This window comes from Pyrgilauda ruficollis, unplaced genomic scaffold (genome assembly GCF_017590135.1).
Source record: "Pyrgilauda ruficollis isolate IOZ18807 unplaced genomic scaffold, ASM1759013v1 scaffold21, whole genome shotgun sequence".
Taxonomy (NCBI): Eukaryota; Metazoa; Chordata; class Aves; order Passeriformes; family Passeridae; genus Pyrgilauda; species Pyrgilauda ruficollis.
The window spans coordinates 10,750,702-10,811,649 of record NW_024520318.1 but is presented as its reverse complement, the minus strand read 5'-3'; the positions used below and the strand labels follow the sequence as shown (position 1 = coordinate 10,811,649).

Here is a 60,948-nt window from a genome sequence, read left to right as displayed (position 1 = left end):
GCCACTCAACTGACAGAACAAATTCCTCATGTGGTGAAGTGGAGATGGGGACCAAGCCCAGGAGCCCATTGCAAGCTCAGGGAACAGAGGGGACCTCAGCCAGCTTGGGCAAACCATATCTCCGGGCACAGCCCGGTGAACATACAGCATTTACCAGTTCCTATGGAACTTTTTACAACAGCAGATTAAAGAAATCAATTTTATTTAGAGAGAAAGGGCTTGTCTTGAAACTGTTGAGCAAGTTCTTTTAGACCACAGCGGATAACTGCAGTGACAGGGGCTCCCATTACCCTCATTAGCAAAGTTTTAGCCTTTGCAAAATGCAGGCTTGCTCCCCTTTCTCCAGAGGTTACTGCCAGCAGGATGGCTTCTCCCTTCTCCCTCCCTCCCAGGCCCCAGCTGGGGACCTGCCCTCCTGCACCCAACCCCAGCAGCAGCCCTGCCGCAAACACAGCCACGGTGTGGAAAAGCAAGGCCAGAGAAACGCATTTTCAGCTCCACTTTTGTAATTTAAACTCAGGAGAAGCACCCAGGTAGGAAGCCCCCAGCTGCTGCTCTGTGCATGGCCGCAGGCCCCTGGCTCAGGTCACCAGCAGTGGAATTGCTGCAGTCCTCCATGCAGGCCTGGCACTGACACTTAATGGCACCGTGCCAGCCTGTGACATGGGAAAAATACCCTGAGGCCACAGTGAGTTTCTTCCAGTGGCCCAGCACCAGCAGTGCTTCGGCCTGTGGGTTAGAGCACGTAGAAGTCATTGTTGTTTGACAGGTCACTGTAATGGCAGAGGGCGAGAGCGGGGCCCTGTGCCGCCGGCGGCTCGGCTCGTGCCCTGCCCTGAAGGCCCTGTGCCGGCGGCCTGCCCGAGCCCGGGTTGCAGAGGTGACTGTCCCACCTGGGCTCAGCCACGGCCTGGTGCTTGTGTCTGCTGCTGCCATTGCAGGAGGTCCCACAACACCGGCACGTCAGGAAGCGCTTGGCTCGCTGTTTGGCCTTTGACTCGGAGGCCGAGGCCGTCCCTCCGTGAGTGAGAGTCACAGGAGTGGCACCCCGTGGGTCGGGCTGCCCTTTCAAGCGGCTCCTTCTCCTCTGGACGGGGTCCAGGCTGATGTCGGACTGGGAGGAGCAGCTCTCGTTCCAGCCGGCGCTGGCGCTCAGGCTGCGCAGCGGCAGGGCGAGCCGCAGCGCCTTCCAGAACTGGGAGCCGGAGCGCTTGGACTTCTCCCCCTTCCAGGTGACGAAGGAGACAGATTCCTTCAGCTGGAGGATGCTGGGGTGGGTGCACTGCAGCGGCCTGTACTCCACCACGATGAGCTTGGTGGCTATGGCATTCTGGCACATGATGCCCAGCTTGAACTCCAGAAGGCTGATGCTCTTCTCTGTCAGGTAGTCAGGACTCAGGACCACGATCATCCTGCGGCTCCTCTGGATGAAGTCGAACACGGCTTCAGTGGTATCTAAGAGTACAAGGGTAGAGGAATTGGGGTGCACAAGGAGAAGGGAGTGGGGAGAGAAAAGCTAAGGAAGCTGTTTGGTGGCATACCTGCACAGATCCCTCTTCCCACAGAGGGAAACTCGGCACAAGCTCTGTGACTTTCAACTTGCCCACCCTCCTGCTGGCATCATTTTTGCTGTGCAGTGGGTTTTTGAGAAGGCTGAGGTATAAATGAGAAGCCAGAATATGCCATGATTGTACTCTGACTTCTGCACAGCATCAGTCGTGCCCAGAGAAGTGCAGGCATTTGATAAAGGGTGGGTCTTGTTTGGGAACCCCCTGCCCACAGCTTGAGCAATTCTTTGCATTAGGGGATCAAAGCAATCATGTCCTGCCCCAGCTCAAACTGCAGGGGCTGACCCACCTCCCCCCTGTCATGCTCTCTCATCTTTAAGAAGAACCTCCAAATTTAGAAAGCAAAAATGTCAGCCTTAAACCCCTCCACCAGTTCCTCTAGGCATCATGGGGGGTGGAAATACTGTCCTTCAAAGCATTTATTGGAATTAATTGCAAGTTGTAAAGCTCAGGAAGAAGCTTAGCTGAAATGGTGCCAAGCAAGAGCAACATTTCTTTTATTACCAATTTTGAAAAGCAGCAAACCTGAAAGAAGTCCTTGGACTTCTACCTGTGGCTTGGGATACAGAAAGTATATTGAAGGTGTAGTGGCTAAAGGGTGAGCAGTGGAAAGGATGGGAACTATATGGCTGTGGCACTCAGCAATTTAACAAAAGCTGAGTAATAAAACTGTAAAAAATTTTAAAAACCAATACACTTACTAAGTGCTGGTGCCTGAGATGAGAGGGGATCCAAGGACAAACTGGTGTTCAAGCAAGACAAGGATCATTAGAGTAAGAGCTCTTGCACATTCAGAGAGAAAAATCTGCCTCTAGGAATGTCTTTCAAAGAGCTGTTCTGGGAAGAAGAACTACCTCCTGCTTCCCTTCCATTTCACACTGCTAAAGCCTTCATTCCTCAGGCTGGAGACTCTCCTCTCTCCCTGACAGTGGAACACTGCTCTTTTATATGAATAAAAATACTGTTCCTTCCCTGCAATGGTGATGCCTCTTAATTCTCCCAGCACTTGGCTGTCTCTTATCTCACAGCAGAAGGTGCACTGTGTTGCATCTGAATGCACCTTATTTTAATACGGTACAGAGCAGTACTTTTCAAAGAAGTATGACTAGCTGTAAAACTCATTGTCACTAGATTATTTGGAGACCCAGATAGGAAAAATGATCATACAGTAAAATGCTAATGGAGAAAGTAGGAGGCTGTTTGGTTAATAAAATACTGGAATTAAAATCAAATTATTTTGAGGGGTTTTTTTCCTTGTATAAAAAGTTTGGTGGGATTTTTACCCCCAGCACACACAGGAAAACACTAATTCATTGAAACCAAAAGTATATGATAGTTCTGTCACTTACCACCATGACACGTTTTTACCACCCTATTTCAAAGGCATAAAGAATTGGCAGCAATCTCCTAAGTCCAGACCTCATTCAAACTTTTCTACAAGTGATTGAAATCTATTTTGAAAACAGCCAGGCTTCAACAGTTTGTGAAAGAAAAAGCTCTTTTGCTGTTTGAAAGGTCTTTCTTTTTGAAACCAGAATCACAGAACCACAGCAAAATGTAAGCAGGAGCAGCCCCTGGGAGGTCTACCTGCCTGCTCAAAAAGCCCAGCTTCAATTAACATGAATGACTCTGATGCTCCTGAAATGAAATGTTTTGATTGAGGCAACAGTGCTGGTTTTCTTTTATCAATTTTGAATTTGCAACGCTTTTTGAGAGTTTTTATTTTGAGACTCATGTTTTTTGACACTTTTTTTTTTAGACTTTTTTTTTTTTTTTTGCAAGGAGGGTGTTCAAATTTCCAAAGATATATTTGATTTTGAGAAAGGGATGCATTTAGACTTGGCTGACCAGGGTACCTTGGGATGTTCAGTTTGCAATGTTTACCCAGCTCAGGAAAAATCCTGAGTAGACAATCCACAGTGCAGGTAGAATGTTCCCTCCCAGTGAAACAGCACTGGATGGGACAGGCAGCAATAACACTGCAGGGGCTTGGGGATTCAATACTCTTTTTCTAATTTTTCTAATTAGATTTTTCTAATCTGCTTTTTACTAAAAAACCTTCCATCTTTACTAAATGTTTGCAAAAGGCACTGCATATTTTTACTGGTTTACTTGTGTCTCCCCAATGCACCCCAAAGATGTAACAGATTATAAGGATTATGATCACAGATCCCACACCCATAGACTCAAATCCATAGGTGGTCACAGGTACTCATTTTGCTAGTGGTCTGGAAGTGCTGGACTGTCTCTCAACTTACCTGCAGGCAGACAAACATGGGAAATGGGCAAGAAAGTGACCTGGATGAGAAAATAGGAAGCTGACTGAACCTAGAAACTGATGGGCCTGAGAGTGAGTTTGATTTCTGTGGTTTTGGCAGATTTCTAAAATTCTGATTTGATATTTAAAGCAGAGATTATGTTGCCTTCCCATCTTTCTGTCTTGTGATTGCCAAGTGAGCACTCTAGATCAAAGACTTTCCATGTGTGCGTGTCCACTGCTGTGAGACATCTGAATGCTGTGTGTCACTGTGTTTCTGCTTGGATGGTCCTGGGAGCTCAGGTGCCTCTGCAGGCACAGCATGAAACAGCCAGGGAAGCGTTCCATTCCAAGGAGGAGCCCCGAATGATCTTGATGCTTGGACTACACACAATCATCTTTCTTTAACAGCATTTTGCAGACGTAATGAGAAGATGGTACTTATGAGAAATGCACAAGGACTGAAATGCAAAAATGAAAATGTTTTATTGAAAAGCAAAATAAAATAATACTGACACTTCACAAACCAAATCACACAAAGGCAAAAACATACAGAAAAGGGAAAACTCTGGAACAGCTGTACAACATCAAACAGCACGGGAAGGGAAGATATTTTTTCCAATTTGTGCCACGCTGTTTCCCAATGAAAAAACAATGAGGAACTTTGCATGAGCTGCATATTGATAAATGTTAGGTTAGAGCACAGAAACTCAAATGAATCAACTGATTCAGATGGATGCTGTGACAGAATCCCACAATGGAAACCGCACGTGGCATAGAATGAAATGACAGGCGTATCTGAGGCACTTGCAGATCTGCTTTACAGTTGGGACTGGGCTTTACCCTTGGCCTGAAATATCCCAGCAAAGCCAGTGGTAAAGCTCCTGGGTGAGTGGAACCTGCTTCTGGACTGTTCCTTGCACACTGCTCCCTCTGACCTCTCAGGTCCCTTCCAAACCTTCGCACATTTCGTCTTGTGGCTGCTCTGCTGATGTCCCTCAGTACCCCTGTTCTGGGGTTGCAATGACACCAAAGGCCACTGCAGTGTATGCCTGAGAAAGTCCAGGCCTATTAATTATCTGGAAAACTCTTCCAATGAAATCAGCAAAATACATGAGGTGCATTTAACTTCCTAAAATAATCAGACTTACTAAAACATCAGCATAAAATCTCTTGGTAACTCAGGCGAAAGTGAGATGTGATGTAGTGAATCCTGGGATGTCAATTCAATTTATGAGTATTTGGGAGTCAATCTTTTAAAAATCATACAGGAACCTAACAGAGTTCTGCTTTGGCTGCAGGGCCTTCCCTCTGCCTGCAGATCTGGCAGCTGATCACAGAGATGCTTAAAACACAAACAAAAAGGTGAAGCTGGGCACAATGACAGGGTTGCAATGGGTTCACAAAGCCAGGCATGGGTTTGGGTGCTATCTCTTATAAACAAAGTTTTCTGGAGTGTGAGAAGCAGCTCTGTCCCTCCACAGACAACCACAGTAGAAAAGCTCATAACAAAACTTTTAAGCACCTCTGAGCAGATGAGGAGCTCCACTGCCTCCAGTGAAGCTGACTGCAATTTTACCTGCTTAAATCAAAGCTTATTTGGGGTGGGAAAGATAAAGAGGACAGTAAGAAAGAAGCCCTATTTGTTACACATCTGTACAGTGTCCTGGTTCCAGCCAGGACAGGGTTCATTTTTCCAGCAGTCAGGAGGGGGCATCTTCAGGACACCGAAGTTATTCTATACCACCTTGCATTTGCAAGGGGTGGAGGGAAGGGGGTCTCTTTTGGAGAGAAAGGGTCCCAGCACAGTGCAGCTGGGCCAGTGCACGGCAGCTGGATGTGGTCAATTGTCAGGGGGTTTTTCCACGGGAATGATTCATTTCTTGTACCCTCTATCACCAGTATTGTCGTAAATGTTCATTTTCTTATCTCATTGCTGTTTCCAGTAAATTTTTCTTATCTCACAGCAGGATCTTTACCTTTTGTGCCTTCAATTCTCCTCTCCCTCCCTCTGCAGAAGGAGGGAGAAGGGGAAAATGAGGGGCACATGGTTTCAGGGGGAGCCCTGAATTGTAGGGTACCTTTCCTAAACACGACATAGAGTACCTGACTAAGGGCATGCGGGGCTGTAGCTCCCTGCGGCCCTGGAATAACATTGTTAATCACAAAATGCTAAGGGCAAAAAGGTTTACCTGATACCAGTCCCACACCTTTAAGGCTGGGCATTTTACTGCGATGCCCTCAAAGCTCCCAGCTCAGCTGGGTAAATAGTGCATAGACTCCTAATTGTAGTGCTTTTATAATGCCATTATAAATGCTTATGCCCCACCCACTGGACACCAACAGAACAAATGCATGAGTCAAAGGTGACTCAGGAGCAACCATCACCAATAAAAATAAGCATGCACTTGGTGTGTGTAATACCAAACTCCACAATTAAGTGGGCAGGTCCTAGCACTAAGAGCTGCAGGAGTATGGAGACACCCCCAGAAACTGAAGTTTTATTTGAAAACATTGTGAACCATAGCACCAGTCTATGCCAGGGCCCCACCGTGCTTTAGCTTGTCCTACAAGAGAGATTAAACTCCCCTCCTCAGCATGAACTCTGTGATGGGGGTTAACTCACCATGCCCTCTCCTGCTGAAGCAAGGATACCTACACAGTGGGGTTTTGTGCTTCTGTTTTGTGCAAATGTTGCAGAAGCTGAGATACTGCTGTATGTTCTACAGCTTTGGGCTGGAATCAAGATTGGGAGAGACTTTGTAAAGCCAAAGCTAGTTTAAACCTAAACCCTGAATTAGAAATGGCAACGTTGTTCAAAACCAGGCATTAAAGAGAGTCTTTATAAAATCATAGAATAATTTGGGTTGGGAAGAACCTTCAAAGGCCACCCTCCCTGCAATAAGCAGGGACATATTCAACTGGATCAGATTGCTCCAAAAACCTTGAGCAACCTGGCCTTGAATGGTTCCAGAGATGGGGAATCCATCTCCCTTGGCAACTTGTGCCAGTGTTCTACCCCCCTCATTGTAAAAGATGTCCTCCTTGAAAGTAGTCTGAATCTACTCTCTATTAGTTTAAAACCATTACCCCTTGTCCATAAAGGGGTAATTGCAAAAGGCCCTACTAAAAAGTCTGTTCCCACTTTTCTTATAAGCTCCCTTTAAGCACTGAAAGGCCACAAAAAGGTCTCCCAGGAGCCTTCTCCAGGGAGAACATCCCCAGCTTTATCAGCCTGTCCTCACAGTCTTACCTATATGGACAGAACTAGTAGTTTTAGGAAGTTCAAGTAAGTTTCTGGGGTGTCCTTCTGAGTTGGACTTATATCCATGTCATTCCAAAGACTTTGGAAGCACCTTGCACAATGCTTTCCCCCAGCCAGTGGCAGAGAGAGTAGGCAGGTTCAGTAGTACATTGGGGCTCCTTGTAGTGCTTGTGAAGTCCCTGAGTTTACTCTACAAATAAACATCTCTCACACACTCCACAGCCTGTACTCATGAGAGATTTCCCTGGATTACAAGGAGCTCTGAAGGATCTGGGGCACTTTTGAGACTGCAGAGTCCCAGAGACTGACCACTTGTTACTAAATGTGCTACAATACAAATAGCACCCAGTAGAGTTGTGGGGTGTTTTTAATGCTACTGTAACAGCTATTTCCCACTGCCAAACTACCTGGATGCATCTACTTCAAAGGAAATTTGGGGAACAAAGATGAGGAGCTTCAAAAGTCCACACCCCCACAGTGCAGCAGGAGTCTGTGAGTCCCACAAGTGATGGGGACTACAGACCTGGGACATGCAGGAAAGGCTCTACACTGGAGTCACCTTGCAAATTGTTCCTCAGCCTCTGCAATAGGAACTGAGGACCAGAAAGGAGTGAATTTACTTAGGACTGGAAGGAAGATCTGTCCTGGATGCTAATGAAGGTCCCATAGGAACTGGATCTAGGAGTACTGGCCATGCTATCACAAGGTGCTGGATGCATCCCTCCTAGATAGCAAATTTAGACCTTAAGCCCAGGGCTTGTGTGGTTGATAGCAAGGACATACATTTGCAGAAAGCAGGTGTTTGCATCTTCGGTCTTTCTAATGACAGAGCAATATCAAAGCTGCAGGGAAAACATGACTATCCTCTGAAATGCTTGGGACATGGTCCTTCATGGAAAAAAACCTGAGTTCCTCCCCACTTCCTGGCCTAACTTGTGGATTTTTGAGGTGTGTTTTGGCTTGTTTTCTGATTGCGTCAAACATTTTTCAGGGATATGCATCAATCCATCAAGGCTTAAACTCCTGCTAATTTTTTTCACTGGCATTTCCACCTGAAGCTGCTTCCAGAACCTGCCCTTTGGGAACTTGGATTTCTCGCCTTTCCATTTAATGACATTCAAGGCCGCTTTGGCCTGCTTCAGCTCCTTCACTTTGCTCTTCTTGATGGCTTTGTACTGCACTAGAATGACTTTGATGTTGCCCTTGGAGGCCATATTCTCTAGGCCAGCCTTGAGCTCCAGCAGGGCCTGTGTCCCCTGCAAGACGTAGTTGGGGCTCAGGACAACAAGCAGACGTCGACTTTTCTGGATGAAGCTCAGGGTTTCGTCTGTGACAACTGGGAGAAAGAAACATTGAGGTGGTTAGTGATGCCCAAGAACGTGCTGCTGAGCTGCTGCTGTGACACCAGGTGACTCTTGAAAGGGACAATAAATCCCTTGGAGGCCCTCTCTAGACTACACTGGTGCTTCCCAACCCTGTAAGTGACTCCAGGTGGTACTTCCTACACCAGGGCTGGTTCCCACTACCCCATACAGTGGCATATTCTCCATCGCTCCAGACTACCTACAGATGCCTTTCCTTCTACCCATGCTACACAGAGATAACCAAGAGAGCTACACCTAAAAGTCACTGCACTACACATCAGTGACACCACCCAGTGCTGTGAGGATGCCTTGCGGCCAAGAGAGCTGCTGATCTCAGGCTGAGATTTAGCTTCCTTCTAATGAGAGGGAGAAAAGAGGCTCTCTGGAGCAAAGCAGGGAAACTGCCAGCTGCGTAACACATGAACTCAAGGGAAAGACTCACCCTGAAGAAGCTTCAGGAAGCCTGAATGTCTGTGCTTACATCCTCATCTGGCAGATGTCCAGAATGACTCTGGATACTCCCTTCACTCTTCTTGCCTCAGTTTCCCCACACAGAGTAAGTATTCACACTGTCCCCAAGTGTTCTCATGGGATAATTTGCTTTGGTAATGCTACCATCCTAACTCCTGTTACTCATCCATCTGTTCCTGCTGCCGTCATCTATGAAAGCAGATTAGAGCATTTTTAGAACTGACTCTGAGGACTTCTAGTGAAGTGTCCCAAAAATGACATCCTTTGAGCTAGAGATATGTCATGGTAACTGTGGATCCTCTTTAATTTTCTAACATCTGCAGGTACACTGTCCTTGGCCACCGTCTGTAATTAATGTGAAAATCCCTTGTAAGTGCGAATCCGGGTGCTTGTACTCTCTGCTGCACAATCTCCCACACTTCCTTGATAAGGGAACACTCTTGACTGGTCAGAAATTACAATGGAGAGTAAAATAATGCTGACAGACAACTTCATTTAGCTGTCAAGCACGTTTGATTAGCTCTTGTCAGCTAACTCACAGGATAATCCATCTCCCACTGTTTCTTCATCAAGGACAACATAACTCTCTACCCATGACACAGATGCATACTCTGGAGGCATGATGCCAGCTGCCAAAAGCTATTTCCTGGCCCCCATGCTTTCCTGAGAAGGAGATTAGTCAAATCCTGGCTAAGAAGCTCCGGGGAAGCCCCAGCAGCATCGTGGATGGCAGTGTGGTGACAAACCACTCCAGCAGCACCCCACAGGGCTGGCACTGGCTTGAGGCTGGCAGGGACTGAGGGGGGCAGATGGAAACATTTGGGGGTAAGGTGAAGCACAGAGAGCCCAGGAGAGCAGTGCTGGGAGGAAAATGACACCCTCTAAAGTGAACAGGGCAAGAAGAAGCAGAGGGAACAGGAGGGAGATGGACATCTGGTGACAATGGCTCAGAGCAAACCTGTTCTGAGCCTGACACTGGCATCAAGCAAATCGAGCCTGGAGGGTGCCCTGCCACATCATTCAAGCTCTCTTCAAGGAGGAACAGCGCCAGGATTGCAGCTGTCTCACTGAGACACACATATTTATTTACCCTCAAACTTTAAGGTGCTCCTAGATCCTGGCAACAATCTAGGAGGGAAAGATAACAGAACCCAGACTGATTCTGCTCCCTTTTTCAGGTAGGTGGGCAGGGAATCCAGCAGTCCCCCTGTTCCTACTCAAAAGAGACACCCCAATGGACTTTCCTAGTACAGGTTTTGTCACCAAAAAAAGGACTTTGGGGTCCTGAGCCAAAGCCCATGAATTCAAAACAGGACAGTCTGCACTGGCAGAAATTCAGACTTTGAACTTTTAATAGGCATCAGGATCATACAACCAACTCAGCCTCCAAAAAGTAAAAATCAAGAGTGTTGTCTAGATTTGTGCCCTTGCTGTGGAACTTGTGTTAAAGTATGCATATCTGGATAGCTTCACAAACTTCCATTCTTGGTGATTCCCTGCCTCCCTGAAGCAGACATAATGTCCAGAACCTCATATGATTTATCTCAAAATACTAAAAAAGGACTATATCTTGCCGAAGAGATGAGTCTCACTACCTGCAACAAAGTCTTTTAATAATAGCAGCTAAATTGTATGCCATATTAGACACAAACTCCCTAATTAATGAGGATGAATGGGACACACGTTATCCTCTCACCGATTTTGATACCTTTCACTCCTTCCTGAAGTAGACGCTCCTGGTTTTTACAAGGATTCTCCATTACTCTCTGTGAGCTGATCCAGTATAACACTTTCCCTGCCTCTTCTAGCCTTGACTTTATCCCATTTTTTAAGGCAGCTCAGAGGGTTTGCATGAAGGTCAGTTTTCCAGTTCCCCATTCTGACATTCCTGCACAACACTCCTGGAAAGAGCAACTGAAACAACCAGCCACCACCCCCACAGCAGCCATTTTGGTGGCCAGGTGCATCTGCAACACTGTCGTGAAGCAAAAACATTAGAAGACACTAAAAAGAGTTCATTAACAGTGATAGGGAAAAAAAACCAAAACATAATCTGGATAGGCTTGTTGCAATCAATGATCAATACCTCAAAGAACAATAAAGGGGATGCACACGGAGCACAGCCCCCTGTGAGATACTCACTTCCCCCAGGGAGGCTGTCTCTGTCGAAGATACACAGCTTGTACCCGAACTCGTTCTCCAGGACTCCGCGCAGCGTCAGCAGCACAAACTCCTCCTCCTCCGCGTTGCGCGCGTAGGACACGTACACATCGTACTCCTTCCCGTCTGGGCAGGGCAGCACAGGGGACACAAAGGGCACAAGGGACACCTGTGATACGGCCCATGCTGGGCCTTTGACTTGCAAGAGAAGCAGGTAGGAAGGCTCACTTGGAGCCCAGGCACTGCAGGTTAAGGCATGTAGATTTCCACAGATTTCCCTTCTGTCCAGGCTTCTTTTGCCACCTTTGACTCTGCTCCCTCTCGCTGCTGTCTATGCACACCAGCAGTCCCACCAGACAGAGACTTGCACCCTGCCTACACCCTCCGAGAGCTGCCGCACCCCCCTGGCAGGTTCACACCACAAGCTGCAAGGGCTCAAACACCCTCCTCCTCCTCCAGAGGAGGAAATCTCACCTCAGAGTCCCTAGCAATGAACTCCCAGTAACACAGGGAAGAACTGAGGACAGAACGGTGATTTCCACATCCATCCTTTTGGATGCCTTCCCACATTTTAAAGCAGATCACTTTGGATCAGATCATGAATCCTTTACATAGAGTCACCAGGGAAACAAGGGACTTATTGGAACCTGATGACATATCTTGACAATCTGAATTGGGTGATACAGCTAGATCAGCAGGGCAGGGCCCTGGGGAGCTGGGCATATCCATGCTCCACCTCTGCAGAGAATACAGAGGACTTCTTTCTCCTTTTCCCTGAGCCAAAAGCCTGATTCCTCTAGCTCTAATGAGCGATGACCCACACAACTGCATGTAGATAGAGAAATGGAAGGTCAAAATGTCATTATACTGTGAAGAGGTTTAAAAATAGCTTATAGGAAAACTCCTATATGAAAATAAAGGGTCTGCAGTAGGATAAATAAAAGAAAGCATTTCAACTCCTTACCTAGAATGGTTTCATCTGTTCCAAAATGAGCCCGATAGAAGAGGACCATTTCAAGCCAATACACGTGATAGATGACTATGAGCACCACAACGAGCAGGATGGTGGCCCCCAGGCCACAGGCCAGCTCCACAGTGTACTTGGGTGCTACAACTGAGTACAAAAATAGACAGGGAGTCAGGGTTAAAGAACAGGTTGGACCATCAGCTGGGCAGGAACAAGCTTGTGTCATGTGCAGCCAAACACCACAGAGGAGCAGCCAGGAGCCAAGCTGACCCTTCACACTAAGGTGGCCAAGCCAAGGCTTTTCTGACAGGGCATGTGGTGGCTGGCCACCCTGGAGCCCCATTCTGGGTTATTAGGTCTGGTTATGCTGGCAGAGCCAAGTCCACAGCACAGGCTGGACTTCTGTCTCTGAGCGAGACTCTGGGAGCAGCCAGGTGATGGAATGACCTGTTGGTGGAAGACACCTGCACAGTCCAAAGCGAGAACATGAACATGACCCTCTCAGCAGTATCAGCAAACTCTTGGGGGAACACAATTGCTCTGACTTCTAAGAGATCCAGATAAAGACTCTGCAGCAAAATAAAGGCAATGGTTACCATTCTCCCTCCCTATCAGACACAGGTCTTGTGGCTTGTCCCAAACTGACACCCAGGATATAACTAGCCATGGCCTGACTCTTTTCTACCACGAAAGAAGAATCAGAGTTCCTTACAGAAAAGCTGAAATGCTTGCAAATAAACAGGGCAACCTGCGAGCATCAAGCCAGAACATCACAGGCCCCCTCCAACTCATGAACTGTCTGCCACACCACTGCTGCTTCTTTGTACTAAGGACAGAAATTTTCTGACTGTATCCCTGGGCAACTCTGTTGGTGGCAGTTGATGTGCAAATTGGCAAACTGCACAATAACAGAACAACAGGGAGTGGAAACATCACCAAATTCCAATATTTAATAAGTTGCTAATAAAACTGAATTACAAAATCAACAATTGAAGGAATTTATCAATGTTCATTAGGTTATGAGCAGCAGAAGTCCATGAGAAGGAGAGGGAAATCATCCAGAAAAAGCAAGAAATGTATATGACCTGGATATGTAATGGAAGAGTTGGAGGCAACATACAGAGCCACCTGCTAAAAGCCAGGTGCTGAGGGGCTAGGTTCTGGCATGCCTGATGCTCCTATGGAATATGCAGAGGGACGGGCTGCACTGAGCTTAGCATAAAGTTGCTCTACCAGCAGCAGCTAGGGATGGCTCTTGGACTTTGCTGTGGAACAGAGCAGGAAGAAGGAGTGGTGGGTAACCATGTCTGCTCAGAGCAAACCCAGTCAACTAACCAAGAACAGACATGGGGAGGAAAAGGGAGAATAGTACAGATCAGTCCACTAGAAAACAGTATTTAGGCACTGATATTTAGAGAAAGAATCTGAGTATTTCAGATTCACTTTGCTACATGTACAAATATTATCACACCACAGCTCACTGACAGATGGTTTCAGCCTTTCTCAGTTATGTGTGTGGTCTATTGTTCCTCCCTAACAATCCAGAAAAGGTTTGTCTCAATGGAATGAGACTAAAATAGAAGGAGGACAAGTATCAAGAAGAAAAAGATCTTCCAGTAAAGACCTCCAAGAGCTTTCCCATGCTTGTAATGCAGAGTAGAGGGAAGAAGGTGTCTGGTGTGAGCTACACAAGCCATGGCAGCATTCCCTGTGGCAGAGGGGAGGTCTGGCTTACAGTAAAAGCAGGTGTTGAAGATCTAGATGAGGCTAATAAGGAGGCAGAAAAACCCACCTTAATCAGGAAGCCTCACATAGCTTTTATTACTGAGAGGTGGGTCTGGGAAACAAGAACCGAATCTCTGATGAAAAAGCAATGTTGGAAAACCCCACACAGAACAGAGCTGAATCAGTCAGTCTACACCATCCATGCTGAGGTGGCTGTATCTAGACTGCAGCATCATGACAGCAAGGAGTAAAACCAGAGAGTGCTGTGGTGTGACTGTCTCACTCCCTGAGCAATGCCAGCGACTGCAGACTGTCTTCTGGAGGATGCCAACTGCTAGCTGTTGTGTCATGCAAAACCCTCACACAACCAAATAACCTGAAATCATTTTAAGCAGCCTGTGCCCTCAGCTCTGCTTCAGCTGTGGTACAGGGATGGGATGAAGACAACAGATCTGTCCTTTCTCTACCCACGAACTTGCCCATGGGGGGCTCTTTGTTCCCTTTGCCTCCGAGAAGTGGTGCAGTATGACAGCAGTGCCTAGAGAACAGTGTTAGGCAGAAAGGCCTGATGGAACTCTTTGCCCCCTTACTGTTTTGCAGGGCAAGGCTGAAGGCAGCAGCAGGAGCCCCCCAGCACACCCTGCCCTGCAGGCACCGTACCTTTCACGCGCACCACGGCCTGGCTGCGCTCCTCGCCTTTGGCGTTCCTGGCGTGGCAGGTGTAATTCCGCTTCAGCTCCTCCGCTGTGGCCTTTGCAACTGTTAGAGTCCTTACCAGAGTTTTGTCTTCAAAATCTCTAGTAATTTCACTGTAAGAGAAAAACACACGTGAAAGTGCAGCAAGTTTTTAGTGACAAATATTCCTTTCCCGATATAACCTCCTCCTTTAAAAGGGCCAAAACACATATCTTGATATTTATAAATCAATATACACTTCAGATTGTAATACAGCTGCAGCTATTCCTTTATCTGATTTTCCTTAATATTTATTTTACTGCTCATAATTTTCTCATTGCAGCTGTGCCACATTGCCTTTTAGAGGAAATGGAAGTTCTTGCCTATAAACAAGAAGATCTCATGAACTCAAGATTCACAGCTCACGTCACATTCCCTGTGCAGTCCTGGATGAGTCACTTTGTCTCTCTCTGCCTGAATTGACCGTCTGCAAAATGAGGATACAGTACTTTCTTTTGCCTTTCCTTTTTCTACATTGGTTTGCAAATCAGCTGGGGCAGTGACTGCCTTCCACTTGTAACTCAGCATCCAGCAAATGGGACTTCGATCCTCATTTGGGTTCTTTATGTGATTGAATCTCTATTCTTCCTAATCCTGTAACACTATGTATAATATTACATTTTTGTTTTCAGCCTCTGTTTTTCTGAAACACTTTTATACCCTATGCTATTTGGGAACACTCCTCTAAATAGAATTGCTAGCCCCTGTTTTATAAGTCCCAGAACAACAGCAGCTGTTGGCATCACTACCAGAACAAATGATGATGTGAACTGGTTAACAAAGCTCCCTCAAATCCATCTGTAAGATATGACACTGTCCAGGTCTGGAGGCCTCCTCCTTGGAGGTCCTGCTGCTCATCACAGCATGGTGCAGACACAGGGGCTTCTGACTGACACGGAGACTGCACACTCCATTAGGACTGTCACATGCCTGTACCCACACACCCCCAGGGGATTAGACATGAAGGTTCACATTAGATGTTACCTTTGTGTGACTTTTATCTTGGGGTCTGTGATGTCATCTGTGTTTCTCCCATCTATGGTCCACCACACCTCAGTCCGGGAGTCCTTCAGGAAAGTGAAGAAAACCTCACAGGGCAGGATAAGGTCATCACCTGCAAAGAAAGGACCATCATCTCCTAGGAGAAAAGGTATTGCAGTGCAGGAACAGCACCTCCCTCACTTCAGTGCTTTCCAAAATCCAACCAGCCTAAGCTCTGCCTCCCTTCAGGAAAGAATGAGGCCAACATCCACTTTCTGACATAAACTGTAATAACAGCTTAACATCCCTGGACATGAGGATTTGTGACAGACATAAATAGAAAAAGATGTCCTGCCTTCTCAAATGTGTTACAAATTCCTTGACTGCACAAAGTGACCCACCCAAAGAGACATGCTCCATGCCAACCACTTCTTTGGAAATCCAGGCAGTGCTAATCAATCCCACTGCACAGATGCCACAAAGTGAAGGATCAAGCTCCACAAAAACATTTTTGTTTGGAAATACTTCTTCAGGAATTTGACTTCTGCTCAAGATCAGACTTGGGAGCGTGAATATCTTGGCGATCAGTAAGTGACTTTATGTTACAGAGGACTATGGATGAAATCTGACCTTCTGAGCCAAAAGAACTGTTCTTTAAAGTGAAGACTCTGGTGCTAATCATCATCATTGCCACCACATTTATTACAGCAATGTAATGGGACACAATCCATTTGATATAGGGAATTGCTCCAAAAAGCTATTAGGCAAAACTGATGGTGTGGGGGTAGGGCTGAGGAAAAGGGTGTGGTACCCCATTACCCAGTGCTGCGAGGTCAGCAGAAGGAGAGATGTCATTAATTAGGAAGTCATCAGCCAATAAAAGGGGAGATGAGCAAGAATTGGCTAAAAGACTAATGCCACTCTAGGGGTGAATGAGGGAGGATGGGAGCAAACCACAGCCTGGGCCAGGGCTGAAACAAGGTCCTACAGGAATTCTCCTAAGCAGCTGAGTGTCCCCGTTTCATCTGCTTCTGCAGCTGCAGTTCTGTATCATCAGGCCTGAATATCTTGCAAAAAATCAGCTTTTAAAGCTGTGCTCTCCATCAAAAACTAGCATCCCACACTGTCCACCAGGTAACCCATGGCAGCTCGAGTGCTCTGAGAGGGAAAGCACCAGGGACACAGTGGGAGAGCTTTGTGCCTGGCTGAGTCTCCCTGTCCCACTGGCACGCTGTGAGTGTTGGACTTTACCTGCTTCCAGTTCATACACAACCTTCTCATTTGGAGACGTGAACTGTGGTGGCAAGGCCTTGTTTGGAGATCCTGCAGGAGACAACACAGAGCCCCCGTGGGGCCCCAGACTTCATGAAAACCTGGAATTCTTGCAGCCTCACTCCCAATGCCCTCGTGCTGCGCTGCACGTTCTCCAGTCTAACTCGTGGTGCATTCCTGCTGTGGAGTTCTGTGCACACACAAATCTAATCCTAGTCCCCAAACTCAGGGCCAGGTCCTGATTTTAAGGCTCCCCCAAAGTTTAGGTAAGCTAGTTTGGGCCTCTCACATGAGAAAGGCTCCATAACCTTCTCATCTCCCACAAGGCATAACCTGCACCAGTTTGTTTTTACTGCTGCTCTAAAAAACAAAATACAAACCTCATTTCGTGTCACAAATATCCATTTCAACCTTTAAAACAGCTGTTTCTGAGGAACTCAGAATGTATCCTACAGCTCACTAGGTTTTTAAACTCTGCAATTCCCTGGCAGGTAGGCTGAGCCTCTGTGCCTGGAACAGATGTGTCCAAGCAGTGAGTACCTGGAGCTCTGCCTAGCTGATTAGCAAGTCTCAACCCCAGCACAAATGGCTTTGAGATTCCAAAAAGACCAAGACAAGTTGGCTATGAAGTGAGAATCCCACAAATAGTGATGAGCAAAGGGCACAGGAGACCACGAGCAGGAGTGCCAAGGTTATGCATTCACATGCCAGCAGAGGGTACCCCTGGCCATCTCATGGGCTGAACCTCACCACCCTGAGGTTGGCCACTCTGTGTTTGGGGCATTTGACAGGGTGGTAGGAGACACCTACTGCAGTATGTTCTGGACAGTCACACAAGTCTGACCCCAGCAAGAAAAAAACTGTCAGGTGAATTGGGTAACGCAGATTGACTACAACCAGAAATGGATCTTGCAACAAACTCTTCCAGCTGTTTTTACCATTTCTGCAGACACCCACATGCATTTTACACATTTTAAAGTCATTCTTACCCACCACCTTCATCTTTATGGTTCTGGTGAGATTATAGGTTCTTCCGTGGTCCTTGAATGTCACAATGCAAGTGTAATTCCCTTTATAGGCACTGCGGACAATGCCAATGACAAGCCTGGGCCCCTGGGGATATCGCTCATAGAAGCCATCCACCGAGTTGCAGTTCTGGAGTCAGGCAGAAAAATACATGAGTTTGGGAATCAAAAGCGCAGATATTGGTTTAAATGCTTCTACAAAGATCTCATTTAAACTGTTAATATGACACTTGGGATCATGATGTAGGTCAGACCTAAATACCATGAACTTTGAGCATGTTGCAATATAGACTGCTATGTTCACCTTGAAAATGAAGTGATGAAGCAGATCACCCTAATAACTTTATCCCACTTTAAACACAGACAATTTTATAAAGGAGAGATCTCTGATTCAGAAGTACCTTGGCAATCAAAGCGAGCACCTCAGCAGAGTGAAGAATAAAGTAAAAAGTGATAAAAAGAAAATGATGACGTATTCACAAATGGATACCAAGACTAAAGGACATGTACCCCATTGATGTCCATCTTTCGGGACTAATCAAGTTCTCTCGGCTGCCTTCAGCTCAGGATGAGGCCCCAGAATTTGCAAATAGCAAATGAGAATCTATAGTACATAAACCTTAATAACTCCTCTCTTTCTGTCAGGCAAGGCAGAAAAACTGCCAAAATACCAAGCTGGAGATCCCTTTTCAGAAAGAGGCAATGCAGATAACATCTTGATTGTCATAAAACCCAAAGATGTGCACATTTTCTAAGAGATTGTTTTTGAATGGTACATTTCCAAATCTGGTACATCCTAATGGGGTAGTTTAGGACAGGGGTTATATACCATTTTTAATGACTTTTATTAGGCATGGGATGACTTGCTGCCTGAAAAATTACTTCCAAGGGGCTTTTTGTTTCATTCTGCTAATTGATTGCCGAGATGTGAATTTCAATGAACGATACAAGTAAAGCATTTAAACTACTGAAGTGAAATGACTCTTCTTGACACAAGAGGAAGTTTCTCCTGAAGGGTTTCAGAGGTGGGATTTTCCTTTTGGGTCATTTTAATTTCTTTTTTAAATCAGCAGATACATTTGTTGACAATTTCCCTTATTATTGAATTCATTTATACAAAATCTTCTATCTAGAAATACAAAAGCACTGTATAGGATGTTCTTCAAGAATTTATTCCCATAACTCTCAGACTTTACATCCCCTGAGACTTCTTATTCTCTACTGACTAAAGGCATCCACCTAGAGAGAAAGAGTGAAATCATATTTAATAAAATTGAGCAGTAATTCTGTAGGCAAGAGCCTGAGGATGGCTGGAGACAGTCTAATAATCAGAAAAGTATGGAGGGTGGGGTAGAGATGTATCAGTTTTCAGAAAAGAGGTTTGCTGAATTGTGTCAAACAGGACACCCATTGTCTTTGCCTGATGTACAACTTCACTTCCTGACCTCAGAGGATTTTGGAAAGGATGCAATTTTCATGAACAGGTGGGTTTTTTTAAAGAAGAGGGAATATGAATGACAGTTTCCTTTCCAGGAAAGTGAGAGGCTCACACACAGCAGGTCAGGCACACTGCCCATAACTGAACTGAGCCACCTAAATCCCTCCTAGGAGTATTTTTCACTTGTGCACGCTGGTCAAAAAGCTTCAGTGTTAGCTCTCAATTTCTTTCCAAGAGCAGTTTTACCCATGAACTCAATGGAAGCAGAGCTCTTAAAATTAGTAAAGCTTCATTAACAGTATCATCACTGGGGAGACTCTGAAACGCAGTTCCATGACTGCCATGCCAACCACTGCTTTTTCACACACACCACTGCATCCCCCTGCTGCCCAAGTAAGTTCTTCTTACCAGGTACCACTTGACAGTTGGTGTCACACTGGCAGGGTAAAACCCATCAATATCTGGACATGTGATCTTCTGATTGGCATGCTCCAAGTAGAACATTTCCTCTGTGGGTTTTATGGAATGGCTCACACAAGAGTGCTGGTCTTTTGGAACAACTTCCAAGGGAAAAGCAACTTTGCTGCAGTAGGTTGTGTTCCTAAGGGTGGATGAGAACAGGGCTGATTAGTTGAAACTTGTTTACTCCTACAGCAGTGGAGTGGAATGAAATAAAAATTACATCTGCAATAACAAGCATCATAGCGCTGATGAGGTATGTACAGCCTTAGTTGACTCATTTATAAATGGGAAAGAAAACCCCACCAGAGGTGGCCACACAAGTTCACAAAAGCCTATAAAGATGACTAACAAGCAACATCCACTCTCCTGCTGCTAAAGCAGATCATAAGGTCAAAGACACAGACAAAAGACAACATGAGGAAGACCAAAAAGAGCTCTTACGCACAGCAGACGCTACGTTCATTTTGCACCACAGTTAGAGACACTCTTAATTTCCTAGAAGTCTGAATCTCATGAATCTTTGCCAAATTAGCGCGCAGTCAAAACATTACCCCTGCATCTGAAGCTATTTTTACTCTAGACATGCAGATCACTTCTTAATGGTGAGTGCCTGTGGATTTTGCCATGGGCTCAGCAATAATATTTTCACGGACACTTGCAGCAAGGAGAGGCACACTCATTAGTGTCTGCAAGGCTCCAAGCATTATTGCCATGTAAATTGGCTCAGCACTGAGCAGTCCTATAATTGCAACATTCTTTTCCCATTAATGCTTTTGTAAATGGTAGTCTCCTCACAGGAAGTTCTGGTGCTAACAGCATCATTTCCCCACCTCCATAAAAGTCCTTTGATTGCACTGAAGATGTACAGAAACTGCACCACACAACCTACCTGAGCATGCAGGTGTAATTCCCAGTGTCATTGAGAAGAGCAGGCCAGAACCAAAGGGTGTCTTTGTCCTTACTGATGTGATTGTCAGGGAGGCGATAATTAATGGGCTCCTCCAGATCCCGGTCCTGCGCGATCCTGTACCAGATCAGGGTTAAGCCAGCAGAATGGGCTGTGCTATAGTTGTACTTCAAGAAGGTCTCAAAAAGTGGGCATTTGATCCTGGCAGGTTCCCCATCATAAATCTGGATCTGCTTCATGGTGTCCACACCCCAGTCATCGCAGCGCTCTGCAGCCAGGAAGAACAAGGTGCTTTAGGCTTGCAAGTCTGCAGGAGGAAAACAGTTCTGCCCCCCACAGCCCTTGGTCCTGTCCCCATTAAAATCAGAGACAAAACTGTAGTGTTTTCAATCAAAGCAAACTGAGCTTTTATAAAACAGAGCAAGAACATTGTGCTCATTTCTAGAGAACCTGGAAACTTCTGTTTTCATTTGCACACCTCCTACGTTTATGCCAAGCTATTTATCTCTCATCAGGACAACAGAATAGGATACTCCTGCATAAAACTAGGCTTCCTACAGAGCTCCAAGAAAATTTACCACAAAAGTCATAGGTGGGAAGATAAAATTTGGATGACAACAAAGCCAGAGGTGTGTGTGCATCCATACACAATGATAGGGAAGATGGAAACAGACGTGCTGAAACAGGAGGAAAAAAAAGAAAATAAATCAAACATCAACCCTCCCTTAATGCTGTGGGTCACTTTCCCTGCCAGAAGAAGCTGGACTGTGGGTTCCAGAAGTGAGGGCTGTCCTTCCTGTGATGGATTCATGTGACACCTGTGCACACCAGGATAGCGCAATGAGTACAAGAAGTAATAAGTGACACAGAAAGACTGTTGATAGTGAAGTTTAGAACTGGAGCCTAGGGGGCAGAAGGAACAGTGTGGAGCAGGCAGCAGCAGGTTCTCTTGTATTCCCAGGCAGTGCCCAGGTGCAAACCCCAAGCACAGTTCAACAACAGGCAGTGGCTCAGTGTGGCTCACAGCAGACTTGGACTGACATAGAAAATATAAAGCACGAGAAAAAGCTGTATAGAGCTTTCTTTCTTTAATTACTTTCTTTTAAAAAATATTCTTGCCATTAGCAAACAGTTTTACCACAAAAAGCACAGTCCAAACCCATTTCTCTTCCAAGGACTCTTCTCCACTCTGCTCCTCCAACCCATCAGGATGCCCAGGCAGGCAGGGACTCGGTGCAAGCAAAGCACAGTCCCAGGGTGTCAGCAAACCTGGGAGCAACCTGCGCTGTCAGAGCCAACTGAGACACACGGAGAAGCTGCTGTCACTGCACCTCCTGCCTCCCCACGCTGACAAGGCAGAGCACAGCATGGCACACTTCCCAGTGCCTCTCTTGGAGCTGCTGGGAGGCATTTGCTAGGGCAGCCTGACGTCTGAGAACCCAAAATGAGTCAAACAGGAGAGGGGTGTGCTGCCTGCAGCAGTCCTTGGGAGCAGTGTCTCAGCACATCACACACAGGCTCACCACAGACGACACTGCAAAGTCTCTCTCATTTGCAGATATTAGAAGAACTCAGACTGAGAGGAGAAACAGAATACAATATGCTCTTTGAGCCAAATTCTTCTGAATTCTTCTGAACTGACTTCACAGGCCCAAAGCAAGATTTCTGGCATTTATTCTTCCCTAAATAGACAGTGGGATGTAGCTTGCCCCCAGATTCATACTTAATTTTAAAAAGCAGAGATAAACCTTTGAGAAGACAAGCCTGCAGCACTTAAAGGCAGTGATGCTAACTCCTGTGGCTCAGCAATGGTTAGTCATGGGCAGGAGGAATCTGGGCCAGTAAGAATAGAAATGTTTTCTGGCGGGTTTACACATAAATGTAAATGCAAGCTGCACTGCTCCTCCTGCAGTATGCCAAACACCCATATGACAGAGTGCTACTTCTGGAGGAAGAGAATGAATTGGGCTAGGAAAAGGCGGTGAAGCTACCCAGAACACAAGCATTTGTTCAGAGGAACCCCAACCCCAAATATCTGGAGAGTGCTCACCATCTAAAAACATACAGATCTTTCAGAAGTGCACAGCATCACACACTATGGCTGCTACCACAGGCAGTGCCGAGGCTGGAACCACTGCTGGAAGCCTCACACCCTGGGAAGGAGCATAATGACCCATCACCACCATGATCAGGGCAAACTGGAACCAGCAGACTGCTTTATGCTGGTGAGGCCATGAACTAGGCATGGTCAAATGTCCTTAGAGTGGTAATGAGACAATGAGCCTGCAGAGACTGCCTGCTAACTGCATGATAAAGCATGGGCTGTTACTCATGGAGACAGGGCAGTTTTTTCTGTAAAGAAAGGCTTCCCCTCTGAAAGGAGCAGACCTGGCTCTGTAAATCAGGATGCCCAGGTTCTCTTCCCAGCATCTGACTTGTGTCTCCTCTTGGGCTGCATAAAGGCAAATCATCCTTATTACTTCAAATGGCAGGACTGGGGAGAGAAGAAACTATATAAAACATTACTGTACTGAAATTCTTGGAGTCAAGATCAATGAAATTTGCAATCGTGAGCAGCTCTTGCATTTTGCAACAGCCCATAAATCAGCACTGTAAAACTACTTACCCGTTCAACCTGAATGAGTTATTGAAAATAAATACAACTATTTTCTCTTTTTTTCTTTCTACATTTCTCTAAAACAATACCCAGGCCTCGCCTTCTTAGCTTGGGAAGAGGGGACTGTTGTTGTTTTACTGTAAGAGCTGTACCTGGAGGTTTTGTCTCAGAGCTGGCCTGGCTTCAGGGACACTGTCACAGCAAACAGGTGGTGCTCAGGCTCCCCATGTGCCCTGCCCTGGGGTGCTGCAAGCTGTGAGCTGAGCCCCAGACACAGCACACAACTGCTGGTAATGAGCAGCTACACCCAGAGCTCAGGAGCAGCTGTGCAGTGGGAGATCCCAGGCTGTGCCTCCCTCCCAAGGCAAGGACTCCTCCTGGCTGCCAGGGAAAAGCCACCCAGCACGACTCCGAGGGCTCAGGAAGTACTGCCATGACCCCTCACTCAGAGCTGAGATGGCAGGAACACCACAGGCTGCAGCAAAATGTCCTTAACACATAAAACACCGAGGACAGAAATTGTGGTGCTTTGCACAGCTTCCCTGTGCCATGCTGACAGTTACACTGCTATTTCTACATTTTGGGGTGGTTTACTCCCAAGACAGCCGAGCTCTGCCTGATATAAAGTGTGAGAACTGCAGGGCACCCCTCACACCTTTGTGAGCCTCCTCACCTGTGACAGTGCTCTTCTCCCTGTGACAACAGCAACCTTTGCTGTGGTGGCACTTCTGCAGCAGAGCCCAGCAGATGGGGCAACATGTCCACACACATCCATTAAGTAGAGGGGATACATTACTATTGCTATAGTTCTATTTGCATCCAACAGCTCCCCACAACATTTTGTGCTCTTTCCGCTATTTTAAGGTCTACTGGATACTCAGAGCCTACTTGCTGCTAAGATCAGCATGCAACTACTTGTGTGTCAGTCTAAATTGGAGACAGCCTGGCATGCAAAAAAATGGCATGACTGACCCTTTATTGGCAAAAAGCAGTCCCACTAGGAAAAAAAAATATATACATAAACACATTAATATATGCTGATTCCAGCAACAATGTGATTTGAGGGAGCACTGCAGAAAGAGGATGCAAGGATCCAGTTGTAATTGTGAAAAACAGCAATAACTTCTATGGTGCTGAACATGCAGAACAGAGGTGCAGAATCACCTCCCTTGACCTCCTGGCTGCACTTCTTTTGTTGTGACCCATTTGTAGCAACTCACACTTGTTTTCACCGGCTAAGCCTCAGAAGTGAGTTTCTTCTCTCTTGAAATGTTTCCTGCAAAAAACAGCTGCTGGAGTTAAGAGCACCTCCTGATCAAATCAACTGGGATCAGCATTCATGCTGCAACTCCCGAGGTTCCCTAGCAAATGGAAACTAGTGAGAAGATGGAGCTATATCCAACTCCACATCTCTTCTATGCTGCAGCAAATGGAGCACTACACATACACCTGAAGGGCACAGTAAAATTCTCTAAAAATGCACCATCCCACAAATGCACCTTCCTAGAAATGGCTCTGCAAAATGATTTTGAAAGAAGCCACCTTGTCCTCAGTACCAGTGAAGAGCACTGCAGCTCCCTTGACCCCTCCTACTGCTGAATGCCCTCCAATTGCACAGCGAGCCTGTGACCCACAACACCTGCCTGGGACAGACAATGCGGGGAAAAGGCAAGAAATGGTCCTGTTTGCACAGCCCTGCTTAGGAAAAGGGGTGAGGATCTCCCATACAGGCTGCATGGTGGAAGGAAACACCCATCTCCAGAACTGGAAGACAAAGTGCAGGCAGGGCAGCAGGGTGAGGATAAGGATGTCCAACTTGATTTCATATGCCTTGATTTCATGCCTGCCTTGCATGCAGACTGGGACCATGCAGTGGCAGCAGGGCACAAAGCCATCAGTGCTGCCAGATTAATGATCCCTGTTCCTCACACCACTTCAGCTGCAGCATCAGGTGGGGCTGTACTATCATAGGATGACTTGGTTGGAAGGAACATTAAAAATCACCCAGTTCCAACACCCTTGCTGTGGGTGCAGGAACATCTCCCTCTAGACCACATTTCTTAAAGACCCATTTAACCTGGCCTTGAACACTTCCAGGGATAGGCCATCCACAGCTTTTCTGGGTATCCTCTTCCAGTGCTTCACCACCCTCACAGCAAAGAACTTCTTCTTAATATTAAATTTAAACCTACCCTCCTTAAGCTTAAGGTCATCCTCCCTTATCCATCACTATATGCCCTTGTGAGTTCTTCTGCACCTTTCTGTGAGGTCTCCTCAGAGCCATTTCTTTTCCAGGCTGAGTAGCCCCAACTCTCTCGGCCTGTCTTCACAGGAGAGGTGCCCCAACTCTCAGATCAACTTCATGCCCTCCTCTGGACTCACTCCAACTGATTCATGTCCTTTTTATGCTGGGGACCCCAGAGCTGAACACAGCACTGCAGGTGGGGTCTCAGCAGAACAGAGGTGCAGAATCACCTCCCTTGACCTCACAGCCGCACTTCTTTTGTTGTGACCCATGACACAGTTGGGTTTTTGGGGCTGCCAAGTCATATCTCAACAGGTTCCTACTCATCTGTCCCTGCTGCATTACCTCAAAGCAAAGCTGGTATGAGTCAGCCTCTACCCATGGGGCACAGCAAGGCCAGCCTGTTATGATGAACGAATCAGCATCAATAAGGCAGAAAAAGCTGATCACACAAAGCAATTAAACAAGAGTTAATCATTACTACCTTAATAAAAAAATGTTCCTCACCACCATCTTTCAAGCTCAGTCAGTGAGAAGGAAGGAGAGGAAGCCAGGCTGAATGGAGAAGCCAAGCTGTGAGCACAGGAGGCACCAGCTGTGGCCAGTACCACGCGTGGGTGCATCTCCCATTTATGCCAGTGCCAGGAGCACCCACTCTCCCCACTGTGTCTGCATTCTTCCTTTTCCACCCTGCACGAGACCAGCCCTGGCTGTTCCCTGGCTGTGTTCTCTGCTCAGTGGTATCCCATCTGACCAAACAACAGGATGCAGAAGAAGAGAAACATGGAAAAAAACAAATTAAAAGCTCTGCCCTCTGGTTTGTGCCTCTTCTCCTTAACTGGGAGAAGAGGCACAAACTAAAACACGCAGAGATGAGTGGGAATGACACAGAAGTTGGGTTAGGCCCAGCCAAGATCAGCTGGCTCTCTCCGTTTGCTCTCACTACTTCTGCAGAAGTGATGGTGGCCACAGAACACCTAAAAACTGAATTGTAACTGAATGCTGCCTTGGAGGCTCAGCCTAGAAGCTGTGCCAACTCTGCAGAAATTTATAATCTCACTTCCAGTGGAAACGCGTCCAAAGAGGCCTCTCATAACCCTACTGCCTTCCTCCCACAGCCTCTCCAGTAGAGCAAGGAGGTGGAAGTGGTCCTGGCACAAACTTCCTACTCAGCCCAACCCCATCCATGTAGTTCTGCTGTGATGGCCTTGGTGACATGGTTTTACACTTCTCCCAAGTTTCATCATATTCATCCTGTGTTGCCACTGAGCTGTAATGCCTCCACAGAAGCCTCTCATCTGGATGCTGCACACTGGGATGGAGTGTCTCTCTCTCCCCAAGTGCTTTTATCATTTGCATAGGTAGGACAGCTCAGAAAAGAAGAAGGAAAAGGACCTTTTGTTGCAGAATGGCTCAATTTTGAAAAGCACCTGTACACGGCAGTTGATTAACTTTAGACCCTGAATGTCTAATTTAAACAGGTGTGAAAACCTGCCTCTGCCAAAGTCATGGAAAACAAGCTGACTGCATAAACTTCTGCTGACTTCAGGGGAAGCAGCCAAAGCAAGACATCCAAAAAACTGATTCTGTAATGGAGCCCAGAGCTTCTGACTCTGAATCACCTTATCTCATCAAGCAAGCCTGTAACACTGGGTAGTCCTTATTTGTGTCTCTTAGAGCTCCTCCACAGTGAGCTCTGTGACTTCACTCTCTATCTGTGCATAAAGCTGTTTACTGCATGTGGCAGAGTATTTTGGTTACCCCCAGCAACTGGGCCAAAAAAAAAAAAAATATTGTATTCAGATTTCTCTAGCAAGCTTGACATATTTTTCTGGAGGCTTTCTTTAAATTTGAGATCAAAATGATAAAGGTAGGGGCATGAACTGCTTCCCTGAAGGATAAGAAGAGCAAACAGCTACTTTCCATCCCACTTCATTGAGAAAATTTATGCGTGAAGCAAAGCAGAGCAGCATAGGAAGAGGAGAGGTACAGGAAATGGAACACCTCATTGCAAAGTCATCTCTAGGAGAGGCAGCATGAAAAGGGGTCAGCATCTGATCAGCATCACTGCTGAGCTGTGCTTAAGCTGGCAGGGGCTCTTGCAAGCCTGGGACACCACACCGGCACTTGACAAGGTCCAGGCTAAACTCCTGGCTCTGCCAACAGGCTTGCTCAGCTAAACCCATGCAGCCCAGTTACTGCACTTACCCAGGAGCTCAAAATACAGTCAGCAATTCTTCTCTGTCCATCCCACAGGGATGCATTACAAAGATGCTGCAGCAGGTGTCCTTGGACAAGGATGGGAACCAAACAAACACAGCAGGCAGTGAAATGCACTACAAGGGTCCAAGCAGAGTCACCTGGGCGCCACAAAACATCTGACAGTGAGAGCACAGCCCTGCAGCTGTGGCAGGGGGACATGACAGCTCCCTGGTGCCCTATTTGACACACACACAGGAGCAAAGGTGACTGTTCAATACTGTGTCAGCAACATACCCAGAAAGGGCTGCTTTCCTCCAGACACTCCTGCACTTCAATGCAGATAGGTCACACCATGATGCCTGCACAGAGCTCACCCCCCACAACCCATTTCCTCAGCTGACAAGAAGCAGACGTGAGGTTTTATCTCCCCAGTGGGCACAGCTCTGGCTGGTGTGGAGAGAGGCTGGTGGCCGTGGGAACACATCTGCACCCAGGTCAGCTCTGCTCCATGGGTTTTATCTACATCCACTCCAGGGCTGTGCAGCTTTCAACACCCTCAGTGTCAATGACTTCATGCCCCCAAGTGCCATAAACTTCTACAACCACAATAGCTCACAGATGGGTATGGATGGTTATAAAATCATGTCCTAAATTAGGACAGCAAGAAGCTGAGATTGGAAGAGTAGGAGGAAGTCAGGAAATCCCAGGAGATGATGGTGGGGGAGGGATTTAGTCTCTTTAGAAAACAATAATGCAGTTTAATCTGTTTTTCTTTTGACTTTACACACTAAAATAAGCTTCTCAGCTTCTGGGGCTGTCACAAATCATAAGGAAAATAAGGCGACTGGAAACCCATCAGCAGAGTAAGAGCCATACAGTAATAATCCTGAGGAGCTGCACAGGGCTTTCCATCTTCAAAGTCTTTTACAGACAGTAATTTATTAATCTGCAAATTTCCCCTGGCCAAAAGTAGCTGTTCTGCCTTTCTGCTAAGCGTGAGATCCACAGTGCAGTTCAGCACTCAGGAGAGACAGTGCAGGCAGTGGCTCTGACCTCTGGAGCTAGACCTCTGTTTCTTTCTCACTGCAGCCAGAACTCCGCTGCTCCAGCCACCACCTGAACCCAGAAACATTGATGATATCTGGCACTTTGGAACCAGCTTCAGAGCAGACAAAACCAAAGTAGCTGAAAGCCTCTGATATGGGGGAGTGTAAATAGACATGTTCACAATCCAGCAAATAACAGCAAAGCCTGAAATACAGCCCCCAGGAGAGAAACTCCTGGCTGCCTTCCAGCCACTACCTGCCATGCTGGGGTATCATTCTGGCCCAGTCCTGGGCTCATCCTACCACACAGGCTGTCTGATAGCCCCCAAGGGAGCTACAGAGGCATTTCCCATGCACACACGATGATTCCCCCACCAAAGGGCTATTTATGCACAGCAGGTATCTGCTCACACTACATGGGTCCATTAGATAATCAGCATGAGGCTGCTCCTCCTCTCCTGGCAGCAATATTCTTCTGCTTTTGCAATTCCCTAAGATAGTACTCCCAGCCATGGTCATCTCCCCGGCCCTCACGCTACGAAAGCTCTTGGAGGGTGAGAGAGCAGCCTGGTTAGCAGAGAGGAAAAAATGGAATAAGAAGCACAATTACAGCCACATCTTCTTTATAAGTCAGCATCTAACACTGGTCAGATTTGTTCAGAAATTGGAAGATAACATTATTCTGTATTCATAGCAGCTGTTATGTTCTTTGTCCAACTGGTTTTTCATCTCTTTTGAGCCACTGTATATTTATATATTTATACGACTTCAGTAGTGGCAAAGAAACTATTGTACAACCAGACCCGGGTCCATCGACTTTTGTTATCCTTCCCTGGCTATCAGAACATCTGGGTTCATTAAGCATCCTACAACATGAGTTCCATCTGAAGGATGGCTTAGCTAGGCAAGGAAAGCAGAAGACCTTGACTACCACTGTAAACACTGACCCAAATGTCATGAGTGATGCACTCCATGCACTGCAGGTCATGGATATTCTCAAGACCCAGAAAAGATTTGCCCACGCGTTCAGCATGAGCCAACAGAAGACTCAGGCACCAATTCAGTCTCAGGCTCTGCATCTCTTACTCTACACTACTCAGATCACATTTCTTCCCTCGTACAGCTTGCACCTCCCTTTCAGCAACTGATTTTGTTTCAGCACCAGCCTCCATACGCAGCAGAAACAGCAGAACCCAGAGAACAGATGTTTAGAGCCACAGTGCTGTAGGCAAAATCTGGGGGGAAATAAAGTTTGTGGGTTTGTCTTTCCAGTAGGAAGCAGGGTGAAGCATAATGCTAAAGCTTTCTGACACACTGCCAGAGAGACTGACAGCCATAGTGGCTTAACTGGATGGAAAGGCCACTTGCAGCCAGAGCAATGCTGGTATTTTAGAGCTGAAATTTAGCAAGTGTTGGTTCCTCACCTCCTCTGTAAGCTCACAGAACCTGAGACTCAGCAGAGCTGGTACCCCTGGTTTAGGCAGTCCCTGGTCATTATTGCTGACCAGATTGCTCCACTGGGAAGGATGGCAGAGACAGGAAAAGCGGCAGCAAACCACAAGACGACTCCTGTCCCTGCCTCCAGCCTTCCTCAGTCCATCCTGGGCTGGAGAGAGAGCTGGTCCCAACAATACATCATTACATGACTTAGTAGTCAAGGCACAGAAAAGGACTCAGCTGAGATGACAAATCCCTACCAGGTCACACATGTTAAATATCCCGGGAACCAGGTTCCTCAGTGAGAGCTACCCGTCTCCATGGCCCTGCTTGATGTTAGGTGACCACCAGAGCAGCTGTAGACTGTGCACAGCCCTTCTGAATTCACCCCAGATAAGCTTAGCTCTGCTCCCCCCACCTACATACCCTGCTCCAAGAAGGAAAAGCAAGCCCAAATGCTGTAACATTTTCAGAATAAGGCCACTATATCATACTGCTATGTATTTATGACTTTGCAAGGGTGAAACGAGCTCCAGTCTCCTTTTGGTGCCAGTCCCAGGAAACCCTGCAGTGAAACAGAGGGCTGCACAGACGGCTGCCCCTCCATCCAAGCACAAACAGCCATCCAAGCCCATCATGAATAACAAAGGACATTCTGACAGCCCAAACCGGTTTATGAAGTCCATGGCACAAAAAGGAAGCTTTGAACTGAAGAGCACGTCTGACACCCACAGACCTGCAGGAAATTAAATGTATATACTGCAGTGGATTTGCAGGAGAAGTGTATTTTAACTGATCACATGTCTCATATATTGAGACTTGACTTACATTCTTGCAGCACTCTACAAGGGTTCTGGCCACCCTGTACAGCAAATCTCTGCTAAAGGAGACATGTTTAAAAAGTGCTAAATGCCCTGCAGAAATGCATGGAGGGTTCTGGTTCTGCCAGATCAAGTGGCACGAGCCTGTATGGCCCAAATGCCAGGGTGCTCATTTCTGAAATCAGCTTCTCAGCCAACTGTGTTAGCTTTTAGAGCTGCTCTAACATTTCCTGGGCAATCCTGATTCAATTGCACCTACCTCTCATTTCTGCAAAATCCCAAGATGACTGCACGTGGGGTGTTGTAATGCTGCCTCAGCAGGAGGAGGATGTTGCGTTGGTGGAGAGCAGAACAGCTCGTCCAGAAGCACAAGGAAAGCAGGGATTTTCCCAGCGAGCAGCTGAGATCCATGTTGCTGGGTCCCTCCTTCCCCACACACTCCCACTGCCTAGGGCTTAGTGGAGGAGACCTAGGCCGTGTATTCTTTCTCCTTTGCTGTTTCCCCTTTGCTCACCACCCACCCAGCCCTTGTTAGCCAGGATGGGACATCCCCCACTAAAGATCACAGCCTACTGTGAATGCCTGCAGCCCTTGGGCAGCCCAAGGGAAAAAACCTCCCAGGCTTCAGCCTCTGCAATGAACACTGCACTGAGATGAACCTTGCTGAAGTGCACGTTGTGAATCTGGCCCACAGTAATTCAGTGTGGTCCAAGAGAGAATGACAGAAGAGCTGTTCATCTGCTCGGGGTATATTGTATCTGCTTGTTTGCCAGCATTGCAGAGGGACAAGAGTTCATGGGGGGGGACTCGTCAAACCCCTGTACAGCCCTTATTTCTGAACACTTCCCCCCATAAAACCAGCTCCTGTTCTTTCCTCCCTCCCCCTTTCCACTTGCCTCCTGCAAATCATGCTGTCTCCTTCCACCCCCAAATAGGAAGTCCGGAGCCGAGACATGCACAATCTGCCTCTTCACAAGAGCTGGGCTGAACGAGTGCCAGAGGAGCTGCGAGCATGACAACATATTTCCTGTCAGGAAAGTGACTCAGTGAGACGGGTATCAGAGCTCCTCTTACTCTAGAAGTTCCCCTCTCCCCTTGCATTGCTAAGGCATGAGTCAGAATTGGAGAGCTGAATCTCAGTCTCCTCCGGATCCAAGCAGGGATAGCAGAGTTCAGGTTCAAGCCTGGGTCCTTCCTGCAGCTCAGTGACAAGGCAGCTCCATGGGCCAAGCCCTGGATCCACCCCTCACAGAAGGGCAATAATGATACTAATGACAAATGATAATAATGACTAATGATAATAATGACAAAGGGGACAGCTGGAGTTTGCAAAGCACTTTTAGGTTGAGATGCTGCTGCTGTTTGCTCATGCACCTCTTCACCCACACTGGTCATTGTACAACAGCCCACCAGAACCAACACTGTGTTCATGCATTTACTAAAGTATTTTATACACAACCATTTAATCCAGAAATACTGCAAATGCTCAAAACTCACAGCAGACAGTTTTCTTCTCTGCACAGTAAGTGGGCAGGTCCATCACACGCCATGTCCTTACCTGAGCCTCTGCCGAGGGTGACCATGGACAGCCAGAGTGAAACCAGCAGGACACTGACCATCTTCATCCTGGGAGACAAAGCACACAGACCTGGTTATTAGACACTGTTTTACCACTGCAGGCCATTTTTTAACTCTGTGTGTTTATTCCTCCGTTCACCCAGTGATCCTTTAATTCTGGCACATCCCTGTTTTATTTCATTAAGATTCCTTAAGAACAGCGGCTGCACGGCAGCACCACTCCGCCTGCGGGCAGCTTGCCAAGCCTGGGCGGTGATGGCTCTGAAGAGGACAGCCCAGCTCATTGACTTAGGTCACCAGAATGGTCTACATCAGGGAGCACAAGGAGTCAAATCGATGTTTGCAGGCTACAAATCCCAAGCTCTGACTCCCAAAGGAAGGTCCTTTGCCAAGACCTCCTTCTGGTCATCTCTAAGAACAAGTGCAGAGAGCGCTCGCAGTGGCTGCGGCACATCTGCACCGAGTGCTTGTCCCACACTCTGACAGGACAGCCACACCAGAGCAGTCCCAACTGGCAGCAGTCCCAAGGTGTGCTGCCAGAGCCTGCTTCAACCTGCTCCTGCAGGCAGTGGAGGCAAGCCACCCGCTCTTCTCAGTCAAAACCTCCTTGGAACTCGCAGGAGTAAACAAACGCCAGGTTTGTACACTTCTCAGAAAGGATCTAAACAAAGGCTTATACTTTCTAAGCATCAGTGATAAGCAAAAGACAATACCAAACTTTTCCATTCCCACTACAGAACACAATTTCCTGCAATTTGAGATAAATGTACACTGCCAGAGTTTCACTGGCTGCCCACTCCAGTATCTGGCATTCGGCTCTCAGAGCTGCTCACTCACTGGAATTAAATATCCCTCTGTTTCAAGGTTTTTCAGGATGCAATTTATAAGCTGGTAGTCATGAAAACTGACATCTACTAGATGCTTTCATTAAAGGGGTTAAGGTCACATTTGATATTCCTGTGTGCTGTCAGATCACAAAGGGAGAAGAGATGGTTAAAAGGCTGAACTTCATCAAAGCATCTCAGCTCTGCCAGGCAGATGCAGTAATGAGCATGGTGATACTGTCAGGAATGTGCTCATGAGATGACAGAGAAACCTGCTCCATCAGGGTGTGTTAAAAGTGTGGGGGGAGAAGCCACAGAGCTCCCTTAAACACCTCCCTCAAAAACCTGTCCAGAATATATGCAGTACACAGAAGGGCTTTGAGCAAAAGCAGAGAACACCTATGATTGCACAGATTGCAGAGATGAACAAGAATGCGACACGTGAACTGCACTACTCAAAACCCAGCAGCGGATATTGAATCCTTCCTTTTCAGTGCTTACATCTGAAAAGCCTTTGTGCGATGCCTTCCCTCTGCTGGGCTCATCTCAAAGAGACAAAGGAAATCTGAAGCATGCCTGTTCTTCCCTGCACAGTCCATGGAAAGGGCTGCACACTGCCTCTGAAGCCATCAGGCTTTCAAAAATGGTCAAGAAGCAAGGAAAAAAAATGAGTTTTTTTCCCCTGGGGTCCAGCTGAGAGGGCTGATCATCCCTTACCACCTTCCTCCAAACTGAAATGCCAGCTGCTTATCAAATTCCTCTTTATTGCCACCTACAACCAGCTTCCAACATTACTTAAGACTCCATAGGGAAGAAACAATATTAAGTACTCCCACCCCTTGGAAATGCTGAAGAAAGATAAAACATTTTTATGCCATCAGATAAATGGACAGAGAGATCCAACATGCTGCACTTCTGGTAGGAATGAAGGAACTTTTGGTAATTGAGATGCTTGAAGAGAAGACGTGTAAAGAGTGGCAGGGAATCATTCCCATAATCATGATCCCTCATGGTTCCCTCTCCATTTGTCATTAGCCAAATGCACAGCGTGTCCTAACTCACCCTTATTTTCCAGCGACTCTCTCCTGCATTTTGCACAAATCAGACTGAATTCAGCCCTGAAGCAAGCAGGAACAACTACGGACTTTGGATGAGTTTCCCTTGTATTGAGCAAGGCCCATTTGCGTGGCCTGAGGCCAAAATAAACTACTACATTTCACTCGGTGGTACACGAACTCTGCAGTGAGCTAATATTTACATCCATTAGCTGTGCTCATGGGAACATGCTCCTTTCAACTGTCTCACAGAGCCACCAGGTCTCCGTTCCCAAGAGCAAGGTATCCAAGATTTCCATGCTCTGCCTACTAGTAGGAAAATCCTTTTTTTCTTCCTCTACCCAGCTATAAAATCAGAAGCCTTACACACAGAGTGATTTACTTCTGGTTCCTTCCAGGCTTTCCAGAGATCTTATCAGTGGAGACAGACAGACACAGAGCCTGTCAGATTACAGCAATTTCTCCATTACAGAGAAGGGACACAGCTGACCACAGCCCCGGCTGCTCCCACTCTACACAAAATGCAAAGGACCATGGAAAGGACATGCATGGAGTCAAGGGCTGGTCAAGGGGAGGCATCACACCTTTCTGGATGCCTGACCATGCCAGGATTTGCCAGCCCAGCTCCATCCCTGTGGCACACGATTACTCAAAAATACTCCAAAACCCCAGTAGCCCCAAACCTGTGACATCCCCCCAGACAAAAAGGTCTGCCCACAGCAGTCCTGTGGTGACACAGAAGAGCATTACATCCTGCTGCAGAGAGGGGTGGGTTTTGCAATGCCCTAAAGAACCTGACACCACAAGACCACCCTGGTCTTGCCAGGAACAGAAGAGTTTTCTCAACCTTTCCCAGCTTCTGTGTTTCGTGACACCACAGAGCATGTTGCCATTTTTCCTGCCTGTGATGCAATTCCAGTGGTGTCTGATGAACTTCTTGTGCAATTCTGTAGAACTGCACCGAACACCAGCTTCTGTGGCTGCAACCAAAGGAGCCAGAGGCCAGGGAGTGCAAACCGAGGCTGCAGCAGAAGGCTTCTCCCAACTGCATCCACCCAGTGCAAATAAAAACAAAAGGAGAATAAAATCAGTGAGCAGGAGAGCTCACCAGCTCAGCAATCACACTGCAGCTAGAAAGCAGGCAATCAGAGCAGCCAGAAGGCAGCCGGAGAGCTCTGATACATCCTCAGCACTCCAGGAACTTCTCACGAGACCAATATACTCTGAGGTGCTCTTAATGTCTTCATAAATTAACATTTTAATAATAATTCATAGAGCGGTTAGGGAAAATGATCCATCACAGCCCTTGCTAGAATTTTTTTTTAAGGAACTTAACTTGAAATGTTCACTTTGTTTCAGATCAGAAATTTTTCCCTTTTCCTTCTGGAGCACTTTTTTCTTCAAACTTTCACCTTCTGTCTACTGAGGAGCAAAGAAAAGTGGGGTGGGGGGAAGCACAATCACGGAAGTGTCTCATGCTCTTAACATCAAAGGAGGTGGAAAATCTAATTTTTTTCATTTCATACTGGTCACAAGTGGCATTTCTGTCAGAAAAAAACAGGAGTATTTTTATATAAAACACCTTTTAATAAAACACCCTTGCCAAAGAGACCCCAGCAAGGCATCATTCCCTCCTGCCTTTAGCAGCATGGACTCTGCAAAGCCCACACACTTTACCAGCAATTATAAAACCAAAGACAGATGTCAAGTAATTAATGAAGAGAACTGCACTCAAAGCAACTGCTGCACACCTATTCTCAAAGACACTGTACCAATTCTACAGAACAATGCTGCATTTTCCAGGAAAAATGCCTTTGTCCCTCCTGACCAGAGGCCTCTAGGGAGAGCTGATAGGTTTTTTGCTTTTTATGGAGAAGTCACACTATGGCCTGCAGAACAAAAGTGCCCTTCAGAACCTTGCCACTAAGTGCTCTGACTGAAAGGGAGTGTAAAATAAAGCAGTTCTTGAAAGAGGAAATAAATAATTTCAGCCCAAGCACGTTTTGCATAGTATTTTCTTTCTGTAATTCTGTCCCAATTCAAAAGCATTTGAGAACCCCAAAAAATGGGATACAGACACAGGAAGGTTGGCAAAATCCAGAGTGGGCTAGCTTAGGGAATGCTTTGGTTCTGTGCCACATGGACTTGGAGATGAAGGTTGACTGATGGGCTGCAGAGCAGAGCTGGTGCTCAGGAAAGGGGCTCAGCTCTCTGCTCCCAGCCACAGCCTGCCCACAAACCCTGGGTCCCTGCACCATCACACAGAGCACTGGAGAAGGCTGCTCGATGAGTTTGCTGGGTTTCTGACGGGGAAAAACAGACATACAGTTCAAGTAAATTTAAAGAATCCAAAAGGCAAACAAAGGGCAGCCTGAAAAAGAAGCTACAGAAAAGTAACAGCAAAAACACTAATGGAAAATGGGAAAAGGCCCTTCAGCCCCCCAGGAAACACTTTTGCTTTTCAGTATGTGCAGGAGTAAGTCAGACAAAAGGAGGAATTACTGTAGCATAAACCATCTTGGTGCCACTTAGCCAGGGCTTGCACAGTGTCTCTCTGACCCTGTGTCTCCTCCAGAGGCCACGTGGGCACTGCCTGGCACTGCCCTTGGCTGTGCTGCCCATGGTGCCACTCTGTCCTGCCCGAAGGGAGCCCCTCCTGCACAGAGCTGGTCAGTGCCAGGGACAGCCCTCCAGAGGAACAGAATGTGATACCTAGGCAGAAAGACAGGCCATGGCTTTTGGAAGTGCAGCCTTTACTGCCCAGGAGGAATAACCGCATTCATGACAATTTTCATCCCAGGAAGAGAGCAGGGAGGAATGCAGCAGCAGTTTGGTGATGAGCACCAAAAGCAGCTCGCAGCACTTTCCTTGCTCTCATGCATGCTACGCCACACTCATCACTTCAAACACAGGCACAGTGACCAGAGGGCCCCAACGCTGGCCTTGCAAAAAACATCCACAACTCTCCTGAGGGCAGGGGGCCCAATTTGTCTTGGCAAGCAGCTCCCAAATAGCCAGGCACATTTCAGCAGGGATCAAGCAGAGCTGAAGCCTGCCCTGCAATCAGGGATATCACAGGAGCCACAGTCACTGCATCTACTGGTGACACATCCAAGGCAGGGACCTGCACAATCAGTGCTGGAGTCCCACCTGGGCCAGGGCAGCTGCACTCACCAGGCCATCACATGCCTGACATCAGAGCAGGCTGAAAGGAATTTGTTCTGAAATATTTCTATTACAAAAGTAATTTATGTCATCAGAACCACAGGAAATGCTGAAATTTGAGCAGCCTGAAAGCTTTTCACCAGCTAGAATCAAATATTATACACCTGTTTTTGCAGAGGGGAAGGAGAATTAAACTAGTGGGAGTCAGAAAGTTGCCCTGGTGAGAGGTGTCTCCTGTCACCAGCACAAAGGATTTTCTGCCTTGCTTGGTCAGACCTGGCCACTGGCACACAGCGTTACAGCCAGAGCTACTGAGTACCCTGAAGGACAAAAATACCAAACCAAAACCAAAGACACAACAAGAAAATCTGGAAATAGTCTTCTTAACCAGTGGCTCGGCCAGCTCACTGCCAGCCAAGGACATGACACCAAGCATCCAAGGTGGCCCCATTTGCCTGTCACCCACCACGGCCCCTCCCTGGCTTCCTGCCTGCACATCCAGACCAAGAGCTGCAGCCTGATGGCTTTTTAATAAAGACATTTTACAACATCCCCAACACGGGGATGAACGAGCTCAGCGGTGTGATGCTCCAGAGTCACCATGGGAGGTGATCCAAAGCTATTTCTCCTTCAACAGAGCAGCACAAATTGCTGAAGCAAGGCTGCCCTTCCAGGAGCACCAAGAGCTCCCCAGGGCAGAGCTGGCAGCAGCCTCCCAAGCTCAGAGGCTCGGGAAAAAGTGTGGAGACTTTCATCCACAGTGAGTCATTCCTGGGAGCCTCCTTGGTAGTGCAAGATTTGCCAGTGCCAATGTTTGGGACATGGAGGTGAGATTTCCAGGCAGGGAATTTGTGATTTGCTATTGGCACTCACATACCATATCCTGGCATCCTTTTGGCTCAGCAGATTTAACGCTAACAATGAGAATTCAGAAGAAGAAGGTTTTTTTCACCCTCACAAAAGAAAGAAGTGCAATCTAGGCATGTGGAGAGAAGTGGAGGGAGGGCTTGAAAATGTACCTGAAGAAATTTGTCATCCCCTGCTTCCCTTTGCAGTTCTCCTGGGTTCCTGTCAGGACCTGGAAAAGCAGAAATGCTACAGATCTTGCTCACTGCTCTGCTGGAGTCCAGGGTGCCACTGATCATACTCTGCCACCAATTTAGCAGGCAGAGCACGCTACATTTCATACATCATACACTGTTCATAAACGAGCTCTCTGTCACCTCTACAAAATATGCTCACCTGGACAAGTCAAATAAGCAGCTGGGACTATTGCCTGGAGATCTGTGGAGTGGGCTGGAGAGGGGCAAGTAGAGCCACAGCTATAAAATCAAACAGTATGGATTACAAATGGATCCATGCTGGCCACTGAGCAGTTCAAACACTAAGTTACAAGAGCACTTCTCTGCTCGAGCAAAAGGTATCCAGCTAAGATAGTCTATTTTTTATGTGTGAATAGCCAGGGAATGAAAAGTTTCCAACCGTGCTTCAAAGAGAGCTGAGATCTTCCATGAAGCCAGACACAATGCTTCTATTTTGGACAGCTATGTTATAGTGAAGGGAGAGTTCTGAGAAACACACACTTATTGTGCTACCACAAAATAAACTGAGAAACCAATCTTTGCACAGAAAAAAAGGAAATCTGCAATCAGTGTGGCCCAAAGACTTGAGAAGACTTAAGGAATCCAAAGTGAGATCCCCCCTCACTGGAAAAGTTCCAATTAACTGTCATGGAACACTTGGAGACACCTGACAACAAGCATTTAATTTATACATTGTGCCTCCTGACTTTTTAATGGTTTTACAATGTAAGCAGCTCCACTACCCTCCCTAGGAGGCTGTTCCACTGCCCCAGTGGACACAGCAGCACATCCACACTGCATCAGATTGCACAGCAGCAGCCCCAAGCTCAGCCAAGTCACTAAATCCAGAGAACACAGTGCAGATTTGAGCAGGTTTTCAGAAGGACTTAATGCCTTTTTCAGGACAGGCCCAGGACTCTCAAACCCCAGAGCAGCTTTCCCAGGAGGTGTCTCCTTGCAAGCCCAGCCTGGTCCAACCAGTGCCCTGCAGCCCCGCTCCCATCTCCCCTCTCACACCAGGGGCTGCACCAGCCCTGCTCAGCACCACCTGCAACAGCCTCTCGGTGTCAAAAACACTCCAAGAGTTTCTTTTCTTAAGTTCATGCCCTTGCTGGGAGCTAGGTACCTGCTCCTTCACTTCATCTCCTCCCCTCACAGCACTAAGTGCTTGAGCACCAGATTCCCAGGATGGCTGCTCCATATCCAGACAACATCCTTCCCTGCTCATTCTTCCAGAGAGGGACACAACAGGCAAAAATCCTCCAAGCACCACCATGCTCCAGAGCACATCACTGTCTTTCACTTCCCTTCCCAAGAATCTGCTTTCCTGTGGTGCCACAGATTCCTCAGGAGCTGCAATGTCTCCAGCACTACTACCAGGTTTGCCCGTGCTGCTGCCAGTGGGAAGCCCAGCTCTTCCTCAGGCATAAGAGAATGATTTCCTCAAGTGACCCTGGGTATCCTGGGATAAGCAACATATTCAAGTCAGATGAGTTTTTCAAGTTTGGGCCACACAGCATTTCCACACCTGGTACTTATATTAATCATGTTAATTTAATCCCATTTAACCTTACAAGTAAAAGCAAACAAGAATAAGACATCAAGATGCTTCAATCCCTGTCCTGCAGCTCAGACAGGCTGCTCCAAGTGTGCTTTATACATCAATCAATTTAAAGCAAACAAAAATAGAAAGCCCAGGAGCTACCAGCTCCCTCAAGACAGCACCTCACTTAAAAGCATTTCTCTGGAGGTCCTTCCAGCCCTCCACATTCCCAGCCCACCCACCTGTTCCTCCTGGTGACTATCAGAGCAGCTTTCTTTTGCACACCTGTCCCTTTCCAGCCAGCATAGTAGAGTTGCATTCTGCAAAGGGGACTAGGAAAAGCTGTGTACACACAGAAAAAAGGAGGAGAAGAGAAACAAGAGTGAGACAATCCTTCCCCCACTGTGATGCCCATTCCTTTTGCTCCCCATGTCTCTAACATCTCCTTCTGCAAATATTTGGTTGCACCATCACAGGGAACTTGCTCAGGCTCTGCCTGCCCTGGCCCCATCAGTGCATCTTGAAATTCAACCTTCAAAGAACAACACCCTGAAATTTGAAGTCCAGGAGCCTCCTGTGAGAAAGTCTGCTCTGTGACCCACAGCACCTACACAGTGGGAAAGCTGAGATGGAGCTGCAGGCAGCAGTATGCTGTGACTGTCATCAATATTAATTATTTGGGGAGAATATGATTGATCTCACAAGGGCAATGAATTCATTTCTCCAGCTGAATGACAAACAAAAGGCAATACATGCGCTGCTGACATTTCCAAAGGCTACGAGGTGCAGAGACACAAGGAAATACTGCTATGCACTAAAGCCCTGCTGCAAAGGGCCAAAAATCTGGAAAGTCTCTGAAATGTTCATTTCTGAACACCTTCAGTGCCAGGAAGCAGATGCCTTCATATTCTCAAATCTGTGCTGACCCCAGCCCTGGGCTGGCTCTCATCTTTGCATTGAGAGGAAGCAATCACTGAGGATCTTTGGGAAGTTGGTGTCATGGTTTGACTCTGGCCCAATTCCAGACTCCCACAAAAGCTGCTCACTCACCCTCCCCTCCTGTGCCACAGCTGGGCAGAGGAGAGAAGAAATTAATGAAGGGTTCATGAGTTTAGATAAGGACTAGGAAAAAACACTCCAAGGGCAAAACAGGCTCAGCTTAGAGGTACAAAGTGAATTTATTACTAGCAGAGCCAGAAAAGGATAATGAGAAGTAAAAGAAAGCCCTTAAAACACTTTTTTTCCCCCAACCCTTCCTTCCTTCTCACCAACAGCACAGGGAGACAGGGAATGAGAGGTTTTGGGTCTGTTTGTCACTGAGATTTTCTTCTGCTGCTCTGGGAGAGGAGCCCCTCCCCTGTGAGCCCATGGGGTCTCTCCCATGGGAGGCAGTTCTCCATGAACTTCTCCAGTGTGGGTCCACTCTCACAAGCAGCAGTCTTCCCAAACCTGCTGCAGTGTGAGTCCCTCCCACGGGCAGACAGCCCTCCCAAAACTGCTGTGCCACGGGTCCCTCTTCTACGGAGTGCAGCCCTCCAAGGACAGGCTGCTCCGGCCTGGGAGCCGGGCCCCTCTCTCCAGTGGGGCTCCCGCTGGATCACAGGCTGGATGCCTCCTCCAGGCATCCACCTGCTCCTGCCTGGGCACCTCCCCAGGGGCTGGGGATGGATCTCTGCATCCCCTGTGGATCCTGGGCTGGGGGTGGATCTCTGCATCCCTGAGGATCCCCAGGGGCTGCAGGGGCTCAGCGGCTTCCCCATGGTCTCACCAGGGCCTGTAGAGCATCCACGGAGCCGGCACCTGGAGCACCTCCTCCCCTCCTTCTGCACTGGCCGTCGTGTCTCCACGTTGTTTCCCTCACATGTCCTCACCTCCTCCTCTTCTGTGACTGGAAGAAAAAACTGCACCTGCCCCACTTTGTCTTGACCCTCCTCCCAAATACGTTACCACAGAGGTGCCACCAACCTCTCCAACTGGCCCAGCCTTGGCCAGCAGCATGTCCATCTCCAGAGCCACCAGGGACCAGCTCTGCCAGACATGGTGGAAGCCTCCAGAAGCTTCCCACAGAAGCCACCTCTGTGGCCTCCCATCACTACCAAAAACCAGGCTGTGCAAAAACCAACACAGGTGGGTTGAGTTTCCCTCCTGCTCTTTGACACTTCATGTCAGCAACTACAGAGTCATTGCACCTGACAGACAAGGAGGCAAAAAATATTTCTAAGGGGGAAACATTACCCTCCTGGACTATTGAACAGGGCTGGAATGCAAGGTACAGCTCCCCTGTGCAATGGGAGAAAAGGAAGACACAGTGAGCCTGCAGAAAAGCATTTCTATCTCTCCATGGGGTCAGGAGTCTGTGTGTGTGAAACCTCCCAAGGAGACAGAGTTAACCAGTCTCCCAAAATTCCACACAGCAGCATGAGAGAGGACAAGGAAGGAGGAGAAGGGTAAATGCACTGGAGCTATTTTTTCAAGAGAATGGATATGGGGGAAATCCCATCCCAGTCCATAGGGATGTTATTCCAGTGGAGTCTGAGTTCTGTCCTTCAGTCACCCCAACACATCAGCTCAAATACAACCAGCACAATTTGCTAGAGCAACACATTTTGGGATCCAGCAGCACATCTGTGTTCATTCAGAGAGGCTGGGTGCCCTCAAGACCTCCAGAGCCTGCCAGCTGGGCAGCAACATCCTGCTCCCACTACCCAGATCCCTTCTTAAAAACAAGGGCTGGGAGGGATCTGTGCTTGAAGGAAGAGAGGCTATTTCTCAACAGAACAAATCCAATTCTTTGTATTAGAGTGAACTTGCATGCCTCTTACTGATTAAAAAAAATTAAGTATTTTTTACACATCTCAGAGCTTTGACTCAACAGATTGCTAATAAATTCATGTAGGTGGGGCTCTTGATGTTACTATGGTGGGAGGGAGGTGAGGTTTTACTTTTTGCAACAGGACTAACCTGAGAAAAAAAGAACTAGAAATTTGGACTCCTTACACTGCCATTTACTAGGCTCCTGTAAGTCTCTAAGGTTGAAGATTTTAAAACAGTCTCTAGTTTATGGTAGAAATATGAGTTTCCGGCTAATAAACATGAAATCTGTATATAGGCATCAATCACCAAATGCAGTGCATGAAAAATTGTAGTGCCTCCCTGATAATCAGGCATTAGAGAACTTATAAATGGCTGGCCCCTGAACTGAGTGCATTAGTAGAGGCTTTTGAAATCTGTGCCTCTGTTTCCCCAGCCACATTTAGAACAGCCTCTCCCCATCTCACACCCCAGCAGTGCATCTTAATATCTCTAAAGTGCTTAGAGATGCTGAGATGAAAGATAACATATGAGTGCAAAGTATGGATTAATTCCCAGTGCTCAACAGTCAGTGGAGCTGATGGGGCTAAAAGTAACACATACCCACCACAAAAAACAGGGATTCTGAGCCTATCTTAAACAGTAGCTACTTAAGAAACAGGTCCCTTGGAACAAGTAATTTTGGGGCTGGTTAGTTGGGCACATGGAGCCCCAGCAGGCAGGAAACAAAGAAATGCAATACACTACTATGAAAAATTGATGCTTTTCCAGAAGGTTTTCAACCTGTTCCTATAGAATTTGGTGGTGGGATTTAAACTCATTTCAGTTAGAGCTGCTCACATTTTAGCAACCACCACATAAAGAACATGACCAAACATAATTTGAAAAGCTATTTCCATTTCTGTTTGTTTTTATAAATTATTAAAAATCCAGTTTAAATAGTGCAAAGAAAACTTTAAATTGAGCAAGATAAGTTTTGGCATCCTTCCAAGTAGAAGGCAAACCCCAAAATGTTACTGCAAATCCAACAGATGGGTGTTATTTTTCACGCTTTAAAACCTCATTCCTTTGCACTGAGATTAACTGTAATTAGCTCTTTATTTACATCTAAAACAAAAAGTAAAATGATAAAGAAAGGCACTAAAACCACAACTCACAGGCAGAAAAAGGCCAAAAAAAAGAAAACCAACAAAAATTCCCTCGGAGCAGAAAACATGTCTTTCTTGCCAAGCAGCATAATTGTTACAAATATACAGTTAAACAACTCCACAACATCCTGTCAGCACTAAGGGTAAACATTTAAGTCACAGTCTTGCAAGCCTTTACACACAAATTGATCAAATACCTAAGAATCTTCCTCAGAACACTGGAAAAATCTCACATCCCTCTAAATAAACAGCATCAGGCCTAAGAGAGGCAAGACACTCCGCTACACTTTTATTTCAGTAATGCAAGGGATTAAAGAAAACTGCGGGGAAAACAAACAAACAACCAAGCAAACCCAGCAGCTTTCCCAGATAAAGGGAGAGGTATTAAAACCTACTCTTTTTCCTTTACTTTTTTTTTAAAGCCTTCTTCTAATTCTGATAACACCTTGGCTTAGTAAAGCTGAAGATGCTCCTTAAGTGTTTGTGTAAGTGAATGATTCATGTTGTATCTCCGTGTTCCAGCTGCAGCACAGCAAAGCTGTCCAGGGAGCTGCATGGGGAGCCCAGCTCCATGCTCTGACCTGGCACTGCCAGGCTGCACCACGGAGCTCCCACCTGCACCCCGACCCCGGCCACAGCCGGCGCTGCAAGGGTTAAACAGCACAGCTTGCCCAGCCTTGCCCAAACAAGGCTGTCAGCAATGAAAAAGAGTGAGTGGGCTTGAAGGCAGCCTCAAATGCTTCTGAACCAACTGGAAACCCTGCCCTGGCAGCTCGGGGCTCTCAGTGATGGGCACGCATGGGATGCAGCGCTGGGGCACGCAGGGCTCCTGCCAGGCAGGGGGGGCAGCGGCTCTCCCTCTGGGGGCACCCAGGGAGAGCTGGGAGCTCCTGATGGCCCTGCTCTGAGTGGGATTTCCAAGCTAATGGCTCTCTGGCACCTTCCCAGTGTTCCCAGGAGAAGGAGCCACCCACCACTTCCCTGGCTGAGCCCAGGACTCATGGAAATGTCTTATTCTCTGCTGCAAATAGAGCGTTTAAGTTAACAGTCTCTTTTTGTTAACACATGTAAATGTAAAAAGACTCCATGAGAATCAATGTAACTTTTTCATCTAAATATCAAGTCAACACATAAGAAGACAGAGTAGAGGGAGGGAGAGAAGAGGGGGGAGATCCAAACACCAGGGACCTTGAATCCACTCACTGCAAAAGTTAAGGACTGAAATAATTCTCATTTACTCATATGAGAAAGTGAAGCTCTCACTTTCTCACTCTCTCCTTCTCTTTCCCTAACACACTCAGATACTTCTATCTTTAGCCAATTATCCTTGCTGTAATTTTCTTTAAATTGTAATTGGATAATCATCCAGACACAGGGGAAACCTTTGTCAGAGGAATTCCTGGGGATATATTTCCATTTGATGAAACTCAGAGTTGTTAGGTTAACAAAGGACTGACTAAAGACACGATTCTTCACTTGTAGTGAAAATACTGTTTTACAAGCAACTATTTTTAGAGAACCCTGTAACAAAATAGACACTTGTACACTCATTTTCCTGTATTTTACTTTCTGTAAAATCAGACTTCAAAATTATGAAGTTCATGTTCTGTGCATGCATCTTATTGGGTCTTCTGAGGCTGAACACAGTAAACACAGTGGCCAAGAGCAAAATTCCCTAAAGGGCAGGCACCATGGAAGCAATTTCCCCAAATCAGTTCCCCTCCTGCCCTCTCTCTGAGCTCATCTGGCTCAGGCATGTGCAAAAGCCTCACACAGACCAGCACTGTGGCTGAGAAATGTCAGATTAGCCCTCTGCCCGGCAAAAGCACTGCTGTGGGGGGGAGACATCCTAAAATACCTCCCAACAGAAGAAGCTGCTTTGTTCCAGTTTAGCAGGGAATCTCAGCTGCAGGTTTTGCTGATGGTGGAGCAGAACAAAGCAGCTACAAACCATGGATGGCAGAGCCCCACCTGCACATGGCCCCTGAGCCTCCTGCAGGGTGTGGAGAAGGTGGCACACCTGAGCCAGCTCTGCCTCCTTCTGCCTTTGCAGCTGTCCCACTTTGCCCAGCCAGAGATGCTCCAGCTCACCTCCAGGTACAGAGCTGCCACCAGCCAGGCTGCAGCAGCACACAGGACACAGGCTCTGCTCAAGGGGCACTGAAATCCATGAGCTGTGTCAAGAGAAAGAGAGGGGAGGAAGGAGGAGAGCAGAGCTGTACTGTAGAACGTGTTTTAGTTCCCAGATAACGTGGCGCTGTTCACAGATTTCAGCTTATATAGGCTTTTCCCTATTTCTATTTTTATTCCCAAAGCACGCCCCATTACTGTATGATAAGGGAAAAAAAAAAAAAAAAGACACGAATGCATTCACATGCTGATACAATCTTCCTAAGTGTCCACCTGGCTAATGCAACCTGCGCTCTGAGAGCCAGGCTGGCACCTCCTCTCCCACACCACCAGTCACAAGGGCTTTATGGCAAGTTTTTGCAAGTCAGAGTCTTGCTGAAATGGGAGGACACTTGACAAGAGAGGGGACCCAGGACACACAGGGAAAGAAATATGACTCATGTGCCTGCCAAAATAATCAACAGAGAAATCCAAACAGAAGTGAGAAGAAGGAATAAAAACTGAAATTTTGGACTCTTATTCTGAAGGAATATAATTCTTCCTCCCTAGAGCTGGCATCTGGTTCATTCAGGTCTTGAAGGAATAAGGCTAGGACAAAATCTTTCTGCCTCATTCTTCCTGAATGCTTATTTTAGAGCTTAAAATTACAGCTCTGAGGCCAGCAGGGAGGCATTTCCCACACCTCCAAGTATCCAGGCTGCTACAGCACTCCCACTACCCTCTTAAGTCTCTTATCTGTGTGTGCTTTGTGGTGCCAGGTGTTTTTGGGTAGTGCTACCTGACCCTGGGGATGAGGCTGCTGGAGCCCAGAGCAGGGCAGTACTCATCCCCACTGCTCCTGCTCAAATGCAGGATACCTGCACAGACCAACGGGGTCTGGAAAGGGAGGGCCCAGAATGTTCATATACAACCTTTCCTTCCACACCACGGAGGGACCAGGGGACCTTCTGGACTCTGGGGAGGCACGGACAGACATCAGCAAGCATCATACCAAATGCAGACACTTTGAACTCAAGCTAGAAGCAGAGACATGGAAAGCTATCCCAGGGCTGTGTGGATGCAGCCCTGCCCTCTGCCTTGCACAGAGGCAAGGAGTTAGAAACACAACCTCTCACCCCACAGCCCCTTCCTCCAGCTCCATGCAGCAGCTCCCACCTTCCCAGCTCAACATTTCCCAGTCACTGCAGTGCCCTGCAGGCTTCCACCAGCCCAAGTCCTCTCAGGCTGACTCTCCATGTCCCCCATTATCCTCCATCCTTAGCTGCTCCTCCAGACAAGGTGATCCCAGCAACAACACCGTGCCTACTTCCAGGGAAGAATATCTGGGTTTTAGAGTTTAATCCTCTCTGCTTGCCCTCTCCTGCTCACCACAGGCAGGCAATGGAGACAGAAAGCAGGAGCCTTTCCAGCACCAAGCCTGCCCACCCGAGAGCCTGTGGGCTGGAGTGATGCTCTCCATGAAAACAAGGGATGCCTTTCCTGCAAGGAATACAAGACAGCAAGTAAATCTTCCAGAGCTGCCAAAAGCAACCTGTTATAAATGACCCTCTAAGTTATGAGATATGGACTCTCCACAGTACAGTTAATAAATAACACCTCACAATTCTTCTAGGTATGGAAGCGTATGTTGGGTGACACTTCTGCTTGCCCGAGAGGGGCACAGTTAAAAATGGAGTGTCAGGAAAAGAATACTTTTTAATTACGAAGCAAATAAGTGTTTTTATAATACAAGGAGCTTGCTGCAATCTCACAAATCCAGAAATGAAAAGCCTTTCCTAGGACAAAAAACTGAATGCATGGAACAAAATCCATCATTTTATAATAAAAGAAAGATCTGTAAAGCCAACCAGAATTTTATCCAAGCACTATAACCAGCTATTCACAAAGCAGAGGTCAGGATGAAAAGAGAGAGTGTGCATGTGAGAGGGCATTTATAATCCAGTTTACTGTGACATCCTAAGGCCCCAAGACCAGGATTCTGTTGTGCCAAGCACTGTACAGGCACACTGCAAGAAACCAGCCCAGAGTGAGGAACAAGCACGGCCACTGTAAGAGGGGAAAGTGACATTGGCACAGAAAAGTAGTGAAGCACTGATGGTTTCCTTTTCCCCCTTCCTTTTTAGGAAACCATCCAGTTTCCCTCCAGACACACCCCCCCCCACACACCAAAAAATATAAAACCAAAAAACTACCTGCTTCACATAAGGGGGCATCTGCCCCCAACAAACACAGCAAAGGCCATCTTGCTGCCAGCATCTAATCGCTTCCAGTCTGTGTTCTTGGACACGTCTATTCCACTTTATTTCCCTGCTACGGCTTAAGCCTGACCCCTTCCTCTCCGCACTTCCATTCAGAGACCCGTTTGACAGCAGAGAGCAGGTATCAGAGGCTCAAGAATTTGCAATCCGGATGAAAATTAAAGTTGCATTTCTCAGCGCGTGCAGCGCTCCAGCCAGGAACACCCAGATCTCCACGGCACAGGGGAGCGAATTAAAGCAAATCCCTCCGCATGTCGGGGACCGGGGGCACCGCCAGCCCGGCTGCAGGAGCGGCGGAGACGAATCCGCGGTCCCGCAGCTCGGCTGGGTCCCTGCGCACCGAGGGTCCCCCGAGGGTCCCCGGCCCCGCGGTGGCACCGGCGCCATCGCCCACCCCCTCTCCCCATCCCCGGCCCCGCAGGCTCGCTCCCACCGTGCCCACCTGTCCTCCCTCCCTCGTGCCGCCGTGCGCTGCTCCTCGGGCTCTGCCGAGCGCTTCCTCCTCTTTCTTCCCTATCCCCCCGTGCCAGCCGAGGAGCGGGGGCCGCTGCCGGCTGCGCGCCGCCGCCGCCCGGCTCCCCCCGCGCCGGGGCTGGAATCCGCCTCCTCCGACACAAACTTTCCCTTCGCGTGCGGGGAAGTTCACGGCCGGGGCGGGGCGGGACAGGCTCCCTTGTCCCTTGTCCCTGCCCACGCCCCCGCCTACAGGAACACGGGCATCCCCCGCGCACCCCCGGGCAGCGCGGCTCACCTGAGGGCGCGGGGAGCGCACAGCTGTGCCCGGCGCAACGCGCTCTCCTCTTCCTCCTCCTCTTCCTCCTCTTCTGCCTCCTCTTCTGCCTCCTCGCCGTCGTGCCCGATCCGCGCCCCCGGGCTCCGCTCCGCCCCTCTCCCCGCGGCCGCGCTCCGCAGGCGCTCGGGGCGGTCCCGCCGCGGTCACCGCGGGCAGCGGGGCCGGGGCCGGGGCCGGGGCCGGGGCAGGCACAGCTCCGGCCCTCAGCTCCGTCCCTCCGCAGCTGCCGGGTCGGGCCGGGGAGGCGGGGTGCGAGCGGGGTGCGCGGGGCCACGGCTCCCTCTCCTGGCCGGAGCCGTCCTGCCGGCGGCGGTGCCGGGGGCCCGGAGGCGCCCGGAGCCCGTGGAGCCGGCCCGGAGCCCTTGGACACGTTCTGGGCACTTTGTGGCTGGGCTGGCGGACACAGCCCTGCCGCTGCCGCAGCCCCTGAGCGCTCTGCGGGCCACCTGCCCCCGGGAAAGTGAAGTTTCCCGTTCTCCTTTCTGGTGTGCCGGAATTCCTTCCTCGTAATCTCCTCCCGGGGCTCCCTGGACATTCTGATGTTGCCTCATCCCAGAGAAGTGTCACCGTTTCTTCTCTATTCCCGGCACAGATACAGCCTTGATGAGGCTGAAATTGTTGATGGATGAGGAGTAGGCACCTGAAACAGACTGCAAGGGCAATGTCAGGGAGTCTGAGGAGTGGAATAAAAATCTGCAGAGAATTGGGCCAGCACCTGATCCTGGAGAATGTGGCCAGCGATTTTAAGTGCAGTCCCTAGTGTAGGAGTGCCCTTGCCCAGGAAAGCTCATTGTCCTCTCAGGTTGGCCTAGAGCCTCTTCCATCCTGGCAGTGAGTAACCTGCCCTTATTGGTACTTTTATCACATCTTGGCAGGCTGACAGCAGAGAGAAATGGCTGGACACAAAGCCTGTAGTGCTAAGGAAACTCCTGTCTGCTCATAGTGCTGCAGCGCTTCTTAGCACTGTTGGCTACAACACCTGGACTGAGTTCAACACCTCCGTTGTTATCCTCAGAAGGTGATTCCAGGATATCTAGGAGACCAAATTTCACCCCATCCCATGAAGCCCCTCTGCAATAAACCTGTCCTGGGGTGCAGGGTCTGGCCAAGGCATCAGAGCCATTGATAGCAACTATCTCCCCATCCCTCTGCAAGGCCGTGAAAGGGGGTCCCTGCCCTCAGCAGTCCCACCACCTCTCCAAGGTGGGCACTCCCAAAGCTCTCCCCCACCCCGAGGAACAGGAGCTGCAGCCTGGCTGTGCCGCTGCCTGGGAAGGAGCCGTGGTGGGAAGCCAGTGCTGTTCTTGCAGCTCCAGCAGGAAAACTCTTCCTCCTGTACCTCTCTCTCCTTCCCTTCCCAGGGTTCTGGCACAGCAAAATTAGGCAGAAAGTTTCTTATCTCAGCAGCTTCTGTGTCCTGGTGGTGAATGCCCTTGAAAATCTGCCTACTTGGCTTGTGCTTAGAATCAGCTCTACTCAAGCCATCTCTAACCCAATTCCATCCAAATATTAAAGCAACTTTTTAAGGCAGAGCTCTGTGAAGACTAATTTACCCCACTCTAAGGGCAGATTGGTGCATATTTTGCTCCATGCGACCTGCACTGCTCCAGGACCTCATCTTGTCTGGAGCTACTTTAGGTGTCTGTATAACTTGGCTGCAATACTGAATATAGGCAAATCTGGAATAGCAAGGCACATTTTTCCAACATGCTTACTGAGAAATATGTGCTTAAAATTGTCTGTTGAAATATGACAGTCCACTTTTCTCATAGAAGATGAAATAAGAAAAGTGTTGCATATTTTAGTCATGATACCTAATGCAGCTGTGGGAGTAGCTCAGCTGTCTGGTGATTGTTACAAGAATTTAATAATAATAATAATAATAACAATAACAATTCCTTGTTCTTTGTAATATCTGCCATCCATAGATACAGATCTGGGGTAGGACATGTCATGATTCTTGTTTGGGAGGATCCAGGCACTGTTGCAATACTGGTAGTGCAGGTTAACAGTCACCAACACACACACCCAGGGAAATTCATACTGTTCCAAACTCCAAGCCTGCAAATTAGGGTCCTTAGGCCAGGGTCATTAATTTTCTCTGATCTTGATGAAAAGCCAGAATTCAACTTTAGACTTCATTGAAAGGCTCATAAAAAAGATTCAAGACCAAATTTCCAGAGACTGGTTAAAAGCTACAGCTGATGGCAAAGCCCCAAACCACACCTTCTTATTGTGTTTTCATGGGAAATGTTTCAAACCCTTTTGTTTATGGATTAAAAGAATCAAAAAATTCCTTCTGCAAAATAAGGGTAATATTTCTCACTTGGGCTCAGTGTTGTCATAAGGATATTTTTGTATTGCTATTTTTTCTCCCATCCTCTCTCCACACTTGCACATGCTATTTCTGTGCAGGTTAAAATGCAACACAGTTACACCCTAGAGTGAATTATACTATGTTTTGAGGAGCAATTCAGTAAATAGAAAACATTTTTAAGCTCAAAAAGGCATCATTGTTCCACAATTTTTGGACAGGGAGCAAAGAGTAGCATTACTAAGTGAAACCACGGGGGGGACTTAAATAGCAGAGAAATGTGTTAGTGTTGAGCCAGGACACTGGAGCTTCTGGCATTGCAACTGCTGTGAAAATATTCCACAGGCCTCCACTAACAAGTGGCCAAAGGCTTTGTTTTGCTGCTGTTCTATTCCCTTTAGGCAATTTAAAGTTACAAGCACAGGAGGATCCTGGGTCATAGAGCCCAGTTTTCTGCTGTGCTAGGAATAATGTTGTTTATGGTCCTTTTCATGAAAGGACCACGCTCCGACTTTAAGCAATTTTTTGGTTTTGCCTGTTACCCCTCTGTGAGGTTCTCCTAGGCTGTCCATGTCCCTGCTGGTCAGGAACCTTTCCCCACATGTTCTGACACCAGCACTGGCTCTCATTTCAGTAGCTGTTTTGCTCACTTCTTCTTACTCAGGTATTTTTATGGAGATGGTTCTTGTCTGCCTTTCTCGCTGAGTTGTGGAGGACTGGCTTTTCAATCTCCTTCCTAAATGACTCTCAGTTCACCTCAGACCTCTTCCCTCCATCTGCTGTGGTGTCAATCTCAAAGTTCATATGGGTTACCAAAAGTAGTTAGAGTATTAAATGGGAGGAGGTCTCACTGATGTTTCATACACTGAAATTAAAGTCCCCATTTCTCACTGAAATATCTCACCTGGTAATCCCAAGATTGCACTTATCTTTCTGCAAATAAGCTGTAGTGGTGACCTCATATTTCTCCTCCATTTTTGCTTGCAATACTAAGTTCCCAGCCTTGATCAGAGACTTGTTACTATTCCCTTGTCAGTTCCCAATTCCCTTGTTTTTGTCCCAACTCTCAGCCTGCACAGAGTTTTCTGATTTGTTTGTTCTTAGCCAGCATTTCTGATACTGGGAGATCAAGGTAGTTTCATAACCTCTAAAAGACATGTTCTTGCTTGTTACTCACACCCACCTAACCCATTTTTCCTCCTTCCTAGTTCAGGAAATAAGCCCTAGACTACATATAATTATAGTCTGTGCAGTTATAAATGAACGTGCCTTCTGTGTTTGACACCTGCCTTTTGACTGGCATTGAGAGGAGCACGCCTGATAACCTAAGATACAGGACACAGGGAAGATGGGAGAATGACAGATATTTCTGACATAGCAGCACATGGACCTCCCATCTGCTTCTGTCAGGGGAGCTGATGTTACCCACACATGGAGCTGAACATTTTCTGCTGAGACCATTTTGCAGCGAGGAACCTGTGCCTGGCTGAGCAGGCAGGCATGGCTTTCAGACAGGTATGAACTGCACGTTCCCCAAAATGCATGAGGAGTCACAATTGCATGTGTCAGGTGAGCCTGACTGACAGACTATACCCAAACCATGTCTTGGATCTCACTGCCCAGTGAGGCATTTTGTGTGAACCTCTGTAAGAGCCCTGCACAGTGAGGAGGATTGGAAGCACAGCTTTGTTATGAGTTCATCTGTGTTTATTCCTGAGGATGCAGCAAATAGCTTTTGTCCATGTTAATGTGCTAAATATCATTAGTGTCTCTTCCCCTGTGTTACTACAGTGGTAGGACTGCTAATGCAAATGGTTCTTAAATGGAAACTTGACCTTACATGACTTGCATCCGAGTCCATTTAAATCTCTGTCACACGTGTTTTGATACAGCCTAAGGCCGGAGATATTTCCAGTCCTATGAGTCTGTGTTTCATACAAACTAAAGCTGTTTCAAAGCAGTGGTGGAGAGGAATATCTTCTCATCCTACTGAAGGCTTTGGCTTTTGGCAGGTATCTGACCCACAAGGGCACACACGTTGGACACCGTTTGTGTTTAGGATGCCTGAGCATCCTTTTGCACAGTGTATCAAACACACCAAATTTGTGTAAATTGCCTGACTTTGAAGGTTGCAGGAACACTTAAACTGGGTTGGCATTTCTGTTGGGCAAGACCAGCATCTGTCTCAGTCAGTCTTTGAAGAAAGCCTCTAGCCTGGCCATTAATTAGGCTGCAGTTTACCTCGCTTGCTCAGTGATGCCAGTGAGAAGTGGCAGGCTGTCAGCAGATTAATAAAGCTAGATAGGCTGGATACAGCCCTGGCATCGAGGCAATTCCCTCCTGATGGGTATTTCTACAGGGAGTGGTCTCTGGAGATGATTTCAAACTCCTGGCTTCTCTGGCTGATGGTTTGCTGACACCGCTGCAGAAGGGAAAAGGCACTGAATTAACACATTGTCTTTCCTGGGTAAATGGAGCCAATTAGAAGATCTTATAAAAGCAAGAAAAGGCTTAATACAGTGTATTTTTATCCTACCTATTTGTAAGAGTTCCTCCTGTCTTGACATAGATTTATTCAGCTGTTTTGATTCTTTAATAATTTTTCAACAGTCTTTTTTTCTGAACAAACCAAACTTCTCTGGATAACTGTCTGATAATAAACTACAATGGTTAAGGAAAAAAAGAGAGCATCAAGTGTGGTAAATGAAAAAAATTCCATTAGCATATTCCAAAACCTTATTATTATAGTCAGTAACAGTTTATTTTCCCCTAAAAATGCAAGATCATTCTGCAGAATGACTTTTAAAATCTTTTATTTCACTTCAGCAGTGATGAAGCAACATTAACCTTTAGACTCTGAGTTTATCTGTGCATATGTTAAGGATTTCTTAAGGAAAACAATTCTTTTGTGTCACTCATAAAAAGATTACACGGCAACAGAAGAGTTCAGGAGCAAACTCAAGAAATTGCAGAAAACCTTACACAGTCACTGGAAAGGGCAGCTGCAGGTTAGCAAGACCTTGATGAAGGGAGATGCTGTTACTTGCCAAAATTGGGAATTCCTCTGTAACAGGCTGGCATGATTTAACCAAAGGGCAGGACCTTCTGCTCCTGTTAATCAGCACTGCTAATGGAGACGTAGCAGTTCACACTGGTGGAGGTTTTTGGCAATGCTGATTGCTCTGGTTAGGCAGAATACCCATCTGCACAGAGAGTGATTTCTGGCAGCCTTGCAGCTCTTTTCCCAGGTCAGTGTATTTCCAGGCATTTGAAAGTTCCTTTCTCTTAATAGCTGCTATCCATCCTTATAAAAATGAGGATAGCAGATGAAGCAGAATGGCCAGTTTTGCTCTACATCTATTGACCTCACTGGATTTACATTAGAGAGGATTTTGGAGTAATAAATTTGCATTTACACAATTACTAGGAACTGTAGTTCCTCCCACCCTGACTGCTATTGATCCCCAGGGGAATCAGTGCAATGCAGCCCTGTGCCACTGCAAAAGTGCAACAAATATTGTTAGCCTCCCAGGATAAAACAAGCCTGGACAAAGGTTTTTGAAGGAATGGGTGAGCCACAGGAATATTTCATTAGTTTTGTGGATGCTGTTCAGAGAACAGCTGTAAAGGCAGGCAGAGGGAGTATTCAATTTATGTGGAGAATGATGAAAGGCTGCTGCCTGCATGTGTGGGTAAAACTTCCAGCTCTCACAGGAATGTGGGCATCTTGAGGAAAACACTTCGTTTAGGGCAGTTAATGACTGCTATGCAACTTGACAAAAAAAGACTGAATTAAGTCAATGGAAATTGGATGGATATACAGGCAGCCTTACTCCACAAGCCATGCTTATGGAAACTTCTTTTTTTTGGAAGCAGATCTCCCACCTGCCTCTTCCTTATGAAATGAGAGATCTTAAAGATCACTGAAGAGGAGGGAATCAAGAGCAACGCATTCGTTAGCAAGTCATAAATTTGCAGGGAGAAAGCGCGGGGAGCAGAAAAAGAATGAACTCGAATTTCACAAGGGCGAGAGGCGCCCTCAAAGCCCAGCAGTTGCTCGCTCATGGCACAGAGCCATCAGCTGGGAGATGCAAAGTCGCAGAGCTGCATCTGACAATGAAGTTCACAAGTCGTTAACCAGCAATGTAAAGATGTTCTCGGCAGGCTGCAAGTGAAACGACCTCCCAGGTTTAACACTTAGTCTTCATAGTATGCCGGAGACATTTCTGAAGAGAGTAATTGGCCAAAAGGAAATGAACAATAAACCCTAAGATGGAAGTCAATGCTCCTGAGAACTTTCAATTTTTTTCAGTTATCATTCTCTGTATTCCTATTTCTCTGTATGTAGCATGGATGAAAGATCCTGGGTGAACTGCAGTCCTCTGCCCACCCTGAGAAGGCTGAACTTAGAGGACATTTCAAATCAAGGTTGTTCATACTGGTAAACATAAAATCTTCATCTGATCTGAAACAAAAGGTGTCCTTGCATGTTTGAGCCACTCAACTTTTTTTTTAAACCACTTAAAATACTTCAGATTTGCATTTTTTTCTTTAAGATTTTGACTTCTATTTCAAGCACATTAAAATTCTCCCCTCCACTCCTTTTTAGTCAAAACTCTTCACTGAATTCTTCTTCAGTTTATAAATAGTTTTGGTCCCTCTAAACCATCATTTTTATGACTTTCATATTTCTGGAAAAAAAAGGCACTGCTATTATTAGTCATCCACAGTCTTCAAGCCATTACCCAAAGTATTGTCAAACAACTTCTGTTCCACTATTGCTGGGAGAACACCCTATTAAATGGATGGGGGTTTATCTTTGGCCAGTCACTCCAGACAGGTTCCTCAACCCACAGCTGTGAAATCAGCCAGCACATTGAGGTTGAAAAATACCCTTGGAGGAAATTTCCAGTTTGTTCTCACATGACTGTGTGCTCCCAGTAGCCTTTTCCTGAGCCCAAGGCACCGTGTTGAGGCTCACCAGGAACTACACCTGTCCATGCGGGTGGGGAATGCGTGTGAGGTCCCACCCTATGGGACAAGTGCATTGGATTGGGCTGAAAACTCAGGAAAATATCATGTACTGGTGCTACAGTATAACACAGGAAATTTAGTGTTTTGGGTATCAACACAGGTTCATGGGGAGGGAGCTGTTTATAAATAAGCTGTGACTCCCCATTACTTTCCAGATGTATCTGTGCATAATGTCTGGTTGGTTCTTTCCTTTAGCTCCACTTTTCTGCTCTTGCCACACCTGAAATACAATCACAGCCTGTGTTACCTGTACTTCAGTTGGGTTTAAAGTACAATTTTTAGCACATCCAATGAAATGAAAGTTCTCCTTTGCAAAAGGTAATAGGAGAAAAGGCAATAGGAAACAAATGTTACCTGGCAAGCCAAGTAAATAACTTCAAATCTGGACATCCTTGTGAGGAAAAATGTGGGGCTGCAACTCTTCCATTCTCCATGAGCACTCTGCTCTGCTGGTGAAAAGATATTTCTCAAGCTTTTTATCTGGTGAAATCACCTAACCTATCCTTTTCAGACATGGAATTTTTCTGCTCACACATGCTGTCAGTTGTTCTGTGAGGTTATTTCTCATGCAAACCAAAATAGTTCCTGATTTAAAATGTTCCTCAACCTGACTGTTCACATGATAAATGACATAATGGAGTCACATTCGTTAGCACCAGAAGCAAACTCCAAAATAGAAGCAGACAATTACTAAACAAACATTCTGTAATTATCTTTTCTTTCCTGACCAGCTGAACGATGAAGAAAGCAGCACTGTGTAGAGCTCATGATTAGAGCTGGTCATTTAGGCAAGAAAAAATATCGGACTCTGGTGTATTTCATCAATCAGAATGTGGAGGGAGCTGGTTTCAGCCGATGGGACCAATATTGTGGTGGATGTTGATCATTTTCGCAATGTTGCCTCCCACTGACTTCTCTTTTTATATTTTTAATCTGTCTCCTAAATCACTTCATGCAGCTGTCTCTGGCTTATTTTCTTCTGTCTCGCATTAATAATTAATTCCATTGCTTTTGGTATGCCCTTGACCTTCAGCCACTTCCAACATTTTGACATAAATCTTTGGATGTATTGCATTGTATATTCCATTATACATGTTTGAATACTACATGGAGGTGTTCAAACGCTGGCCTGTCCTCATAAGAACTGCAAGAGTCTTTTACAGACCTTTTTTACTACTTCTTTGGTGCTCATTAGTCCATTATCTGGCAAAATAACAGTCTTATTCTGAGGCACACCACTATTTCAATTACAGAATGATCATAATTAGACTCTCTGCTCATTAGGACTTCATTGCTTCATCTACACATGGGAACCTGTATAAATTTTAATTAAAAGAAGAATAATTGCTTGTTGTTTAAACGTGAGTTTAACCTTAAATAGGAATTTGCAAATTAAGGAAAAGTTTAAGTTCTCTTTTACATATAGGTAAGGTAACACTTACTGATGACTTGCCCAAACGGAATAAGCGTTCCAGATGTTCAGGGCAAAACAGCTGTGGGATTATTTGTTGGGGATTCAAGGAAGGCTCAGGCAGTTCCTGCCTGATGTGCTGTTGGGTCCCTTCCACCCACTGGTAAAGCCACACCCTGCCTGCCTGGCAGTAGAGGGACAGAGAGTTTGGTTTCTTTTAGATTAAATGTTAGGAAGAAATTCGTTACTGTGAGGGTGGTGAGAAGCTGGCACAGGTTGCCCAGAGAAGTTTTGGATGCCCCATACCTGGAAGGGTTCAAGGCCAGGTTTGATGGGGCTCTGAGCAGCCTGGTCTAATGAAGGGTGTCCCAACCCATGGCAGAGGTGTTGGAACTGGATAATCTTTAAGGTCTTTTCCAACCCAAACCATTCTGTGATTCTCAATATGCCATTCTGGCAAACATTTAATTTGTTGAATGAAGAAGCAGTTTCCTTCGATGTGAAGCGAAAGTTGTCACTGGGGAATATCTTGAAGGGGAGAGTCTGAAGTGTAATAATTATTTGTTAAAAATATTCAGCATGTATTTACAAAGAATGAGGCACAACTGCAATGCAGTCTGATGTTTTGCCATTCCCAAAAGTATTTATGACAGATATTATCATTAGTTAACTCCTGATGAGCCCTAACATGGGAGTGTTTGGCACCATGAAGTTTTGAGGTTCTGTGGAACTGGGTTTCTGAAAAACAAGTCCTCACTGGGGTTTGTTCTGTGCAGTGGAAAACCAGGCTGAGGGGATTGCTAGAGATTTGCCTGCAGCAGAGCATGGACACCCAGCAGCAGCAGAGCTTGTGAATCCCACAGGCTCCTGCCTGCCTGCCTGCAGAAGAGGGAGCTGTTCAAGTCTCCAGGGAGCAGCTCTCCAGTTTTCCTCTCCCGCTGTAGCCAGGTGTGCTTTTACCTCTGGAAGTAGCTAAGCAAGTCTTTTGCATTTCAGTTACATATCCAAAGGGCTTGTGCTTTTGTTATTGCTGGCAGCATCTGTCAACTCCTCCTGAAACAGCTCTCCAGGCGTGCAGTAGATAAAATTTGGTGGTACTATGGATCAAATCAACTACTGCTGGCTTCATTAACAAAATAAGGAACATCCCAGCCTTGCCTTCAACGAATAAAGAAGTTTAATTTGCAAAGCAGTAATTCACAGAGCATCTGTTGTCCTCTTTCTGTTAAATTTAAGATTAGCCAAGAAAAATGTGAAAGATCAGTCCTTTTCCCCTCCAAGCAGTGTCCAGGGCTTGAACTGATACTAGTGCTTCCAAGTAAAAACAGCTCTATCTATCTTATGGGATTTTTTTATAACAAGGAGTGGATTAAAGACCCAAGCAGAGCTACTTCATCACCTTGGTCTAATGACATTCAGTAAATACAAGTGAACCACTTACACTCCAGAAGCAGGAGGAGCAATGATTGATTAAACCTTCAATGTTCATGATCAGAAATAAAGTCAGGGGGATACTGCAAAAAGCTAGGAAAAAGCAGGAAAAACTGATTTAAAGTCCCATCAAATGTTAAGGGAGGATCTCATCCTCCCAATGTCCAGGGAAAACATTTATTTTTTTTAATAGCCTTTTTTTTTTTTTTTAAATCAGTCAGTATCACCAAACTCATTGTGGAGGTAGACACTATTCTAATCTTCCCAATTTTTATATGCTCAGCAGATTATGCAATATCAGATCGAATGTCATTGCTCAAGGATTCGTGCCTTGTGGTTTAAAGGTGCAACCTGAAGTGGAAGTGCTGGGGCAGAAGTGGGGCTGGCTGGTGGTGAGAGCAGGGAGTGGCAGGGACAAGCAGAGCTGCTGGCTCAGGGCTCACCTGCCCACTTGTCGGACACACGAGTTTCCCTGGCAGAACTGGGAACCTTTTGGTTCCCAGTAGTGAATCAAAAAAGTGGAAAGATTGTTCTAAACACTCTTAAAATCAAATATATGGAGTTCTACCATTTTACCTGGTGAACTTGGTACTTGTCCCTGTTTCATGCTAGTGAAATAAACACTCCGATTTTTAGAAGTACCATACAAGGGTTGAATTGCTCATGCATTGAGAACTGTTATAAAATCACAGCTTATGAAATTACAAATATAAAAATCAGTCGGTTTTTTATTTCCTTACTTTTTGAAAATATATCTTCTGCTGTTTGTTTGGACAAAATTATTGAGTATTGCTCACATTAATTTGTTGGGGTTTTTCCAAAAAGTATTGTCTTGGTAAGAACAGAAAATTCTGTCTCTCTGTGCAGTCTATCTCTGCATACAAATGATTGTTTTTAGCTGTGATTTTCTAACTCCCGAGGGAATTAATGAGTAAAGAAGAGCTCTCCATAATGCATGCATGTATGTGTATATGTCTGTATATACAGTTTATATTGCTTATTTATTATTTATGTCACAGGAACTTATTCAAAACATTGCTCTATCTTTTTTCTTTGAAAGTATTCATCTGGAAAAATTACTGACCTGTCTCTCTGCCTCGTCCCTCTCAGTGCCAGCTCAGGTCCCTTTTTGTGATCCCACAGTGGGGCCAGTGCAACGACCCAGCCAGTGCCAGGCCTGGCTGGAGCTGAAGGACCTGATTCATTCTGAGGGTTCCAGCTGCTGCTTCATCTCCTGTGTGACACCAGGTAAGTGCCCTGCAGGGATGGCAGTGGGGAGAGGGGCTCTGGACAGCGTGGGATGCAGTCCATGGCCCCATGGAGCCGAGCCTCCCCTCGCCCTGTGGCCCTGAGGAAAGGCTCCACCACTCCCCAGGGACTGGGAGCAGAGACTGCAGCATCCTGAT

At 46.8% G+C, this 60,948-nt stretch overlaps 1 protein-coding gene across 1 annotated transcript; it reads right to left on the bottom strand.

The window, feature by feature from the left end:
- Positions 1 to 473: 473 nt before the first annotated feature.
- On the bottom strand, positions 474 to 49,392 carry LOC121353838 (interleukin 1 receptor accessory protein). The gene is made up of 11 exons (XM_041467999.1): positions 49,311 to 49,392; positions 32,524 to 32,591; positions 20,580 to 20,865; positions 19,637 to 19,829; positions 17,755 to 17,920; positions 16,745 to 16,816; positions 15,497 to 15,626; positions 14,438 to 14,586; positions 12,050 to 12,199; positions 11,068 to 11,211; positions 474 to 1,455 (listed from the first exon to the last, which is right to left on the bottom strand). Exons 2-11 carry the CDS (start codon positions 32,588 to 32,590, stop codon positions 737 to 739), a joined length of 2,076 nt encoding a protein of 691 aa, XP_041323933.1. The 5' UTR covers position 32,591; positions 49,311 to 49,392; the 3' UTR covers positions 474 to 736.
- Positions 49,393 to 60,948: the final 11,556 nt, after the last annotated feature.

Bases quoted from the DNA above. Each gene is read 5' to 3' on its own strand.
- LOC121353838 (XM_041467999.1), bottom strand. From the start codon at position 32,590: ATGAAGATGGTCAGTGTCCTGCTGGTTTCACTCTGGCTGTCCATGGTC. The intron at 20,866-32,523 runs GTAAGGACATGG...TCCTGGCTGCAG, and splicing joins CACCCTCGGCAGAGGCTCAG to AGCGCTGCGATGACTGGGGT. The intron at 11,212-12,049 runs GTAAGGAGTTGA...TGCCCTGCCCAG, and splicing joins AACAGATGAAACCATTCTAG to ACGGGAAGGAGTACGATGTG.